Source organism: Bombina bombina, chromosome 1, assembly GCF_027579735.1.
Source record: "Bombina bombina isolate aBomBom1 chromosome 1, aBomBom1.pri, whole genome shotgun sequence".
Classification (NCBI taxonomy): domain Eukaryota; kingdom Metazoa; phylum Chordata; class Amphibia; order Anura; family Bombinatoridae; genus Bombina; species Bombina bombina.
In genome coordinates, this window is record NC_069499.1 from 499,840,847 (window position 1) to 499,912,935 (window position 72,089).

Genomic DNA, 72,089 nt, shown 5'->3' on the forward strand with positions numbered 1-72,089 from the left:
TCCGTAATGAAGACTTATGAAACAAACTTCATCGGTTATAACTTATGCTAGATTTCATCTAGTGTGAATATCTATCATGTTCTTTTCTTTTTTCATTCTTCCAAGGTTGTCTATAATAGTGCAATATGATAATCCGTTTTTAGCTTGGCATCTAAGTTAATGTGCCTCTTTTGTCTAATACAGTTAACAAACAGTTAATCCCCATAGACGCTTTCCTGTAAGTCTCCTCCCTATTATGACACACACACTACAATCGTCAATGATAGGTCAGAAGGTGTATACACGCCTATTGGGGGTGTGAATCTTATCTGCCTTAAATAGCCGACTACTGTGCGGCGCGTTCACCTTTGAAAAAGCCACGCTAAGTGGCGAAACATGTTAGGGACATTAGGGCAATGGTGAGGAGTCCTAGGAGCTCCTGTGTTTTAGATTAGCCTTAAGCTACCACTGTATTACTGTAGTCCTTATTAGGAGTAACAATTTACTCGTACATTATCCATTATGATCTAACTAATATTAGCCAATTATACTAGTTATCCTGTCTAAAGAATTAGTGTGAAAGTGAGAGAGTGCATGGAGTTGCTTTCACGAGTGTAAATTTATTATTCCATACTATGTGTGTGGGCTCAGAGAGCGTGCGAGGATCTGTTTATTTTAGATAGTGCATGGCTGATGTAAAACGAGCATTATTTAGCTGTTACTTCTAACGTAATGCCAATGCCCTATTTACCTCAAATAATCTAAAGGGGTTTAATTATAACTTCATACACAGGTATATCTGTCAAGATCACAAGGAAAATAGATCCCATTATAGGACCACTACACATACACTGTAGTAACTTCCGCTTGTACCGTTCAACATCCGGGTATTACTGGTGATCTGTACCTACATGAATAACTACACGAGGCGCGTTGTCGCCATAATTTAAACCCCGGCACTGTGCAATAGCATTATCAGCCATTAGCACTCGAATACAACACCTAACAAAAGGAGCAATTGCTTCTCATACGGCTGAGCTGGAGGACACTCTCCTTAACACTCAGCGCACTCGAACCAGCACACACCTATATATTGCCAATATCAGGTTTATGGTATAAGTGTTGCAATTGATAGTGATACTTTCAAACACAGATTGTGGAACTTAGTAACACAATTGTATCTAACCTATGTGAAAACATTCAACCCACACTCTCGTTTGTATAACAACCAAGTGGGGCAAATATATTATATAAAATACTTCACCAAGGGAGTGTTTGATTTATAACAACCTGAATTTAATACTGAATATACAAGATAATTAACAGTCAAGCACAACCTCCTGACCTATACTGTGATAATGTCTCTAATTGGACTGTCAATCATACGACAATATAGGGCAACAAATCTATATATAAACTGTGGATTATTTACCAAACTAGTATATTCAGTTTTAAGTTGTGTTACACCATAACAGGAATCTCAATATCGCTCACAACCATCAACGGTTGAATTAAACTGTTTACTTAAACAGGAACACAGTATTTATTTCCCTAATTATATGACAATATAGGGATAATAAATCTATATATAAACTGTGTGTTATTTACTAAGCTAACATATTCAGTTTAAAGTTGTATCACACCATAACTTGAATTTCAACATCGCTCACAACCATAAAAGGGTTAATCAAACTGTTTACTTAAACAGGAACACAGTATCCATTCTATTCTCTCACTTTCTAAGCTACCAGTTGTGCTAAACAAATTAATACTATTGTATCACATTATTTGACTTTGTTGCACTTTACCAAGTGGTACGTGATATTATTGTGCACCCTGGTATTGATTGGAAGGATTAGTTTAACTAACAATTGGCTATATAAATTATTCACATACTACAGTCGGTACTTAAGAGTGATTTTAATTGTTTTTTTCCTATTTTAATTGTATGAACCCAATAAAAGTTATATTTTAATTTAGTGAATCTTCCTATTTCCATACTCTATCCTTGGATTATTTACTGAGTGATATTTACTTGCAATAAATTTGCAATTTGACCTGGGAGTGCTTTCAATGTGTATGCTTTCCTCTTGCATATTTAAGTATCTAAATTCATACACTAAGCACCCACATCTAGCCGTACTTTGTTGGCATTATTAAAGATATAGGCAGGTCTATTACACACAAGTAGTGCCATTGATAATTTTTGTAGGTATATTTAACCCTGTCATTGAAGAAACATTTACCATATGAGTGAGGATTATATACACAACACAATACATGGTACATTTCACCTACATAACCATTGTTTCAGAGGTATAAAGCAATAGCGAATGTAAGCATTGCTAAACCTATTGACTACTGTTACAACAAACTCACATCAATACACTGTTTCATTAAAAATTACTATAGGGTGGATGATCCTTTATAAAGTAAAATACACAGCATTACACTGAATGTCAGCATTGCTGCAACCACTTTATTGTTGCATTGCTCTATTTCATATACCCTTAGAGTGGATGACTTGTTATAATTCCACCTTTTTATTGGTTCTCATTACGTCATACTGGAGAGAAATAGCGGATGTATGCATTGTTACTCATTATTAATTTTGCACTACATACCTAGAACCTATCATTATCTTAAAAGTAGTACAGCAATAGCATATGTTTGGATTGCTATTTACTAACTCTATTTAACCAAATAGTGGCACTAATTGTGGACGCACTCCCAACTCTACTATAGAGGAAATATTAACTAGGGACGTAACAACCAGTAATTGATTATATTCATCATCTTATTTATTTTGTTATTACTTAGCACTCCTCTCCTGGGCATTCAGCAATAGCGAACATAAGCATTACCAGGTATACTACACATTATTACTACCTCTTTATATGCCCACTAGATGTAGGATCATTCTTACTTGAGCACATATTTGGCTGCAACAGTAATCACATAAATCGTCTATCTGCATTTAATGCCATTAGTGAATTTATCACTCCTAAGATTTGTTCATGATTCGAGATTGAACATTATACTTATAACTAACAGCTATACATTTTTTTAAACGTTGGCATTGATACTATCATTTATTGATCTATATTGCTCGGTGTCTGTTTAGACCAATATTACATCCTAGCAGTAACAAGGATAACAACACACTTTGGTTACTTTTCCACTCTGCATGGATATTGTGTCTTTCCAACACTGAGGAACTAATAGTCCATATACTTATTTTGTTGACTCTGATACAAACCTTAAGTGTCATTATACTTAGATGTATGCTTCCTGATTTAGTATTAATTCCCTGGATGACCATTGAGTAGAAATTGATTCAAAGGCTCATATCATACATACTGATTCCCAGGGTCAATATATTACTTATACTATCTATTCCTATTTTTATTGTTTTTTACCCATTTTTAATTAATATTTCACAATAAAAGTTATATTTGAGATATTCCTTTTAATATCCTGCCTTCTTAGTCAGGGCACAGAGTGCTGTTGTGCATACTCCAGTGGATATATTCTCATTTAGAATTTATCCCCACTTCCTCTGTTCTCATATTATGCTACGCTCCACTCTCAGATACTAAGGTTTATTTACGTTAAACACACAATATATAGACCCAGATTAAAATACCTGAGAGATTGCCCAATTGTAGTTCCATTGTTTACCTCTTTGTTGTAGATCATGGGGTCGATCCGATATAAATCGTCGCCCGCAAAAGCCGGCGACGCCAATAATTGCGCGGATTTGGTATCCTATATACGGCGTAAGCTAGAAGTTACGCGCGTAGATTTCTGGCGTCGCCCGTAGTTTTTTGGCCCATAGACTGACATACAAAACACGCGCAATTTGCTATCCAATATACGGCGTAAGGACTTACGCGCGCAGATTTTACAAAATCTACGCCATTCTCAGCTCGCCACAAATTGAAGGCGCAGGTACCCTTGCACTGACTTAGAAACCAATGTAACTCTCAGAAGGCCTAACAAATGCATGCCTAACAATATACATAGCAGCAGCTTGTTCACAAATAGTTAACCTCTTAAAAGCATTTATTATTCCTGCCCCTGCAAGTGTGTCAAACCAATCACAAACAGCACAACCTCTCACCTGCAGACTTAAAACACCTGCAAATGCACACCCTCATTAGCCACCATGTTTCCCTTGCAGTATATTGCATTTAGAGTCAGACAGCGTTGTGGGGCACAAGGGGTGCTTGAACCCCTACAAGCCCCTGTTTTGGATGGTATCCCTGCTGCTGAGGTCCCTGGTCATGGTGCTGTAGCTGTCCCTGCTCCAGCTGCTGCTGCTGCCCTCCCTGCTCCTCCTGCTGTTGTCCCTGGTCATGGTGCTGTAGCTGTCCCTTCTCCAGCTGCTGCTGCTGCCCTCCCTGCTCCTCCTGCTGTTGTCCCTGTTCCTGGTGCTCCCCATGCTGCTGTTGCTGCAGCTGCCCATAGGTCAGCAGGGCCTATAAGACGAAGGCATCAGCAGAGGGGAAGAGCACCAAGGGTACACAGGGTTAGGGTCACCCTGTTTGGGATGACAGAAGTGGAGGTCAGGGAAAAATATCGCTTGACATCTGCAAGCCTCATTAACCTATATGAGGTGTTGAAGGATGAAATTGACCCTCAAGCGTATAGGAACCGAGCTCTGACTGGTATGCAGAAGCTGTTGTGTGTTGTACACTTCCTGGCAACTGGCTCATACCAGTCAACAGAGGGGCTTGTGTCTGGCCTAGCGCAGTCTACCTTCTCCAGGATTCTAGGGGAGGTTCTGACTGCTCTAGATAACCAGACACAACGATACATTCATTTCCCCCATACCCCCCAGGAATGGAACCGTCTTAAACAAGGCTTCTATCGACTGGGGGGTATTCCTAATGTCATGGGGGCAATTGATTGCACACATGTGCGTATTGTGGCCCCACATGAGGAGACAATCCTCTATATTAACAGGAAAGGGTTTCACTCATTGAATTGCCAGATGGTCTGCGATACCAATCTGAAATTCTTACATGTGTATGCAGGCTTCCCAGGGAGTGCACATGATTCCTACATCCTGCGCCAGACCTCCTTATTCAATATGTTTGAAAATGGAACACTTTCGGGAGGATGGCTGCTTGGTGAGTACCTTCATTCTGTCTGTATATTTCTAATAAAGGGACACTAAACACATATTGTCATCTCATGTGTCAGATAGAGAATACAATGTTAAACAGCATTACAATTCACTTCTCTTATATCATTTTATTCATTCTTTAAATATATTGATTTTATAAATTATAATTCACATATATGAGCCAATCATATGAGGCTTCTATGTGCAGCCACCAATCAGCAGCTATTGAGCATATCTAATATGCTTGTCATCAAGAGTTATCTATAGAATGGAGAAAATGATCTAATCGAAGTTAATTATCAAGCTGCTAACAATTGCAGGTTCTTATTAAATGGACAGTCTAGTATAAATTGCACTTCCATTATTCAGATAGGCCTTTTAATTTTAATTAACTATCCTGATTACTTCCATTAATGTTTTGATTAAATCTATCTTTTATATGTGATTCATGTTGTGTCCCTTTAAAGCACATGATGTACCTGTAGTAATCCAAACACATATGTTACATGACAGGTGACGCAGGGTACGGCTGCAGACCATGGCTATTAACCCCCTTGGTGCACCCCATTACGGAGCCACAACTCAGGTACCAGGAGGCACACATAAGAACAAGGAATGTCATTGAAAGGAGCTTTGGCCTATTAAAAACCAGGTTCAGGTGTCTGGATGTTACAGGCGGAGCACTACAGTATAACCCCAACAAAGTGTGTTCCATTGTCAATGCTTGCTGTATTCTACACAACATTGCTGTGGACACACGTTTGTTGGTGGACATTGACCCAGAGCAGCAGCAGCAGCTGGTTCCTGTACTTGAGGATGTGGACAGGGGGACACTGAGGGGGAATGAAGTGAGGGATTATGTCATCCGTGAATACTTCACCTGTAAGTTACTTATTCATAATTACAGTAAACTGTAACATTCACATGTATTATGATGTTTGACAGTACCTCACCAACCATTGCATGTGTATATATCAGAATGTAAAATTTTGGATTTCCACTGCATGTAAGTGAAACTACTACATCCCAACCCCCTTCCCTTAAAGGGACACTATACCCAAACATATTGTTTCATGATTAAGGATAGAGAAGATAATTTTTAAAAAAACTTATAATTTAAATCAATTACCTATTTTCATTATTTATTTAGATATACTTTAATGAAGACATAGAAATGCACACAGTGAAGAAATCGCAGGAGGCATCTATATACAGCTAATAATCATCAGCTACCAAGCATATCTCGATATGGTTTTCAGCAAAGAATATCAATAGAATGAAGCAACAGAAATAATAGAATGAAATTATAGTTTATTTTTGAAATTATCTTCTCCTTCAAAATCATGAAGTAAAAATATTTGCTTTCATGTCCCTTTAACAACCCTAATAACTGTATATTTATAATTTGTTTAATTCATGTTTAGTTCACTATCATTAAGAATGAGGATAATGGATATTTATACCTTATGTTCACACCTTCTTTAAATATATTATTAGTTATATATACCAACGTGTCAATTTATATTGGATGTGAGAAACCTTGATGTACATCTTAGAAGTTAATATTACTATATGTACCGTTGAGACACAACCATGTGATGTTGTTTATTGAGCATGAATATGTCATAAACATTATAATAATACCTTTTTGGTCCATTTCAACACAGGTATTATTATATGTTTTACCAATATTACTGTATTAAAACACAACTCACATGGATGTGGATGACAATTAGATAGTAAATAACAGAGGACAAGATTTTCAATGAAATTGAATAATATTTTTTTTTTTTTAGGCCTCTTAGATGAGGGGCCTGGTGTGGGTCTTCTGCCTCTCCTGGGTTGTGTGGATCCAGTAGGAGTGCTGGTCACAGAGGAGATACTTGATGCCATGTCCTGCTGTTGGGTGAAATGCTCCACCAAAGCCCCCAACAGTTGATTCTGTTCCCTCCATCTTTGGTCACTTTGGATTTGCATGTCCGATATTACACGCAGCATTTGGTTTTGATTTTGGACCATAGCTGATACCGATGCTGCCATGTCCCTTTGCAGCTCATTCGACCTCTGTTGCAAACGGTGTTGGCTTCTATGGAACCTGTGTTGTTCCCTCTGAATTTTTTGACACGTTTCCGTTAGAGTCTCACAGGTCAAAGTTTGCCTCCTCTGTAGTGAGATATATTCATCACCCATGGCAGAACTCAATTGATCCATGGGCTCTTCATCAGCAGTGACAATAGGCACTCTTTCAATTACGTGTTCCTCAGCTGGAGGTGCCGGAACAATAACCTCAGTTGGAGGTGCCGGAACAATAACTTCAGTTGGAGGTGCCGGAACAATAACTTCAGTTGGAGGTGCCAGAACAACAACCTCAGTTGGAGGTGCCGGAACAATAACCTCAGTTGGAGGTGCCGGAACAATAACCTCAGTTGGAGGTGCCAGAACAACAACCTCAGTTGGAGGTGCCGGAACAATAACCTCAGTTGGAGGTGCCAGAACAACAACCTCAGTTGGAGGTGCCGGAACAATAACCTCAGTTGGAGGTGCGGGAACAAAAACAGCAGCTGGACGTGCAGGAACAGATATCTCAGCTGGAGGTGCAGCCACAGGAATATGAGCTGGAGGTGCAGGGCGATGGATTACAGTTGGTGGAGCCCTTCCAACTGAAGATGATGGTCCAGATGTCGGGATGGACCGATAGTCCCAATGGCCGCTGGTGTGCATCCACTCAGCCTGCTGGTATACTCCTGTAGTGCCCTGATATTCTTGAGGGGGGGTAAATACATCTACCCTTTGGGGCTGGCGGGGCTCCCCCTCCAAGCCATAGGAATATTCCTTGTGCCAGGGCTCCTGCCAGGTATCCTCCTCTAATGCAGGTGGCATGATATGTGGATTTTCGATTGACGCAGTCCAAGCCATGTCATGCCTGGCATACTCCTGCTGTCTTATCTGTACCGGTGGTTGTGGTGGACATATATTTAGAACCGGTGTTGGGGGATTCATGGGCGTAGGCACCCTGGTGACTGGAGGTTCTGTGGAGGAGTCAAATGATGAGAGGGATTAGTACAGTCACATATCTATCCATGTGGGCATACAATTTACATGCTAGGGCCTATCCACATTCTCATGTCAAACTCTATAACATGCATGTGCACATTGAGATTTGTGATATGAGGGTTTGTAATATGCTAATTATACATGTATGTGTTTCATACAATAGTTCTGTGTACATGTCAGTGATGGAGAAAATGTGTTCTTTAAGTGACACTATGGTTGTGATGACTATGGTGTCCATTTACTGAAAGGTCTACATGTGGCTTGTGGCCTGTGTTACTCTGAGACATGTTAGTATTTCACTATTCTACCTCATATCATGATTTTCAATGTGTTAAGTAGCATTAAATGGACATGCAAACCATATTTATTATTTCATGATTCAGCTAGCCAAGCATGGAATTTAAAAAAAATTAAAATTTACTTCCAGTAGCTAATATGCTTCATTATCTTGATATTCTTAGCTGATATGCATTTCTAGATAGGCTCAGAAGCTGCTGATTGGTGGCTGTACATCAATGCCTCGTGTGATTGCCTCACCCATGTGCATTGATATTTAATAAACTAAGATTTTCAAAATAATAATTAAAAATAGATAATGGAAGTAAATTTTGATGTTGTTTAAAACTGTATTCTCTATCTGAATAATGAAATAAATTCTTTGTGTTTCATGTCCCTTTAATGTTAAATATCATTGTATATTTAGTTGTTAGTAATCAAAATACCATGATCCTCATTGTGTACATGAATGTGTGACAATATAGGATGTTATAACTCAAATACATATTATACTAGTGTGTGGGATGTTACTCACCAGCATGCTGTGCTGATGTTGCAGTCCCTGAGTCACGAGCCCCTGGAAGTCCACGGACTGCTGTGAGGCTCAGGGACCTACGAATGAGCTCCTGCCACTCATTGTATTCGGCCTCATAGTGAGGCCCACCTCCTGTTGCCCTCTGGGAGATTGCTTCCTGGCCCATCCTCTCCTTGACTCTCCTCTTGCAATCATTCCATCTCTTCTTAAGGCCGTCAACATTCCTCCTCTGTTGGGACACACCATTCACGGCCTCCACCACCTTCTGCCAAGCATCTTTACGCCTCCGGGCAACTCCTTTGCCCTTCTCTTGTCCAAAGAGGGCATTATGGTTCTCCAGGACAGCCTGGACGAGAGCGAGGTTTTCGGCAAAACTGAAATTGGGACACCTCATACGCTCCTCGTCCTGGGCTGCCTGGCTCCCTCCCTGGGATGTCCCTGGTGTGGGTTCCTCCCTATCCTCTCCCTCCTCCCCCCTTCTATCCCCATGTGCACCCTCTATCCCTCTTCTCAGTGTGCCTGGCCTTTGGGCAACCCCACTCCCATCCTCCCTTCTGGCTCTCCCTCTCCCCACTCCGCTCACTCCCTGACGGGGACCCTGCTGCTCCTCCTGTACATAATCCTCTCCCTGCGACTCCCCTTCCCTCCTCCCCCCAGCCCTATCTCTCCCTGACATACTCACACTACACACACTCACACACTCACACTCACTCCCACTTCAATCACACACAATCACAACCAGACACTCAGCCTTTCAAACTGTAAAAGATAAATAAAAAGTGTTGGGTGTTATAAAAAAAAAGTGTTGTGTATTTTGCATATGTGTGTATGCAAAATGTGTGCAATATGAAAAAAAGTGTAAGTAAATGTACTGGCTTAACAATCCAACCAACAATCCGACCTAACTAACTTGATGATGCTCCTTTCTCACTACTCTTACCACTAATCTCTATACTCGCTGTAGTGTGCTGTAGCTCCAAGAACCAACCAAACACACTAAAGAAATGGCGGCTGCGCAGGTGTTTAAGTATGATTTTTGAATCTCGTCATTACGTGGCGCATCTCTTAGAACTGGCGTTATTTTTTACGAGTCGTAGGCTAATTTGCATAAAACTACACTTTATTGAGACTTTACGTGAACAAAAAACAGGCGCAAGTACTTGCGACGACTAAAAGGTGTATTTGCGCACATTTTGCCTGCTCGTCGGTTTTTCTCACTTACGCCAGTTTAGCATCTGATGGCGGTGAATATTGGATAGCTCGAGTTGCGAGCTGAAACTGCGGGCGACGCGGGTTACCTCGCTTGCGCCGAAAACTACGACCTATATCGGATCGCGCCTCATATCTGTCCATGCATATTAAGGTATCTGTTCTTACCGGTAATCAGTAATCAGGCTTGTGTTTTCATAACCTTTCACTTGTGTAACCTGCGTTTTTCCTTTAATCCTGCCGCAAATATCTTAGTGCGTAACTTAGGTTTATGAAATTATAATGGATCCATGACCTGTGACCCTGTGTGACATTTGAGAGGTCACGTGCCTGATACTCTGCATGGAATCACAGCCCGGGGAAGTCAAACCTCTAGACGTGGTTGAGTCCGCTAAGAGGGACAACATACAAGAAGTCCGGCTGTATAGCGATTAAGGAGAAAACAGAGGTTACTACCTGGAGAGTAAAAGTTTATAAAAACACAAGCCTGATTACTGATTCCCGGTAAGAACAGATACCTAAATATGCATGGACAGATGGAATCTACTTTATTCATCATTATACTAAGGAGCATAATTAAGTTCAATATATTGCTTTGCTCTTTACTTGGAACATTTCCAAGTATATCACAATCTGGTAACTGGAACTGGACAATAAAAACAAATAGCTAAATAAAAACATATTTACAATTTCTATAAATTAATTTGCATATAGACTGTATTCATACATTTTGGATTGATGTACTCAGTCCTTGAAATCGAATCATTTTTTAAAATATAAAATATAAATCATTTAAAGACAATATAGAGTAGAAATTGATTCAAACCTTCATATCATACATACTGAAGAAGGTTTTTTTGTTAAAATTTGTTTGTAGAATAATTTCCTAAAATTTTATTGGATATTTTCATACATTTTTGTGTTATAAATGAAAATGTTGACATAAAGGGGCTGAATTATCACTGTATGGTGGACATGATACGATACGCTGTAGTGTATCATGTCTGCCAGACATCGCTGAATGCCGACAGCATACGCATAGACGGCGGACCAGTTATGGAGCAAGCAGTCTTAAAGGGACACTGAACCCAATTTTTTTCTTTCGTGATTCAGATAGAGCATGCAATTTTAAGCAACTTTCTAATTTACTCCTATTATTAATTTTACTTCGTTCTCTTGCTTTCTCTATTTGAAAAAGAAGGCATCTAAGCTAAGGAGCCAGACATTTTTTTGTTTAGTACCATGGACAGCACTTGTTTATTAGTGGGTGAATTTATCCACCAATCGGCAATAACAACCCAGGTTGTTAACCAAAAATGGGCCGGCATCTAAACTTACATTCTTGCTTTTCAAATAAAGATACCAAGAAAATGAAGAAAATTTGATAATAGGAGTAAATTAGAAAGTTGCTTAAAATTGCATGCTCTATCTGAATCACCAAAGAAAAAATTTGGGTTCAGTGTCCCTTTAAGACTGCTGCTTCTTAACTGCTGTTTTTGAAGGCTCACGCGGAAACAGGGTCATCAGGGGTCATTCAGCCTTTGATAAATCGACCCCAATATGTAATTTACCATGTGAGCTGCTGCTGCCACTTTAAATGAGGATGGGTCCTCTGTTGAAGCTGTTGTTTCTATGAAATAACAAAGATGTGTATTCATAAAGGAGGTTATGGATGTGTATTTTGATTTTTATCATTTCAACAGGATGTCTTGTCAAACATTTTATTTATATATTCAATAATCCCTATGTTGACTATTTCTCTAAAACTTATTCACACAGGCCTAGATTTGGAGTTCGGCGGTAAAAGGGCTGTTAACGCTCCGCGGGCTTTTTTCTGGCCGCACCATAAATTTAACTCTGGTATCGAGAGTTCAAACAAATGCTGCGTTAGGCTCCAAAAAAGGAGCGTAGAGCATTTTTACCGCAAATGCAACTCTCGATACCAGAGTTGCTTACGGACGCGGCCGGCCTCAAAAACGTGCTCGTGCACGATTCTCCCATAGGAAACAATGGGACTGTTTGAGCTGAAAAAAAACCTAACACCTGCAAAAAAGCAGCGTTCAGCTCCTAACGCAGCCCCATTGTTTCCTATGGGGAAACACTTCCTACGTCTGCACCTAACACCCTAACATGTACCCCGAGTCTAAACACCCCTAACCTTACACTTATTAACCCCTAATCTGCCGCCCCCGCTATCGCTGACCCCTGCATTACACTTTTAACCCCTAATCTGCCGCTCCGTAAAACGCCGCCACCTACGTTATCCCTATGTACCCCTAATCTGCTGCCCTAACATCGCCGACCCCTATGTTATATTTATTAACCCCTAATCTGCCCCCCTCAACGTCGCCGACACCTGCCTACACTTATTAACCCCTAATCTGCCGAGCGGACCTGAGCGCTACTATAATAAAGTTATTAACCCCTAATCCGCCTCACTAACCCTATCATAAATAGTATTAACCCCTAATCTGCCCTCCCTAACATCGCCGACACCTACCTTCAATTATTAACCCCTAATCTGCCGACCGGAGCTCACCGCTATTCTAATAAATGTATTAACCCCTAAAGCTAAGTCTAACCCTAACACTAACACCCCCCTAAGTTAAATATAAGTTTTATCTAACGAAATAAATTAACTCTTATTAAATAACTTATTCCTATTTAAAGCTAAATACTTACCTGTAAAATAAATCCTAATATAGCTACAATATAAATTATAATTATATTATAGCTATTTTAGGATTAATATTTATTTTACAGGCAACTTTGTAATTATTTTAACCAGGTACAATAGCTATTAAATAGTTAAGAACTATTTAATAGTTACCTAGTTAAAATAATAACAAATTTACCTGTAAAATAAATCCTAACCTAAGTTATAATTAAACCTAACACTACCCTATCAATAAAATAATTAAATAAACTACCTACAATTACCTACAATTAACCTAACACTACACTATCAATAAATTAATTAAACACAATTCCTACAAATAAATACAATTAAATAAACTAGCTAAAGTACAAAAAATAAAAAAGAACTAAGTTACAGAAAATAAAAAAATATTTACAAACATAAGAAAAATATTACAACAATTTTAAACTAATTACACCTACTCTAAGCCCCCTAATAAAATAACAAAGCCCCCCAAAATAAAAAATTCCCTACCCTATTCTAAATTAAAAAAGTTACAAGCTCTTTTACCTTACCAGCCCTGAACAGGGCCCTTTGCGGGGCATGCCCCAAGAATTTCAGCTCTTTTGCCTGTAAAAAAAAACATACAATACCCCCCCCAACATTACAACCCACCACCCACATACCCCTAATCTAACCCAAACCCCCCTTAAATAAACCTAACACTAATCCCCTGAAGATCTTCCTACCTTGTCTTCACCATCCAGGTATCACCGATCCGTCCTGGCTCCAAGATCTTCATCCAACCCAAGCGGGGGTTGGCGATCCATAATCCGGTGCTCCAAAGTCTTCCTCCTATCCGGCAAGAAGAGGACATCCGGACCGGCAAACATCTTCTCCAAGCGGCATCTTCGATCTTCTTCCATCCGGTGCGGAGCGGGTCCATCTTGAAGCAGGCGACGCGGATCCATCCTCTTCTTCCGATGTCTCCCGACTAATGACGGTTCCTTTAAGGGACGTCATCCAAGATGGCGTCCCTCGAATTCCGATTGGCTGATAGGATTCTATCAGCCAATCGGAATTAAGGTAGGAATTTTCTGATTGGCTGATGGAATCAGCCAATCAGAATCAAGTTCAATCCGATTGGCTGATCCAATCAGCCAATCAGATTGAGCTCGCATTCTATTGGCTGATCGGAACAGCCAATAGAATGCGAGCTCAATCTTAATACATTTATTAGAATAGCGGTGAGCTCCGGTCGGCAGATTAGGGGTTAATAATTGAAGGTAGGTGTCGGCGATGTTAGGGAGGGCAGATTAGGGGTTAATACTATTTATGATAGGGTTAGTGAGGCGGATTAGGGGTTAATACATTTATTATAGTAGCGCTCAGGTCCGCTCGGCAGATTAGGGGTTAATAAGTGTAGGCAGGTGTCGGCGACGTTGAGGGGGGCAGATTAGGGGTTAATAAATATAATATAGGGGTCGGCGATGTTAGGGGCAGCAGATTAGGGGTACATAGGGATAACGTAGGTGGCGGCGATTTGCGGTCGGAAGATTAGGGGTTAATTATTGTAAGTAGCTGGCGGCGACGTTGTGGGGGGCAGGTTAGGGGTTAATAAATATAATACAGGGGTCGGCGGGGTTAGGGGCAGCAGATTAGGGGTACATAAATATAACGTAGGTGGCGGTCGGCAGATTAGGGGTTAAAAATTTTAATCGAGTGGCGGCGGTGTGGGGGGACCTCGGTTTAGGGGTACATAGGTAGTTTATGGGTGTTAGTGTACTTTAGGGTACAGTAGTTAAGAGCTTTATAAACCGGCGTTAGCCAGAAAGCTCTTAACTCCTGCTATTTTCAGGCGGCTGGAATCTTGTCGTTAGAGCTCTAACGCTCACTTCAGAAACGACTCTAAATACCAGCGTTAGAAAGATCCCATTGAAAAGATAGGCTACGCAAATGGCGTAGGGGGATCTGCGGTATGGAAAAGTCGCGGCTGTAAAGTGAGCGTTAGACCCTTTAATCACTGACTCCAAATACCAGCGGGCGGCCAAAACCAGCGTTAGGAGCCTCTAACGCTGGTTTTGACGGCTACCGCCGAACTCCAAATCTAGGCCACAGATTTTAGATATTTACATAGTACACTCACACATTCCCCTTGCCTCTGTCCGAGATGCTGGGCACGTCTGAGTCTGTTGTACATATGTTGTCCAACAGCACCAGTACAAGCTAACTGAGGATTGTCCAAATTTGAAAAGCCAAACAGCAATAGTCAAATAGCAAAGCAAGCGTGAACTGATAAACAATGTGATCAAAAACACTAGAGTGATCTGATATAGACTATGGTTACCAGGTACATATTGGCAATGCTGTTTGCATGATTTATAGCGCAACTGTCCAATGGGAGCTTGTTAGTAATGATTGCTGATCGCATGCAGCTGAAATGCATTGAAAAGATAGAAGTGAGGTGAATACTTTACAAGTGCCCCTTTTTTCTGTTGTTTGCTTAAGTTTTTTATTGCAATATTACATAGTATTTCGAGAGTTTTTTTCCGATATTTATAAACATGATGAAAATCAGTGCTGGATAAACCCTAGTTTCCAAAAACAAACATATTTCCATGAGAAACTGTTGCAAAGTCCAGAAATGGCTATAATATGTGCATAGAATTTCAATAGAATCTGAATTTCCAACACTGAACAAAAATCAAAATATCATGAATTACATATTACCTATTCGACATATTACAGTCTTTATTCTTCTTCCATTAAAAGTGCAATAAGACTTGAAATGATATAACATTATCGTATAGGTATATAGAAGATTGTTTTTGTAAATGTTTAAAGGGGCAGTAAAGTCATAATGATACATTTATGATTTAGACAGAGTATAAAATGTAACCAACTTTCCAATGTCCCTCTATTATTTAAATCTCTTTGTTCTCTGGTTATCCTTTGCTAAAAGTTTTATATGTGAAAGCTTAAGAGCATAAAAAGCTATTTTGTATGCAATGACAGTTGGCTACATATATCTAGCAATTGTCATTGGCTCCCCCATGTGTTCATTTAGAAACCAATAGTGCATTGATGGTCCTTCAACAAATTATGACAAGAGAATGAAGTAAAATTTGTGATAGAAGTAAACTGGAAAGTTTGTTTTAAATTGTTTGTTCTACCTAAATCCTGATATAAAATATTTGTTCAGCCGGGAGAGGGAAATGCTTGAAATGATAAATATATATTATATACATATCAGTTAATGTTATATTATTGCAAGTGTTCTTGTTCTTTTTATGTAAGAAGGGCAAAGACTGTAATATGTGTAATAGGTGATTTGTAAATTGTGATATCTGTTTCTTTGTTGAGTGTTTGTAACTCAGTTTTTATTGAATTTGTCTGCCACCTTGTAGGCCATTCTGGAGTTTGCCAAAGTTGTTCATGTAAATGTTCTTTAAATTTAAAAGTATGTTTTGTCCATAATATGTATTTGTCATTAGTGATGTTGCGAATTGTTCGCCGGCGAATAGTTCCCGGCGAACATAGCTTGTATGCGATGTTCGATCCGCCCCCTATTCGTCATCATTGAGTAAACTTTGACCCTGTATCTCACAGTCTGCAGACACATTTCAGCCAATCAGCAGCAGACACTCCCTCCCAGACCCTCCCAGCTCCTAGACAGCAGCCATTTTAGATTCATTCTGATCCTGCATTGTTAGTGAGAGGAGGTACAGTGTAGTTGCTGCTGAATTTTTAGGGAAATTGATAGCTAGGCTAGTGTATTCAGTGTCCACTACAGTCCTGAAGGACTCATCTGATCTCTGCTGTAAGGACAGCACCAAAAAAAAAAAATTTTTGGTCTAGAACATCAGTCTTTTTTTTCTTTTTTTTTTTGTCTGTGTAATGTTGACTGTGAAACATCAGTCTGCTAGTGTAATCTAATTGCAGTTGCCTGCTTGCCAGCGTGTGTGCCAGGCCCACTTGCCAACTAGTGCCACCACTCATATCTGTTGTAACAGTAGTGTAAATATTTAAAAAAAAAACTTTTTTGACTGTGAAACATCAGTCTGCTAGTGTAATCTAATTGCAGTTGCGTGCCTGCCAGCGTGTGTGCCAGGCCCACTTGCCAACTAGTACCACCACTCATATTTGTTGTAACAGTAGTGTAAATATTTTATAAAAAACTTTTTTGACTGTGTAACATCAGTCTGCTAGTGTAATCTAATTACAGTTGCCTGCCTGCCAGTGTGTGTGCCAGGCCCATTTACCAACTAGTGCCACCACTCATATTTGTTGTAACAGTAGTGTAAATATTTAAACAAAACCTTTTTTGACTGTGAAACATCAGTCTGCTAGTGTAATCTAATTGCAGTTGCCTGCCTGCCTGCCAGTGTGTGTGCCAGGCCCACTTGCCAACTAATGCCACCACTCATATTTGTTGTAACAGTAGTGTAAATATTTTTTAAAAAAACTTTTTTGACTGTGAAACATCAGTCTGCTAGTGTAATATAATTGCAGTTGCCTGCCTGCCAGCGTGTGTGCCAGGCCCATTTGCCAACTAGTGCCACCACTCATATTTGTTGTAACAGTAGTGTAAATATTAAAAAAAAAAAACTTTTTTGACTGTGAAACATCAGTCTGCTAGTGTAATCTAATTGCAGTTCGCTGCCTGCCAGCGTGTGTGCCAGGCCCACTTGCCAACTAGTGCCACCACTCATATTTGTTGTAACAGTAGTGTAAATATTTAAAAAAAAAACTTTTTTGATTGTGAAACATCAGTCTGCTAGTGTAATCTAATTGCAGTTGCCTGCCTGCCAGCGTGTGTGCCAGGCCCACTTGCCAATTAGTGCCACCACTCATATCTGTTGTAACAGTAGTGTAAATATTTTTTAAAAAAAAACTTTTTTTGACTGTGAAACATCAGTCTGCTAGTGTAATCTAATTGCAGTTGCCTGCCTGCCATCGTGTGTGCCAGGCCCACTTGCCAACTAGTGCCACCACTCATATTTGTTGTAACAGTAGTGTAAATATTTAAAAAAAAACTTTTTTGACTGTGAAACATCAGTCTGCTGGTGTAATCTAATTGCAGTTGCCTGCCTGCCAGCGTGTGTGCCAGGCCCACTTGCCAACTAGTGCCACCACTCATATTTGTTGTAACAGTAGTGTAAATATTTAAAAAATAAACTTTTTTAACTGTGAAACATCAGTCTGCTTTTTTGTGTCAGGCTCACAGCGTATACTGTGCCCACTTGCCCATTGCCACCACTCATATCTTGTTTAATAGTAGTGTAAGTGTACATTTAAAAAAAAATAACTTTTTGGATTGTGAAACATCAGTCTGCTTTTTTGTGTCAAGCTCACAGCGTATACTGTGCCCACTTGCCCAGTGGCACCACTCATATTTTGTTTAATAGTAGTGTAAGTGTACATTTAAAAAAAAAAATGACAGGCCACCCCGCAGGTGCCGTAGTGGTCGTGGTGCTGTGATTACCTTTGACCCTACAATAATGCCCTGTGTTCAGAGGCCACGTACCATGAACGCGAAAAGTTCTGAGGAGGACCTAGTTGACTGGCTAACACAGGACACCCAATCTTCTACAGCTTCCGCTCGGAACCTTGACGCACCATCCACCTCCAGCTTAGCTTCGGGGCACCTCTCAAGTGACCACTCGCTCGCCTGCTGCTACCACCAACACTAGCACCACAGCCGCTTCACTTGATCTGTCAGAGGAGTTATTGACACATCAGTTTGAAGAAATGAGTGATGCGCAACCATCATTGACAGAGGATGTAGATAACAGTGATATGTCTCAGTCAGGCAGCATTACAGACATGGACGTACGGTGTGATGATTATGATGTTGTACCCGCTGCCGCTTCCTTTGTTGATTTGTCAGATACAAGTGAAGCGGTTGATGATGATGCGTCCGTGGATGTCACATGGGTGCCCGCTAGAAGAGAAGAAGAAGAGGGGGAAAGTTCAGATGGGGAGACAGAGAGGAGGAGGAGGAGATGAGTTGGAAGCAGCGGGAGGTCATCGCAAGGAGCTAGTGGCACAGTCAGACAGCATGCATCGGCACCCGGGGTCAGCCAGACAGCACGCCAATCAACGCATGCTGTTGCCACCACCAGAATGCGGTCATCGCAGAGCTCAGCAGTGTGGCATTTTGTTTGTGTGTCTGCCTCTGACAACAGTGATGCCATTTGAAACCTGTGCCAAAAGAAACTGAGTCGTGGGAAGTCCAACACCCACCTAGGTACAACTGCTTTGCGAAGGCACATGATCTCACATCACAAACGCAAAATGGGATGAACACATGAGTAGAAGCAGCACACAAACTCAAAGCCGCCATCCTCCTCCTGGTCCAGCATCTTCAGCCACGTCAACGACTGCTGTCCTCCTTGCCTCCTCTCAACCATCCGCCACTCTGTCTCTCTTCCGTAGCAGTTCCTGCTCATCTGCCCACAGTCAGGTGTCTGTCAAGGACATGTTTGAGCGTAAGAAGCCAATGTCCCAAAGTCACCCCATAACTTCTTCCTCGGCTGAGTCCTCTTCTGCTGCTGCGTCTTGCTCCACATCAACGGCACCCCCCCAGCTCTGCAGGTACTATTCCACATCCCGGATACGGCAGTGTCACGCCGTCTTGGGGTTGACTTGCCTGAAAGCAGAGAGTCACACCGGAACAGCACTCCTGTCCACCCTGAACGCACAGGTGGATCAGTGGCTGACTCTGCACCAACTGGAGATCAGCAAAGTGGTTTCTGACAATGGAAGTAATTTGGTGGCAGCATTGAAATTGGGCAAGTTGACACATGTGCCGTGCATGGCACATGTGTGTAATCTGATCGTACACCGCTTTGTGCATAAGTACCCAGTCTTACAGGACGTCCTGAAGCAGGCCAGGAAGGTGTGTGGCCATTTGAGGCGATCCTACACGGCCATGGCGCACTTTTCCGATATCCAGCGGCGAAACAACATTCCAGTGAGGCTCTTGATTTGCGACAGCCCGACATTTTGGAATTCAACACTCCTAATGTTCGACCACCTGTTCCAACAAGACAAAGCCGTTAACAAGTATTTGTATGACCGGGGTGCTAGGACAGCCTCTGCAGAGCTGGGAATTTTTTTGCCACGTTACTGGGCGCTCATGCGCAATGCCTGTATTCTCATGCATCCTTTTGAGGAGGTGACAAACCTAGTCAGTCGCACCGAAGGCACCATCAGTGACACCAAACCATTTGTTTTCTTCCTGGAGCATGCCCTGCGAAGAGTGCTGGATCAGGCCATAGATGAGTGTGAAGAGGAAGAGGAAGAGTTGTAGTCACAATCACCACCAGAAACAGCCTTATCAGCATCGCTCGCTGGACCAGCGGCAACACTGGAAGAGGATTGTGAGGAAGAGGAGTCAGAGGAGGAATGTGGCTTTGAGGAGGAGGAGGAAGAGCAACCACAACAGGCATCCCAGGGTGCTTGTTGTCACCTATCTGGTACCCGTGATGTTATACGTGGCTGGGGGGAAGAACATACCTTCAGTGAGATCACTGAGGATGAGGAACGGGACATGAGTAGCTCGGCATCCAACCTTGTGCAAATGGGGTCTTTCATGCTGTCGTGCCTGTTGAGTGACCCTTGTATAAAAAAACTGAAGGAGAACGACCTTTACTGGGTGTCCACGCTACTAGACCCCCGGTATAAGCATAAAGTGCCTGAAATGTTACCGAATTACAGCAAGTCGGAAAGGATGCAGCTGTTCCAAACTAAATTAAAAAGTATGCTTTACACAGCGTATAAGGGTGATGTCACAGCACAACGGGAATCTAACAGGGGAAGAGGTGAAAGTAATCCTATAACTGCCACGACCACGCCGGCAAGGACAGGAGGTTTTACAGACATGTTGTTGATGGAGGACATGCGGAGCTTTTTAACTCCTATGCATCACCACAGCCCTTCCGGGTCCACCCTCAGAGAACGACTCGACCGACAGGTAGCAGACTACCTCACCTTAACTGCAGATCTCGACACTCAGAGTAACGATGAACCCCTTGACTACTGGGTGTGCAGGCTTGACCTGTGGCCTGAGCTATCCCAATTTGCAATAGAACTTCTGGCCTGCCCCGCTTCAAGTGTCCTGTCAGAAAGGACCTTCAGTGCAGCAGGTGGTATTGTGACTGAGAAGAGAAGTCGCCTAGGTCAAAAAAGTCTAGATTACCTCACCTTTATTAAGATGAATGAGGGATGGATCCCGAAGGGACTGACATTGGGCGATACATTCAAGTAAAAAAGGCCTGATGACTCTGAGATGAGCTGCCTTGGACTAAAAATGGTCCACACGCTGCTGTATTTTATCTTCGAATGCTGGATGACTTGCGTGACTTATCCGCCACCAACTAGGGTTCAAGCCGCAATGTTTTAGGGCACTTTCTGCCTGGGAAACAAACATCAATTTTTCTGGCTGCTGCTACAGCAGCGGCTGCAACAATACCTAATTTTTCAGGCATGTGTACATGCCTAATTTTTCTGGCCTCTGGTGCAGCACTGTGGCTTCAAAAACCAAACCAATAAAAAAGGCACATAACAGGGATTAAACTGATAGGAATAGTACTACTTAACACACCACTCCTATCTGGTGGCACAGTAGATTGCACGCGCAGTGCCCCAAATTTGAAGTAGGAGGACCGACCAAGCATCTTTTTCCATCTCCCGGTTCCTAAAATCCATGCCATATACACGTCCCCTGATAGGGGACGGAACAGGGATTAAACTGATAGGAATAGTACTACTTAACATACCTTATAATAACGCAGAGAGAGGCAACGCAGAGAGAGGAGTCTGAAGAAGAGGAGTCAGAGGAGGAAGGTGGCTTTGAGGAGGTGGAAGACCAAACACAGCAGGCATCCCAGGGGGCTTGTTGTCACCTTTTCAGGGACCCTTGGTGTTGTACGTGGCTGGGTGGAGGAAGAGACCTTCAATGACATCAGTGAGGACAAGGAACGGGACATGGCTAGCTTGGTATCCAACCTTGTGCAAATGGGTAGTTTGCGGTTGTGCAAATGGCCTGTTTGCGGTTGTTTGCGGTGCGTTAAAGGGACAGTCTAGGCCAAAATAAACTTTCATGATTCAGATAGAGCATGTAATTGTAAACAATTTTCCAATTTACTTTTATCACTAATTTTGCTTTGTTCTCTTGGTATTATTAGTTGAAAGCTTAACCTAGGAGGTTCATATGCTAATTTCTTAGACCTTGAAGCCCACCTCTTTCAGATTGCATTTTAACAGGGTGTTAGTTCACGTATTTCATATAGATAACACTGTGCTCGTGCACGAGAAGTTATCTGGGAGCAGGCACTGATTGGCTAGACTGCAAGTCTGTCAAAAGAACTGAAAAAAGGGGCAGTTTGCAGAGACTTAGATACAAGATAATCACAGAGGTTAAAAGTATATTATTATAAATGTGTTAGTTATGCAAAAAAGGGAAATTGGTAATAAAGGGATTATCTATCTTTTAAAACAATAAAAATTCTGGTGTAGACTGTCCCTTTAAACGGGGAGTTTGGTCTGTCACTGTGAAGCGGGCGTAACCCTTACACTACCTGATCGATACAACATCATACCTGATGTTTTAAAGCACGTTATTCTAAACAATTTAGGAATGTTAGGTGATTTATGCCCTTTGTGGCTTAAAACCAGACTCTGCATCAACTATGTAATTTTCCATGGGAGTTTTGCCATGGATCCCCCTCCGGCATGCCACAGTCCAGGTGTTAGTCCCCTTGAAACAACTTTTCCATCACTATTGTGGCCAGAAAGAGTCCCTGTGGGTTTAAAAATTTGCCTGCCCATTGAAGTCAATGGCGGTTCGCTCGGTTCGCCGGTTCACAAATTTTTGGCGAAGTTTGGTTTTGCTGTTCGCGAACCCAAATTTTTAGGTTTGCGACATCACTATTTGTCATGATCCCAAACATTGGCAGACACTCTTAATATAATTTAGTTACTGTAATTCTTTGAGATGATAAGCTTTGAAATTTTAATCAATAAAAAAAAATGAGTAATAAAATGGTCAGCTATTTAACAGTTTTGCTATAGCTACTCCGCTAAAATATAGCTTTTTCCGCTACTCGTATTGCAGTGGTATTCCTCCCTAGAATATTCTATAAGAGTAGGGGGCGCCCTAAATTACAATTGTAACAATGGTAAGGAGTGATACTATAAGGTATAATAATCTAGTATACAATTTTCTAGCAATCAGAACAGAATAATCAAATGTCAAATACAATAAAGGAGAGAAAAAAAAAAAAAAAAAAAAAAATTAATTAATAAATAAAGATTTATAATGCCACAACAAATCGTGTGACACTCTATTCAACAAGTGAGCGACACTTGATATTAATTGTAACAATTCAGGTTACTTAGTAGAAAGTCACTGTGTGGAGAACAGATATTATAGAGGCAGCAATCTGTAAAGAATCCGGCCGGGATCCCAAGAAGATGATCTACAAAACATAAAAAAGACAGATGCGCCACATGGCCCAATATTGTATGTTCAGCGGGGTAGATATATTCTAGTGGTGTCAATATTAACTCACAATCTAGGGAGCACTTCAGTTAGTGCAGCAGGAGCAGTCTGGGATCAATCACAGTCACCCAGCAGACCGACCTCTAGGGCAAAATAGTATGGTTCTGTAGTGGAGATACAAGCAAAAACAAAAGTGCCTATATGGCCTAGTACTGTTTGAACCAGAGGATGGTGTTCTGTGTATTTGAAAATATACTCACAATTTGTATAGCATCTTTATTGATGCTAATCAGGCAGGAAGGGATCAATGCAGTCACCCAACAGACTATGGCAGGTTTTTACAGCAGGCAGAGCCGCAGAGCTCTCAAGAATCAGGTTAGGTCCAAATGATACACAATAGCAAGTGTTTAAATAAAAAGTTGGTACTTTACTAGATAAAACCAATAAAAACAAGCGACGCGTTTCTCAGTCTCAGACTGTTTCCTCAGGCTTAATAAAATAGTTTACAAACACTTGCTTTATATACCTAACCAAACTAATTACCACAATTGACACCACTTGTTGTGGGTGTGGTCTATGACATCATTAGTATCCTAGCTGCAGAGATATTTTGACAACAACAATGTCTACATATACCCAATTTGTATGTTCTAAATCACACAATATAAATATACATTGTAACATACAATGCATAAATTCATCACAGATGGTTTATACAATACAAATATATATAAAAACAATTTGCATGTTTTTTTGTGAAGCAGACCAAAAACAATTGTAACTTGTGATGGATGAATTAATCATAAATCAAAATTCATTATATACAATGTATAAGCTAAACATATATAGATTAAACACTTTAGTTATTTCTACACAGTTCCTTATTTTATTATTTCTAACGGATCATTCTCAAACGGCATTGCCCCATTGTGATCCCTAGTAGAGAAGTAATACACTTTGTGTTAATAGTACTCAAACAGGCATTGGTATTAAGGCCATTGATTTATCTTAATCTAAATTACAGATGCAATAACATTACCCTTTTGTGATGCGGAATATTCCTACTAGGGAGTGAATCGAGATAAACCAAGCTTGTACATTAATTTCAAAGCTAGATCACTTACTTTATTCAAACCGCCAGTTTGACTTTCTAACTGGCGTGCATGTGAAGCTAGTGCGCATGTCTGTAGCGTTACCATAGGTACCCGGAGACCTATTCGGCTCCACGCTAAGCGCAAGTGAATGTGATTACGTGATAGGATAATGTAATCCTATGAGTGAGAGTAGCTATTGGCTGGGTTCCATCTATGGGCGTTGGTTATACTAATCGCTCTGTGCATTGTCAACACTAGCGCTAAAAATATTCTACCTATAATTAATGATCACAATATTGTCATGTTGATGATTATTGTTATTTGCTATTATATCATACACGAAATGTGTTATATAGAATTAAGGTGTATATATATTTTGTATTACTAGATAAAGTGATAACATAGTAGTAGACATGATATGTGGGGATTATATGTCGGCGTTTCTTAATGCAGTCAGCGCATGCGTGTGCGTTCGTCTATAGGTCATTACATAGCGAGAGCGCATGCGTGTGAAAGAATAGGCACATTGGGTCTATCCAATGAAAGAGAGTAGAGCCTTGGGCCAATCAAATGTTGGTTTCCCATCATGTGATGTGCCCGATTTCGTCACTAGAATATATGTTATAGATCGGAGCTGCGGGTAGCAAGTACAATCCATAACATTAGAGACGGAACTGTTAAAGACAGTCTGCTAGATAATAATTAATAATAAAGTCAGTGCGTTCATGTAGGGCTAGATGTACAGGTCTAAGAAGTATAATCCTTGATAATAAGCGACTACTATATTTATCGAGTCACTGATCCCATAACAAGCTCATAATAAGCACCATTCAGCAATATTATAACCAATCAAATTAATAAATAACTGTTGTATATCGGTGGGGAACAGAGTCTGTGAAAAGGTGTAAAATATTATTAATATAAATATTAGAGAGCGACACACGCTCACTGTAGGCTACAAAATATTGGGCATAATAAAGTGTTAAATTAGCGTGTTTGTTCCTAACCATCAAACTCCATGTAGACAATAATGGCAGTTTAGTTCATAAAATTCAGATTGCTATTAAACTATGGTGGACATGAGTGAAGTGAAGAGTGTAATATATGTTTTTAACAAGTAAATATTATAATTGAACTGACCCTTCCTAAATACATAACATTTTAATATTCCCTAAATAGTGAACTGCATTTATTGAAATCGTAAAAGACATATTAAAACAGAGTTGTTTAATTAGTAGGTATAAACATATTATAAGGAATGTTATAAAAATGGGTTATTCTTAATAGATGTTAGAAACACTGAAGTGATAGAAACTAAACAGAATCATATAAATTATCATGGTGCGATAGTGTAAGGACATACTAATGAGTGATGGTGAACTAGGAGTGAAATGTAACAATAATAGGTGATAGTAACTGTAGTGAAATTTAGATACACTCACCATCAGTTAATTTTGTACATAATAATTTGTGAAAAACCTCATAATGGGTAAAAATCACATATGTTTTTACCCATTATGAGGTTTTTCACAAATTATTATGTACAAAATTAACTGATGGTGAGTGTATCTAAATTTCACTACAGTTACTATCACCTATTATTGTTACATTTCACTCCTAGTTCACCATCACTCATTAGTATGTCCTTACACTATCGCACCATGATAATTTATATGATTCTGTTTAGTTTCTATCACTTCAGTGTTTCTAACATCTATTAAGAATAACCCATTTTTATAACATTCCTTATAATATGTTTATACCTACTAATTAAACAACTCTGTTTTAATATGTCTTTTACGATTTCAATAAATGCAGTTCACTATTTAGGGAATATTAAAATGTTATGTATTTAGGAAGGGTCAGTTCAATTATAATATTTACTTGTTAAAAACATATATTACACTCTTCACTTCACTCATGTCCACCATAGTTTAATAGCAATCTGAATTTTATGAACTAAACTGCCATTATTGTCTACATGGAGTTTGATGGTTAGGAACAAACACGCTAATTTAACACTTTATTATGCCCAATATTTTGTAGCCTACAGTGAGCGTGTGTCGCTCTCTAATATTTATATTAATAATATTTTACACCTTTTCACAGACTCTGTTCCCCACCGATATACAACAGTTATTTATTAATTTGATTGGTTATAATATTGCTGAATGGTGCTTATTATGAGCTTGTTATGGGATCAGTGACTCGATAAATATAGTAGTCGCTTATTATCAAGGATTATACTTCTTAGACCTGTACATCTAGCCCTACATGAACGCACTGACTTTATTATTAATTATTATCTAGCAGACTGTCTTTAACAGTTCCGTCTCTAATGTTATGGATTGTACTTGCTACCCGCAGCTCCGATCTATAACATATATTCTAGTGACGAAATCGGGCACATCACATGATGGGAAACCAACATTTGATTGGCCCAAGGCTCTACTCTCTTTCATTGGATAGACCCAATGTGCCTATTCTTTCACACGCATGCGCTCTCGCTATGTAATGACCTATAGACGAACGCACACGCATGCGCTGACTGCATTAAGAAACGCCGACATATAATCCCCACATATCATGTCTACTACTATGTTATCACTTTATCTAGTAATACAAAATATATATACACCTTAATTCTATATAACACATTTCGTGTATGATATAATAGCAAATAACAATAATCATCAACATGACAATATTGTGATCATTAATTATAGGTAGAATATTTTTAGCGCTAGTGTTGACAATGCACAGAGCGATTAGTATAACCAACGCCCATAGATGGAACCCAGCCAATAGCTACTCTCACTCATAGGATTACATTATCCTATCACGTAATCACATTCACTTGCGCTTAGCGTGGAGCCGAATAGGTCTCCGGGTACCTATGGTAACGCTACAGACATGCGCACTAGCTTCACATGCACGCCAGTTAGAAAGTCAAACTGGCGGTTTGAATAAAGTAAGTGATCTAGCTTTGAAATTAATGTACAAGCTTGGTTTATCTCGATTCACTCCCTAGTAGGAATATTCCGCATCACAAAAGGGTAATGTTATTGCATCTGTAATTTAGATTAAGATAAATCAATGGCCTTAATACCAATGCCTGTTTGAGTACTATTAACACAAAGTGTATTACTTCTCTACTAGGGATCACAATGGGGCAATGCCGTTTGAGAATGATCCGTTAGAAATAATAAAATAAGGAACTGTGTAGAAATAACTAAAGTGTTTAATCTATATATGTTTAGCTTATACATTGTATATAATGAATTTTGATTTATGATTAATTCATCCATCACAAGTTACAATTGTTTTTGGTCTGCTTCACAAAAAAACATGCAAATTGTTTTTATATATATTTGTATTGTATAAACCATCTGTGATGAATTTATGCATTGTATGTTACAATGTATATTTATATTGTGTGATTTAGAACATACAAATTGGGTATATGTAGACATTGTTGTTGTCAAAATATCTCTGCAGCTAGGATACTAATGATGTCATAGACCACACCCACAACAAGTGGTGTCAATTGTGGTAATTAGTTTGGTTAGGTATATAAAGCAAGTGTTTGTAAACTATTTTATTAAGCCTGAGGAAACAGTCTGAGACTGAGAAACGCGTCGCTTGTTTTTATTGGTTTTATCTAGTAAAGTACCAACTTTTTATTTAAACACTTGCTATTGTGTATCATTTGGACCTAACCTGATTCTTGAGAGCTCTGCGGCTCTGCCTGCTGTAAAAACCTGCCATAGTCTGTTGGGTGACTGCATTGATCCCTTCCTGCCTGATTAGCATCAATAAAGATGCTATACAAATTGTGAGTATATTTTCAAATACACAGAACACCATCCTCTGGTTCAAACAGTACTAGGCCATATAGGCACTTTTGTTTTTGCTTGTATCTCCACTACAGAACCATACTATTTTGCCCTAGAGGTCGGTCTGCTGGGTGACTGTGATTGATCCCAGACTGCTCCTGCTGCACTAACTGAAGTGCTCCCTAGATTGTGAGTTAATATTGACACCACTAGAATATATCTACCCCGCTGAACATACAATATTGGGCCATGTGGCGCATCTGTCTTTTTTATGTTTTGTAGATCATTCCTCCCTAGAAGTCGATAGAGAAGACAATGAAAAAACAAACAAAAAACTAACACCCTAATATGTCATGCAAAGCCCATGACATATTCTCCTTCTCGCTAAGCCAACACCAAAATATGAATATTTCATATTGCAATGTTGTTTTTTAACAGTGTATGTTCTATTTATTTGTAAATAAATATTTGTATGTATGTATATATATATATATATATATATATATATATATATATATATATATGTTTTTTTAACACAAATATCTATTTATAGCGATATATCTATATGATTTTATATATATATAGATTTATCGAGATATATATGTGAATATCTCTTGTAAATGCATCTAAGATATTCTGCTATATGCATAAGATTTGAATATGAAATATTTTCATTATCTACATAGTTAAACATATCTCTATACATCCAAATACATGTTTATCAATGTATGTGTATGTATGTCAATGCTAAATCCCTAACATCCCTAAGATCTCCTATGTTTGATCCCTCATAACTTCTGTTTGCAATATTTTTTTTAAAATAATATAATTAAACATTGTTATTATGAGTGTAAGTGTAGTTTGTAATGTAATTTTTTGTAGTTTTGTGCAACTTTTTATTTTCAGAACCCAGTTTACCACAGCTCTAAGATCGCGGAATGGATTAAAGCATAAATGGATATTGCGCTAGAGCAATCACAATTTCTCCCAACTTGTAATATCAATGAATTGAGAATTTCTCGTGGAAACACGATATCGCTAGCGGAAAACCATTTGCTCCTCACTTGCAATCTAGCCCCAAATTATGTAATAACAGGATCACAGACATTCAAAAGGCCAATTGGGAAATTTTGATTCAAATCAGGTAAGAGTGAGATGTTTAAAATAAACAGACAGAAATTGGAGGAGGTTGAAGTTATGCCATTAACCAACAAGTACATTTAGGAATTATAGCAAGTAATGACAAGGCTTGAACGTCACATAGCAATTGACAAGAAAAACAGATTAGCAGCACAATAAATGTATGAATTATTTAACAGCATACATTCACATACAAAAAAAGAGTTACATAGAGTATAATAACAGCAGAAAACAGTGGATTTTTCAGGATATAGTACAGGGAGTTAATTAACTTACCTATATAGTTACACACAGTGGAATATGCATTGCTTTTGTCTGGTACATGCATTTACCATATTAACTATGTATTACGAGCCTTGCAGGTACAGGTGTACCGCTCACTTTTTTGGCCAGACTTGTAAATACCGCAAATCCACTTACGTCAATTGCGTATCCTATTTTTTTCAATGGGACTTGCATAGCGCCGGTATTACGAGTCTTCCAAAAAGTGAGCGGTACACCCTCTCCTGTCAAGCCTGGTACCGCATTTTAAAGTCATTAGTTAAGAGTTTTACACTATAACGCCATAGCATAAAACTCTTAACTAAAGTGCTAAAAAGTACACTAACAACCATAAACTTACTATTAACCCCTAAACCGAGGCCCTCCCACATCGCAAGCACTAAAATTAAATTTTTAACCCCCTAATCTGCTGAACCGGACATTGCCGCCACTATAATAAATATATTAACCCTTAAACCGCCACACTCACGCATTGCAAACACTAGTTTAAATATTATTAACCCCTAATCTTCCGTCCCTAACATCGCCAACACCTACCTACAGTTATTAACCCCTAATATGCCACACCAATGTCGCCGCAACTATAATAAACATATTAACCCCTAAATCTAAGTCTAACCCTAACCCTAACACCCCCTTACTTAAATATAATTAAAATAAATCTAAATAAATATTCCTATTATTAACTAAATAATTCCTATTTAAAACTAAATACTTACCTATAAAATAAACCGAAAGCTAGCTACAATATAACTAATAGATACATTGTAGCTAGCTTAGGGTTTATGTTTATTTTACAGGCAAGTTTGTATATATTTTAACTATGGAAGAATAGTTACTAACTATTTAATAAACTACCTAGTTAAAATAAATACAAAAGTACCTGTAAAATAAAACCTAACCTAAGTTACTATTACACCTAACACTACACTATAATTAAATTAATTCCCTAAATGAAATACAATTAAATAAAATTATCTTCGATAAAAGAGGATGCTCCACGTCGGATGTCTTAAAGATGGACCCGCTCTGCGCCGGATGGATGAAGATAGAAGATGCCATCTGGATGAAGACTTCTGCCCGTCTGGAGGACCACTTCGCTCGGCTTGGATGAAGACTTCTCCCGGCTTCTTTGAGGACTTCGGCCCAGTTGGGTGAAGACGTCTTCTGGTAAGGTGATCTTCAAGGGGTTACAGTAAGGTTTTTTTAAGGGGGTATTGGGTGGGTTTTAGAGTAGGGTTGGTTGTGTGGGTGGTGGGTTTTAATGTTGGGGGATTTGTAATTTTTTTTCAGGTAAAAGAGCTGATTACTTTGGGGCAATGCCCCACAAAATTCCCTTTTAAGGGCTATTTGTAATTTAGTGTAGGGTAGGGCTTTTTTTATTTTGGGGGGACTTTTTTATTTTGTTAGGGGGATTAGATTAGGTGTAATTAGTTTAAAAATCTTGTAATTTGTTTATTATTTTCTGTAATTTAGTGTTTGTTTGTTTTTTGAACTTTAGATAATTTTATTTAATTATATTTAATTTAGGGAATTATTTTAATTATAGTGTAGTGTTAGGTGTAATTATAACTTAGGTTAGGTTTTATTTTACAGGTACTTTTGTAATTATTTTAACTAGGTAGTTTATTAAATAGTTAATAACTATTTAGTAACTATTCTACCAAGTTAAAATAAATACAAACTTGCCTGTAAAATAAAAATAAACCCTAAACTAGCTACAATGTAACTATTAGTTATATTGTAGCTAGCTTAGGGTTTATTTTATAGGTAAGTATTTAGTTTTAAATAGGAATTATTTAGTTAATGATAGTTATATTTATTTATATTTATTTTAATTATATTTAAGTTAGGGGGTGTTAGGGTTAGACTTAGATTTAGGGGTTAATATGTTTATTATAGTTGCGGCGAAGTTGGTGCGGCAGATTAGGGGTTAATAAATGTAGGTAGGTGTCGGTGATGTTAGGGACGGAACATTAGGGGTTAATAATATTTAACTAGTGTTTGCGATGCAGGAGTGCGACGGTTTAGGGGTTAATATATTTATTATAGTGACGGCAGTGTCCGGAGTGGCAGATTAGGGGTTAGTTATATCATTTAAGTGTCAGTGATGTCGGGGCGGCAGTTTAGGGGTTAATAAGTGTAAGATTAGGGGTGTTTAGACTCGAGGTTCATGTTAGGGTGTTAGGTGTAGACATAAATTTTATTTCCCCATAGGAATCAATGGGGCTGCGTTAAGAGCTAAACGCTGCTTTTTTGCAGGTGTTAGTTTTTTTTTCAGCCGGCTCTCCCCCATTGATCCCTATGGGGAAATCGTGCATGAGCACATTCGGCCAGCTGACCACTAACGTAAGCAGTGCTGTCTGTAAGTGAGCGGTGAGCATAAACTGCTCGTTAGCACCACACCCCTGTTAACGCAAAACTCGTAATCAACCCGATAGATTTTAGTGAGTCCCAATATCTAACTAGTCCACTCCTGAGCATTGACCCGATGTTGTGCATTCTTGAGCGTAGGGCAGTTATGAGTTGGCTAGAAAAATATTAGTCACTACTAAGTGAACTGAGAATATAGAAATAAAAAGGAGTAATATAAAATTATGCAGCATGAAGATGTATGTAATACTTAAAACAGTTAGGGCTAGATTACAAGTGGAGCTCTATTTTCTTGCGCGCACAAAGGGGCAAATTAGTGCCCTGAAAATTAACTTGAGATTAGATCTCTGGTTAATTTTGTAAAAGTGCCACAAATACCCTCAAAATAGAGGGCATTATATATTTTTTTTTATTTAAAAAAAATGTAGAATTTTTTTTTAATTAAAAATAACGGCACTAGGCAGTTTTGGGGCTTTAAAGTTGGCAGGAGTGGGGTGTTAGAAAAAAAAAGAAACTGAAAAGTTTCTTTACATTGCAATCTATGGGAACTGTGTGTTCCAAGTAAATATATATATATATATACATATATCCCTTTCCTAGCTCATATATATATATATATATATATATATATATATATATATATATATATATATATATATATATATATATACTTCTAAACATAGGGTGAGATTACAAATGAGCCGCAATGGATTTTGTGCTAGGGCAAAAGTGCTTTTCCACTTCAATTCTTACCACGATCTAATAGTTACGGTAAACTGTTTTCCTAAACTAAAAAGTTGCACGCAAAAAAAAATACCTTACAAAGTACACTTACACCCATAAACTACACTATTAACCCCTAAACCGCCATCTCCCACATCGCCAATCCTAAATGAACTATTAACCCCTAATCCGCCTTCCCCCTACTTTGCAACCCTAAATAAAACTAACCCCTCATCCACCATTTCCCCACATCACAAACAATACATAAAAATATTAAGCCTTAAATCCTAAACTTACCTGTAAAATTTAATTAAATCTTAAGCTTACCCTAACAAAAGAAAACTAAAATTACTCAAAAAAATATATATATTTAAAATAAATAAAAAACCTAACATTAGCAAAAAAAATTAAAAAAATATTAACACAAAAAACTGTCATTACAAAAAAACAGTCCTTTACAAAAAATGAAATTACCAAAAATTAAAATATTCCTATTCTTATACACCTAAAAATAAAACACCTTAAAATAAAAAAACCTTATTGAAAGGCATTGCAAACAGCTCTTTTGCATAAAAAATAATAATTATCCCCTAACATTATCCCCTAAGAAGCTTTCATCCTATTGGCTGATTTGAATTTGAAGAATCAAATCAGTCAATAGGAATGCAATGGTACCCCTATATATAAGTGGTACCTTGCATTCAATGTTCTGTGTGCTGCTGAAGACCGCATGAAGAGGACCTCTGTGTGGATGGTCTGAAGAGGAGGACCAACGCCGCCAACACCATTGCCGCTGACCTCACCGCCGACACCGGGATGAAGATAGAAGATGGACCGCTGCTGCCGATGGAAGAAGATGGAAGATGAAGACGGAGTGCTGCCGGGATGAAGATGGAGCACCGCCCATCATCATTGATAAGTACTAATTTTGGGGTTAGACTTTTTTTTAAGATTAGGGATATTTTTATTTTTTTAGGGCAGAAAGCTCTTTTTCTGCCCTAAAAAAATAAAAAAAAAATAAACTAAGATTACTTAAAAAAATTAGACTACAATAAATAAAAAAAAAGAAATGGCATTCGGGGAAATGGGTTGTTTAGTTTTTTTTTTAGTTTGGGGGGGTAGGGGGTTGTAATGCTAGGGGGTATTTTTTGTGTGCAAAATAGCTGTTTGCTTTAGGGAAATACCCTACAAAAGGCCCTTTTAAGTGCTATTGGTAGCTTATTTGCAGAATAGGGTTTTTTCTTTTGGGTGTGCTTTTTTTTAGGGGTAGAAGAATAGGGATCTTTTTTATTTTTGATAATTTCATGTGTTATTTTTTGTAATGGTAGCTTTTGTTATTTTTTGTAATGGTAGGTTGTTTTTTTTTGTGTGTTAATGTTATTTTTTTCTTTTTGGATAATGTTAGTTTTTTTTATTTATTGTAGTCTAATTTTTTTAAGTAATCTTAGTTTATTTTTTTAGGGTAAGGTAGTTAGGATAGTTTTAATTTAATATATGGGTATTTTAATTGGGGCTAAGTTAGGGTTTTAGGTTAGGGGGGGTTAGATGTTAGTGTATTACTTTGCGTTGTAAGGGGGGGGGTGGGGGTTTAGAATTAATAGTTTATTTAGTTAGTTTGCATTATGGGGGGGTGGCGGTTTAGGGGTTAATAGTTTATTTAGATAGTTTGCGATGTGGGGGGATGGCAGTTTAGGGGTTAACAGTTTTATTTAGTGTTTGCGATGTCGGAGGATGGCAGATTAGGGATTTTTCTCCTTTGATTTCTATGGGGAACACATGAACACGCATGCTCGGGCTACCGCTAGCACAAAATAATGTTTTTTTCAACTTGTAATACAAGTGGATCCCGAGAAGTGCAAAAAGCATTTAGCTAGCAGTGTTTTCACTAGTGAAAAATTTAGAATTACCAAGGCACTTGTAATCTCGCCCATATATATTTATGTGTTAATATGTGCATATACATATATATTTATGTGTTAATATGTGCATATACATATATATTTATGTGTTAATATGTGCATATACATATATATTTATGTGTTAATATGTGCATATACATATATATTTATGTGTTAATATGTGCATATACATATATATTTATGTGTTAATATGTGCATATACATATATATTTATGTGTTAATATGTGCATATACATATATATTTAAAAATTGCTGACATCGCTGCACTACTTACCCCCTGCACTGTGTGAGTTCTCATTCCACGTCTTATGGCATGAGAACGAGGCTCCCATTGGAGCCTATGGAAGTTCGTTCTTGTGAGTGCAATGCCAGCAATGCAAACGTGAGCTCTCATTTGCATTGTTATTAACTTGTAATACAAGCGCATATGCAATGGTATTACTAATTGAAGCGCTAATATCGCTTTCAAGAAAGCAATATTTAGTGCTCCACATGTAATCTTGCCCTCAGAGAGGTAGATTTTATAGGAGATATTACAATGGAGGCAGTCTAAAAAACTGACAGCAGAGTTTTAATTCTTTTTAAACCACTCTTGTTGCTCTGCATATAAAATTAGACATGGAAAATGGTGTTGTCTTAAAAATTCAGGGTAGCTTACACATTTGAGGTGCTACAGTAAAGAATGGGATTGGATAACGCCACTCTGAAGCTTCCTAGTGACAGGGGGTATGAGTGGGAACATGACAGAGGGAGAAATAGTAGTTTAATAGAGAGAGACTAATTATTCTGATGTGAACGTGAAGAGAGGAGGGAGTGCAAGTGTGGGGAAGATAAGGCAGGAAAACATTAGTGAAGTGAGTGGGGAGGAAATATAAAACAAAACAAAAATAGAAGAGAGGCAAAAATATATTTTTAGAAAGTTAACAACATATGGATCAAGGTACAGTTAGAAGCAGAAAAGAAATCCCACGAGCTCTCTGAAGAATATGAGGCCTATCTATCAAGCCATCAACTATGCTGCATTTGCCGGCACCAATACCCTCGCCTAACATTGCGGCCGCAGACCTCAATACGCTCTCCATATTTATAAAAAAAGCTGTCAAAAAGCCGCACACCAAGTACTGGGCGATGAGCAGCGGACTGTTGTTAACTAACAGTCATCGATCTCGCTGCTATTCTGCTTTTTTCCAACTTTATTTATATCCTGTCACTAAACACCGCCACTATACTAAAATGTTTAACCCCTATCCCGCTGCTCCCAGAGCCCACCGCAACTAAATAAAGTTATTAACCCTTATTTCAACACTCCCTGACATCGCCACAACTAAATAAATGTATTAACCCCAATCCCGCTGCTCCTGGAGCCCACTGCAACTCTAATAAAGTTATTAACCCCTATTAACCCCTCCCCGACACCACCGCAACTAACTAAATATATTAACCCCTATCCCGGAGCCCACCGCAACTAAATAAATGTATTAACCCCTAAGCTCCAGGTCTCCCACATCACTACCACTTACTAAACCTATTAACCCCTATACCGCCACCCCCCACTTCACCATAAACTAAATTAAGCTATTAACCCCTAAACCTAACAACCTGCTAACTTTACATTAAATATTAACTCATCCCTATCTTATAATAAATTTAAACTTACCTTTAGAATTAAAATAAACTATATTAAACTATTAATTAACCTACCCTAACTAATATACTAAAATTACATTAAACTACAAATTAAATTAACTATATTACATATTTAAAAACCTAACCTTACTCAAATTATTTAAATCTACAATAAATAATTACTAAATTACACAAAATAAAAAATATTTAAACTAATTAAACCTAATCTAATAGTCCTATCAAAATAAAAAAAGCCCCCCAAAATAAAAAAAACACTAGCCTACAATAAACTTACAATGGCCCTTAAAAGGGCCTTTTGCGGGGCATTGTCCCAAAGAAATCTGCTCTTTTACCTGTAAAATAAAATACAAACACCCCCCCAACAGTAAAACCCACCACCCACACAACCAAAGCCCCCAAATAAAAACCTATATAAAAAACCTAAGCCCCCCATTGCCCTGAAAAGGGCATTTGTATGGGCATTGTTCCTAAAAGTGTGGAACGTGTGAGAAATTGGGATCATTTAGAGTGAATGGGTTAGTGAGGAGTTGACAAGTGCTAACTGTGATCATGAGAGGGTGACTGTGTAAGCTAAATACACAGAGATGGCTATGTCCTTACAAAACTGGGTGAGTGTGAGTGACGCCTATGGATGAATGTGTCCCTGACAGTGTACATAGTATAACATATTTGTATAATTTAGAGTGAATTGGTGATTGAGGAGGTGACAAATGCTAAATGTGATCATGAAATAGTTATTCTTTGAGATATTTAAACATAGTTGACTATGTCCTTATAAAGTATTAAATGGGTGAGAGTGACGCCTATTGATTAATATGTCCTTGACAGGGTTAAGAGTGTGTTTGATTATGCTTCTTAAGTGATGAGTAAGTGCAAAGGTGAAAAGTGCTAACTGTGATCATGAGAGGTTCACTATTTGAGCAAGATACACACTGGTTTCTATTTCCTTAAAAATAATTGACTGGGTGAGAGTTATGCCTATGGGTGAATAGGTCTCTGATAGGGTTGTATGGGCGATTGGCATACTTAGGGGTCAATGGGTGTGTAACAGTGACGCCTATGGTTGACTTTGTCATTGGTATGTTTATCTTAAAAATATGCATTTAAGATGTTAAAGATTATTCATTATTTATTTTCATGTTCAACTAATTTTGAATAGTCTGCATTATTTTTTAAAAACAGGTTCAATTAATTATCAGAATAAATATATAATTGAATTAGAGATAAGCTATATATAACATTAAGTGCAATAAGATTTTTTATAACTTAATAAGTTTAATTTACTGATCAAAAATTTGGAAGCACATAACCTTATCAGTGACATCAACGTACAATTTGACAACGCATTGTGATTAAAAAAAAAATTAAATTCATTAAATTTTATTTAGAATTGATGTCTGTATTATACTATTATAAAATTAATATAGCAGTAATAAAATATTAAAGATAGTAAATTTAGAGAGATGACAGAGGAAATAAATGTTGCTATGGTGATACTTATCATACAAAGCTGATAACAACTGTTATTTGCGAACAAACTTTTGATCCCACGTATAATTGAAAATAATAATACATCTTGTAATTATAAATTACTCAATGTATAAAATAGATTTGTCTAAATAATATACGTTAATAAATATTTAAATCTTTTTAATAAGAATTGATTTTTTTATCCACTTATAATAAAATGAAGATTTCATTCTATTCTCAAAATTATTAACACATAGAAATGATAATGAGGAATAACTAAAACGATTATTATTTATATTATAGTGTTTTTAATTAATATAATTGATTATTAATTATAGTGAGAATATATAAGATGCTTTAGATTTATAATTCTTCAAAACATCATGGATATATGGATATATAATGATGTACATAGCATAATAAATGTTAAAAATAAATAGGAACCAATATTGTAATAATTGAGGTATAACTTTAACCTTATCAATATCTGGGGATAACATATTAGTAAAATGTTTATTATCGGAGCACAGATTTAAAAAATACTATAATATATACTTCTTTTCTTTTCTTCTTTTCCATTGTTAATATCTAAGTCTTTGTTCTTAAAATATAAATATTTGTTACAGCATATGAGACTATAATTGAATACTTACTGATTCTGATTGTTCCGATCTCTTGCGATTGCTTTCTTCTGATGCTGGAATGATAATCAGAAATTATAGCTATTGAAGACAATGCGCATGCGTGTCTCTATACAGGCAGGAGATTCAATGAGACACGAATGCGTAGTTTAAGTTGCGGGCATGCAATGAGTCTGTTTGGATGCCAGTTTGGGGACCAATGAGGATCATAAAGATGATATTCGTCATTTAAAAATAAAAAATAAACATTTATATCCAGACCTAGTGACGGCAATACAGCATAGCGGATTGAGAGGTACAATTATAAGATTATTAGTACCACAACAATTAAGCTCAAGCTAATTTTAGATATAATTTGCGTTGCATCTTAGAGGTGCATGATAGTTTACTTTTCCATTACATACACACACATACACATAGATATTTACACACATACAAATACACACAATGATACACACACATATTTATATATATATGAATCACAGGGAGTGAAGATAAGCGCACTATCGCCGATTGCACAGATATTCCTCTGAAGGGTCAATAAAAAAAATCCAGGGAAGCTCCAGGCAGGGTAAGATTTGTAGCAAAAAAATTATTAAAGTTAAAAGCAGATGCCACTAGCAGTGGCAAACATATAGCAGAGCCAGCAGTAACAATGGTCAGGTGTAAGGGCCGGTCTCCACGCAGATGCGTTTCGTGCCCATGCGCACTTGTTCACTGCATACCTGGAGACTGGTCCATCACCCTTTTATAGCTATGTGATAGAGAATTAAGAACACCTGACTGTACAAAGAACAGAACAAGGGAAGCCCCTCCTAACTGGTACACAAATGACAACTGTTAAGCACACATTTCTTTCAAGGGAGCACACATGGTAATGCAGTTAGTGATGTCCCGAACTGTTCGCCCGCGAACGGTTCACAGCGAACATAGCTTGTTCGCGTTCGCGTTTGTGGGTGAACACATGGCGATGTTCGATCCGCCCCTATGTGTCATCATTGTGGAAACTTTGACCCTTTATGTCACAGCCGCCTGACACATTAGAGCCAATCAACATCAGACACTCCCTCACAGACACTCCCAGCTACTCGGAATCCGCCATTTTAGACTCATAACGACCTTGCTTTTTTAATGATAGGACGTGTAATGTTTTTGCTCCTGACATTCATAGGAAAAACATATCTAGGCTAGTGTATTTACAGTCCAGAAGGACTCCACTCATCTCTGCTGCAAGCACAGCACCCCAAAAAGCCCTTTTTAGGGCTATATTTCGTGCCGTTTTTTTTTTTATTTCTTTTTTTTTTTATTAGCATTTGCCTGGCTTTCAGCTGTGTGTTTAAGGCTCACAGCATATGCTGTGACTACTGCCACCACTGATATCTCCCTAACAACATTAGTTTAAATTTAACTAACCCAAAAATATAATTATTTTTCTAGTGTAATTTTTTTTCATTTTCTATCAGGCCAGTGTCACACAGCATATACTCTGGTTCATTGCTCTGTGCCAGCCAGCAGCCAGCAGTGTTAATATCCGTTTATAACATTATTTTTAATTTAAAAAAAAAACACAAAAAAATATTTTTCTAGTGTAATCTAATTACATTTACTATCATGGCTGTGTCTATCAGGCTCACTCAGCATTAATATACCTCTTTTTTTTTCAGTCTTTTGGTTAATTGGTCTGTGCCAGGCAGCCACCCAGCACTCATATCTATTTTTCTTTCACCTTAATTTTAATATAAAAAAAAAAAAAAGTTTAAATTTGTTTGCTAGTGTAATCAAATCTAATTTTCTATCCGGCCTGTGTGTTTTGCTGACATAGAGAGCCTACTGTGTTTACTTGCTGCCCTCCCTAGTCTATGAGCCACAACTCATATGTGTTTAACCTTTTTTTAATTTCCCCCCCCAAAAATAATTTCAATCATTTTTCTAGTGTAATCTAATAGTATTTTCTATCAGGCGTGTGTGTATCCGACATACATAGCCTACTGTTTTTAATAACTGCCCTTCCAAGGCTATCAGCCACGACTCATATGTATGTGCTTAACCTTTTTCTTAAAATTTCCAAAAAAAAGTCTTTAACCCCTTAATGACAAGTGACGTACCAGGTACGTCCTGCAAAAACTTGCAGTTAGTGACAATGGACGTACCTGGTACGTCACTTGTCTAAGAGAGTGCTGGAAGCGATCGCAATCGCTTCCAGCAGCTCTCAGGGTATTGCAGTGATGCCTCGATATTGAGGCATCCTGCAATACCCTTTAGAAAGCATCCGATGCAGAGAGAGCCACTCTGTGGCCCTCTCTGCACCGGTAGCGATGCGGCCGGTTCGTTGGTGGGTGGGAGCGCAACAGGGAGGCGGGTGGGCGGCCCATCGCTACCCGGCATCCGGCTCCTGTTAGTGCAATGTGCACGCCGGGTGCCGGGAGCGCGCGCGCGATTACCTACCCACACTGACACCAATGAGTGGGAAGAGGGGGGGGAAAGTAATAATATAATAATAAATATATGAGGATCTGGGAGGGGGAGGGGGTTGGGGTATTGTGGGGGGCTGCTACACTACAGAAAAAATTAAAATGGAAATAAAAAATAATAAAAAAAACACTTTTTTGGGGGGCAAATTGGGTACTGGCAGACAGCTGCCAGTACCCAAGATGGCGGCAATTAGGTAGGGGAGAGGGTTAGAGAGCTGGGGGGGGGGATCATGGAGGTTTGGGCTAAGGCAGGAGTCCATCACAGCTAAAACATTTTATTTTTTTTTATTAAAAAAAAGAAAAACTCCTTTTATTTAGTACTGGCAGACTTTCTGCCAGTACTTAAGATGGCGGGGACAATTGTGGGGTGGGGGAGGGAAGAGAACTGTTTGGGAGGGATCAGGGGGTGGGATGTGTCAGGTGGGAGGCTGATCTCTACCCTAAAGCTAAAATTAACCCTGCAAGCTCCCTACAAGCTACCTAATTTAACCCCTTAACTGCTGGGCATAATTTACGTGTGGTGCGCAGCAGCATTTAGCGGCCTTCTACTTACCAAAAAGCAACCCCAAAGCCATATAAGTCTGCTATTTCTGAACAAAGGGGATCCCAAAGAAGCATTTACAACCATTTGTGCCTTAATTGCAGAAGCTGTTTGTAAATAATTTCAGTGGGAAACCTAAAGTTTGTGACAAAATTTGTGAAAAAGTGAACTTTTTTTTTATTTGATGACATTTGGCGGTGAAATGGTGGCATGAAATATACCAAAATGGGCCTAGATCAATACTTTGGGTTGTCTTCTAAAAAAAAATATATACATGTCAAGGGATATTCAGGTATTCCTGACAGATATCAGGGTTCCAATGTAACTAGCGCTAATTTTGAAAAAAAGTTGTTTGGAAATAGCAAAGTGCTACTTGTATTTATGGCCCTATAACTTGCAAAAAAAGTAAAGAACATGTAAACATTGGGTATTTCTAAACTCAGGACAAAATTTAGAAACTATTTAGCATAGGTGTTTTTTGGTGATTGTAGATGTGTAACAGATTTTGGGGGTCAAAGTTAGAAAAAGTGTGTTTTTTTCAATTTTTTCCTCATATTTTATATTTTTTTTATAGGAAATTATAAGATATGATGAAAATAATGGTATCCTTAGAAAGTCCATTTAATGGCGAGAAAAACGGTATATAATATGTGTGGGTACAGTAAATGAGTAAGAGGGAAATTACAGCTAAACACAAACACTGCAGAAATGTAAAAATAGCCATTGTCATTAAGGGTAAGAAAATTGAAAAATGGTCCGGTCATTAAGGGGTTAAATCATTATGCTAGTGTAATTTAATTGTATTTTCTATCAGGCCTGTGTCTAACTGTCTATCTGACTTACACAGCATACTTTTGTTATAATTGCTGCCCTACGTAGCAGCCAGCCAGTGCGACCACTTATAGAGTCATATGTGCATTGCACTTCTTAACATAATTTTAATATTAAAATAAAAAATGTTAAAATATTTTGCTAGTGTAATGTAACTTAATTTTCTATCAGTCCTGTGCTTTTGTCACTTACACAGCATACTGTGTTAAATTACTGCCCTACCTACCATCCACGACTCATATCTGCCAGCCTGTCTGCCAGGCCCAAGTAGCCAATTAGTGGCACCAATCACAATTCTTGTAACAGTAATAAAAAAACAAACAAACATAATTTTTTGGACTGCAAATATTCAGTCTCCTAGGGCCATTGAATTTCATTTACCTCCTGCCTGCCACTGCCAGCTTTTTGTGCCAGGCCGTCTAGCCAACTATTTACACCAATCATAATTGTTGTCACAGTCAGACAGTATAGTTATTAATTTAAATAAAAAAAATTTTTAGTGTTGATCTTAACCCTCAGTTTGCTCGTGCCTTTGAATTGCACTTTTCTACAGCCTTCCAAGCCTGTGTGCCAGGCCTACTTAAAAAATATTTACACCAATCATATTTGTTGGGACAGTATTCTAATAATTAAAAATTTAAATTTTTGGTAATAGTTGCTGTGATTTGAATCCTCAGTTTGCTGGTGCCATTGAATAGCACTTTCCTCCTGCCTTGCAGCCTGCTGTGAGCCAGGCCCACCTAGCCAATTGTTGTCACCAATCATATTTCTGTTAACAGTATTTCAAAAATTGTCAATCATCACTGTTTAGACTGTCAGTAATCAGTCTCCTAGTGTCCTTGAATTGCATCTCCCTCCTGCCTGCCATCCTTTTGTGCCAGGCCGTCTTGCCAACTATTTACACCAATCCTAATTTTTTTGTCACAGTATAGTTACTAATTAAAATTAAAAAAAATCTTTATTGTTGATGATTTTAACCCTCAGTTTGCTCATACCTTTGAATTGCACTTTTCTACAGCCTTCCAAGCCTGTGTGCCAGGCCTATTTAAAAAATATTTACACCAATCATATTTGTTGTGACAGTATTCTAATAATTAAAAATTAAACTTTTTGGTAATAGTTGCTGTGATTTGAATCGCCAGTTTGCTGGTGCCATTGAATAGCACTTTCCTCCTGCCTTGCAGCCTGCTGTGAGCCAGGCCTACCTAGCCAATTGTTGTCAGCAATCATATTTCTGTTAACAGTATTTCAAAAATTGTCAATCATCACTGTTTAGACTGTCAGTAATCAGTCTCCTAGTTTCCTTGAATTGCATCTCCCTCCTGCCTGCCATCCTTTTGTGCCAGGCCGTCTTGCCAACTATTTACACCAATCCAAATTTTTTGTCACAGTATAGTTACTAATTACAATTAAAAAAATCTTTATTGTTGATGATCTTAACCCTCAGTTTGCTCATGCCTTTGAATTGCACTTTTCTACAGCCTTCCAAGCCTGTGTGCCAGGCCTACTTAAAAAATATTTACACCAATCATATTTGTTGTGACAGTATTCTAATAATTAAAAATTAAAATTTTTGGTAATAGTTGCTGTGATTTGAATCGCCAGTTTGCTGGTGCCATTGAATAGCACTTTCCTCCTGCCTTGCAGCCTGCTGTGAGCCAGGCCTACCTAGCCAATTGTTGTCAGCAATCATATTTCTGTTAACAGTATTTCAAAAATTGTCAATCATCACTGTTTAGACTGTCAGTAATCAGTCTCCTAGTTTCCTTGAATTGCATCTTCCTCCTGCCTGCCATCCTTTTGTGCCAGGCCGTCTTGCCAACTATTTACACCAATCCAAAATTTTTGTCACAGTATAGTTACTAATTACAATTAAAAAAATCTTTATTGTTGATGATCTTAACCCTCAGTTTGCTCGTGCCTTTGAATTGCACTTTTCTACAGCCTTCCAAGCCTGTGTGCCAGGCCTACTTAAAAAATATTTACACCAATCATATTTGTTTATTTGTTGTGACAGTATTCTAATAATTAAAAATTAAAATTTTTGGCAATAGTTGCTGGGATTTGAATCGTCAGTTTGCTGGTGCCATTGAATAGCACTTTCCTCCTGCCTTGCAGCCTGCTGTGAGCCAGGCCAACCTAGCCAATTGTTGTCAGCAATCATATTTCTGTTAACAGTATTGCAAAAATTGTCAATCATCACTGTTTAGACTGTCAGTAATCAGTCTCCTAGTTTCCTTGAATTGCATCTCCCTCCTGCCTGCCATCCTTTTGTGCCAGGCCGTCTTGCCAACTATTTACACCAATCCAAATATTTTGTCACAGTATAGTTACTAATTAAAATTAAAAACATCTTTATTGTTGATGATCTTAACCCTCAGTTTGCTCGTGCCTTTGAATTGCACTTTTCTACAGCCTTCCAAGCCTGTGTGCCAGGCCTACTTAAAAAATATTTACACCAATCATATTTGTTTATTTGTTGTGACAGTATTCTAATAATTAAAAATTAAAATTTTTGGCAATAGTTGCTGGGATTTGAATCGTCAGTTTGCTGGTGCCATTGAATAGCACTTTCCTCCTGCCTTGCAGCCTGCTGTGAGCCAGGCCAACCTAGCCAATTGTTGTCAGCAATCATATTTCTGTTAACAGTATTGCAAAAATTGTCAATCATCACTGTTTAGACTGTCAGTAATCAGTCTCCTAGTTTCCTTGAATTGCATCTCCCTCCTGCCTGCCATCCTTTTGTGCCAGGCCGTCTTGCCAACTATTTACACCAATCCAAATATTTTGTCACAGTATAGTTACTAATTAAAATTAAAAACATCTTTATTGTTGATGATCTTAATACTCAGTTTGCTCGTGCTTTTGAATTTCACTTTTCTACAGCCTTCCAAGCCTGTGTGCCAGGCCTACTTAAAAAATATTTACACCAATCATATTTGTTGGGACAGTATTCTAATAATTAAAAATTTAAATTTTTGGTAATAGTTGCTGTGATTTGAATCCTCAGTTTGCTGGTGCCATTAAATAGCACTTTCCTCCTGCCTTGCAGCCTGCTGTGAGCCAGGCCCACCTAGCCAATTGTTGTCAGCAATCATATTTCTGTTAACAGTATTTCAAAAATTGTCAATCATCACGGTTTAGACTGTCAGTAATCAGTCTCCTAGTGTCCTTGAATTGCATCTCCCTCCTGCCTGCCATCCTTTTGTGCCAGGCCGTCTTGCCAACTATTTACACCAATCCAAATTTTTTGTCACAGTATAGCTACTAATTACAATTAAAAAAATCTTTATTGTTGATGATCTTAACCCTCAGTTTGCTCGTGCCTTTGAATTGCCCTTTTCTACAGCCTTCCAAGCCTGTGTGCCAGGCCTACTTAAAAAATATTTACACCAATCATATTTGTTGTGACAGTATTCTAATAATTAAAAATTAAAATTTTTGGTAATAGTTGCTGTGATTTGAATCATCAGTTTGCTGGTGCCATTGAATAACACTTTCCTCTTGCCTTGCAGCCTGCTGTGAGCCAGGCCCACCTAGCCAATTGTTGTCAGCAATCATATTTCTGTTAACAGTATTGCAAAAATTTTCAATCATCACTGTTTAGACTGTCAGTAATCAGTCTCCTAGTTTCCTTGAATTGCATCTCCCTCCTGCCTGCCATCCTTTTGTGCCAGGCCGTCTTGCCAACTATTTACACCAATCCAAATATTTTGTCACAGTATAGTTACTAATTACAATTAAAAAAATCTTTATTGTTGATGATCTTAATCCTCAGTTTGCTCGTGCCTTTGAATTGCACTTTTCTACAGCCTTCCAAGCCTGTGTGCCAGGCCTACTTAAAAAATATTTACACCAATCATATTTGTTGTGACAGTATTCTAATAATTAAAAATTAAAATTTTTGGTAATAGTTGCTGTGATTTGAATCATCAGTTTGCTGGTGCCATTGAATAACACTTTCCTCCTGCCTTGCAGCCTGCTGTGAGCCAGGCCCACCTAGCCAATTGTTGTCAGCAATCATATTTCTGTTAACAGTATTGCAAAAATTGTCAATCATCACTGTTTTGACTGTCATTAATCAGTCTCCTAGTGTCCTTGAATTGCATCTCCCTCCTGCCTGCCATCCTTTTGTGCCAGGCCGTCTTGCCAACTATTTACACCAATCCTAATTTTTTGTCACACTATAGTTACTAATTACAATTAAAAAAATCTTTATTGTTGATGATCTTAATCCTTAGTTTGCTTGTGCCCTAGAATAGCACTTTTCTACAGCCTTCCAAGCCTGTGTGCCAGGCCTACTTAAAAAATATTTACACCAATCATATTTGTTGTGACAGTATTCTAATAATTAAAAATTTAAATTTTTGGTAATAGTTGCTGTGATTTGAAACCTCAGTTTGCTGGTGCCATTGAATAGCACTTTCCTCCTGCCTTGCAGCCTGCTGTGAGCCAGGCCCACCTAGCCAATTGTTGTCAGCAATCATATTTCTTTTAACAGTATTGCAAAAATTGTCAATCATCACTGTTTTGACTGTCATTAATCAGTCTCCTAGTGTCCTTGAATTGCATCTCCCTCCTGCCTGCCATCCTTTTGTGCCAGGCCGTCTTGCCAACTATTTACACCAATCCTAATTGTTGTCACAGTATAGTTACTAATTAAAATAAAAAAAATCTTGATGGTTGATCTTAATCCTCATTTTGCTTGTGTCAATCAACACTGTTTTGACTGTCAATCTGCAGTCTACTAGTGCCCTTGAATTGCATTTTCCTCCTGCCTGCCTGCCTGTGTGCCAGTCCCAACTAGCCAATTAGTGCCACCACTCATATTTATTGTAACAGGATTGGAATTTTTGTTAATCATAACTGTTTTGACTGTGATTCTTCAGTCTCCTAGTGCCATTGAATTGCAGTTTCCTTTCTCCCAGCGTGTGTGCCAGACAGGCTCATTTGCCAAATAGTGCCAAACAATCATATTTGTTGCCACAGTACTAGTAATATTTCAAAAAATTAACAATTTGTGATTTTTAAAACATCTGTCTTTTTTGTTGTTGTCAGTCTCACAGCGTATACTGTGCCCACTTTCACAGTGCCACCACTCAATTGGTGTAATAGTATTGTTAGTGTATAGTAAAAAAAAATGACAGGCAGAGGCAGGCCACCCCGCAGGTTCCGTGGTCGTGGTGCTGTGATTCCTTTAGACCCTACAAATATGCCCATTGTTCAGATGCCGGGTGCCAGGGCGGATGCAAAAACTTCTGAGGAGGACCTAGTTGAATGGCTAACACAGGAAACCCAATCTTCTTCAGCTTCCGCTGCTAGTCCTCCTAACCTTGACGCACCATCTAAGTCCAGCTGTGCTTTGGGCAGGTCTCAAGTGACCAGTGACACTCCGCCGCCTGTCGCCACCACCAACACTAGCACCACAGCCGCTTCACTTGATCTGTCACAGGAGTTATTGACACATCATTTTGAAGAAATGAGTGATGCGCAACCATCATTGACAGAGGATGTAGATAATAGTGATCAGTCTCAGTCAGGCAACATTACCGACATGGAGGTACGGTGTGATGATGATGGTGATGTTGTACCCACTGCTGCTTCCTTTCTTGATGTTTCAGATACAAGTGAAGCGGTTGATGATGACGTGTCGGTGGATGTCACGTGGGTGCCTGCTAGAAGAGAAGAAGAAGAGGGGGAAAGTTCAGATGGGGAGACAGAGAGGAGGAGGAAGAGGAGGAGACGATTTGGAAGCACGGGGAGGTCATCTCAAGGAGCTAGTGGCACAGTCAGACAGCATGCATCGTCACCAGGGGTCAGCCAGACAGCCCGCCGACGCCCATCAACGCATGCTGTTGCCACCACCAGAATGCCGTCATCGCAGAGCTCAGCAGTGTGGCATTTTGTTTTGTGTGTCTGCCTCTGACAACAGCGATGCCATGTGCAACCTGTGCCAAAAGAAACTGAGTCGTGGGAAGTCCAACAGCCACCTAGGTACAACTGCTTTGCGAAGGCACATGGTCTCCCATCACAAAGGCCGATGGGAAGAACACATGAGTAGAAGCAGCACACAAAGTGAAAGCCGCCCTCCTCCTCCTGCTCCAGCATCTTCAGCCACGTCAACCAGTGCTGTCCTCCTTGCCCCCTCTCAACCATCCTCCACTCAGTCTCTCTTACGTAGCAGTTCATGGTCATCTGCCCACAGTCAGGTGTCTGTCAAGGATATGTTTGAGCGTAAGAAGCCAATTTCTCAAAGTCACCCCCTTGCCCGGCATCTGACAGCTGGCTTGTCTGAACTTTTAGCCCGCCAGCTTTTACCATACAAGCTGGTGGAGTCTGATGCTTTCAAAAAATTTGTATCTATTGGGACACCGCAGTGGAAGGTACCTGGCAGAAATTTCTTTTCACAAAAGGCAATCCCAAACCTATACTCTGTTGTGAGAAAGGAAGTTATGGCATGTCTGGCACACAGCGTTGGGGCAAGGGTCCATATGACCACGGATAGCTGGTCTGCAAAGCATGGTCAGGGCAGGAATATCACCTACACTGCGCATTGGGTAAACCTGCTGACTTCTGACAAGCATGGAATGCGTGGCTCTGCAGAAGAGTTGGTGACACCGCCACGACTTGCAGGCAGGCCTGCTGCTACCTCCTCTACTCCTCCTACTCCATCCTCTTCCATAACCTCTTCCTCGGCAGAGTCCTCTTCAACTTCTGCGTCTTGCTCCACATCTATGGCACCCCCCAGCTCCCCAGGTACTATGCTACATCCCGGGTACGGCAGTGTCACGCCGTCTTGGGGTTGACTTGCCTGAAAGCGGAGAGTCACACCGCACCAGCACTCCTGACCGCCCTGAACGCACAGGTGGATCAGTGGCTGACTCCGCACCAACTGGAGATTGGCAACGTTGTTTCTGACAATGGAAGTAATTTGGTGGCGGCATTAAAATTGGGCAAGTTGACACATGTGCCGTGCATGGCACATGTGTGTAATCTGATTGTACAACGATTTGTCCATAAGTACCCAGGCTTACAGGACGTCCTGAAGCAGGCCAGGAAGGTGTGTGGCCATTTCAGGCGTTCCTACATGGCCATGGCGCACTTGTCTGATATCCAACGTCGAAACAACCTGCCAGTGAGGCGCTTGATTTGCGACAGTGAGGCGCTTGATTTGCGACAGCCCGACACTGTGGAATTCAACACTCCTAATGTTTGACCGCCTGCTCCAACAAGAAAAAGCTGTTAATGAGTATTTGTATGTCCGGGGTGCTAGGACAGCCTCTGGGGAGCTGGGGATATTTTTGCCAAATTACTGGACGCTCATGCGCAATGCCTGTAGGCTCATGCGTCCTTTTGAGGAGGTGACAAACCTTGTCAGTCGCACCGAAGGCACCATCAGCGACATCATACCATTTGTTTTCTTCCTGGAGCGTGCCCTGCGAAGAGTGCTGGATCAGGCAGTAGATGAGCGTGAAGAGGAAGAGGAAGAGTTGTGGTGTCCATCACCCCCACAAACAGCCGAATCAGCATCGCTTGCTGGACCTGCGGCAACGCAGGAAGAGGATTGTGAGGAAGAGGAGTCAGAGGAGGAATGTGGCTTTGAGGAGGAGGAGGAGGAGGAAGACCAAGCACAACAGGCATCCCCGGGTGCTCGTTGTTGTCACCTCTCTGGTACCCGTGGTGTTGTACGTGGCTGGGGGGAAGAAGATACCATCAGTGAGATCAGTGAGGAGGAGGAACGCAACATGATTAGCTCAGCATCCAACCTTGTTCAAATGGGTTCTTTCATGCTGTCGTGCCTGTTGAGGGACCCTCGTATAAAAAAGCTGAAGGAGAACGACCTGTACTGGGTGTCCACGCTCCTCGACCCCCGGTATAAGCATAAAGTGCCTGAAATGTTACCAAATTCCCGCAAGTCGGAAAGGATGGAGCATTTTCATAATAAATTAAAAACTATGCTTTACACAGCGTATAAGGGTGGTGTCACAGCACCACGGGAATGTAACAGGGGAAGAGATGAAATTAATCCTCCTCCTCCCACGACCACGGCGGCAAGGACCGGGCGCTTTCCTGACGTCTTGTTGATGGAGGACATGCGTACCTTTTTAACTCCCATGCACCATCAGAGCCTTTCGGGATCCAGCCTTAGAGAAAGACTCAACCGACAGGTAGCAGACTACCTAGCTTTAACTGCGGATCTCGACACTCTCAGGAGCGATGGACCCCTTGACTACTGGGTGTGCAGGCTGGACTTGTGGCCTGAGCTATCCCAATTTGCAATGGAACTTCTGGCCTGCCCCGCTTCAAGTGTCCTGTCCGAAAGGACTTTTAGTGCAGCAGGAGGTTTTGTCACTGAGAAGAGAAGTCGCCTAGGTCAAAAAAGCCTTGACTATCTCACTTTTATAAAAATGAATGAGGGCTGGATCCCGAAGGGACTGACATTGGGCGATACATTTGAATAAAAAACTACTGATGATGATATGAGCTGCCTTGGGCTACAACTGGTACACAGGCTGGCCTTTTTTTTTGGTTATAAAGACGGAGGACTTGCTTGACTTATCCGCCAACAACTAGTGTTCAAGCCACAAGCTTTTAGGGCACTTTATAAATGTTTTACAAAGATCAATTTTTCTGGCCGCTGCTACAGCAGTTGCTCCAACAATACCCCAATGTTTCAGTCATTTGTACATTCCTAATTTTTCTGGCCTCTGCTGCATCTCTGTGGCTACAAAACTCAAATAAAAAAAATAAGGCACATAACACTAGTGATTAAACTGTTACGAATTGTACAACTTTACACACCACTCATATCCGGTGGACCATTCAATTGAACGCAAAATGCAACAAATTTGAAAGAGTAGGACCGACCAAGCATCTTTATCCGTCTCTTGGTTGCTCTAAATTATCTCCGTGTTCCATCTATGACATACCTGTACTCTATTGTGCAAAAGGGTGGCATATGTTTTGTTTCATGCTGTTGTGCCTGTTGCGGGTTGTGGCCCATGATATAAAAAGGCTGAAGCAGAACGACCTGTAGTAATGGTTGCCCCATCCAGTTTTTATAAAAATGTTCCTGGTTCCTCTCAATTATCTTTGGGTTTCTAAAATGGATGCCATACCTGTACTCGCTTGTGCAAAAGGATGGCATATGTGGTGGTGTTTCCTGCAGTTGTTTCTGTTGAGGGTGCTGGACCCTCTTATAAAAAAGCTGAAGGGAGAGGGAGTCCAAGCATGGATTTTGGTGCTATTTCACTTTTACAAACAATTATCTGTGGGTTTCACAAATCAATGCCGTACCAGTACTCTATTGTTCCAAAGTATGCCATATGTTTTCTTTCCTGCTGGTATTTTGTTTGAGGGTCCTGGACACTCTTATAAAAAGGACTAAGGTGAAAGAGGTGTACTGGGTGTCCACTCATTTTTATTTTCTATTTCTCATTTGACCAAAATTATCTCTGGTTTTGTAAAATCAATGCCGTACCTGTACTCTATTGTTCAAAAGGATGCCATACGTCCTCTTTCCTGCTGGTGTTTTTTTTTAGTGTCCAGGACCATCTTATAAAAAGGCCTAAGGAGAAAGAGGTGTACTGGTTGGCCACTCATTTTTATTTTTCTATTTAACATTTGACCAAAATGATCTCTGGGTTTGTAAAATCAATGCTGTACCTGTACTCTATTGTTCAAAAGGATGCCATACGTCCTCTTTCCTGCTGGTGTTTTTTTTTAGTGTGAAAGAGGTGTACTGGGTGTCCACTCATTTTTATTTTCTATTTCTCATTTGACCAAAATTATCTCTGGTTTTGTAAAATCAATGCCATACCTGTACTCTATTGTTCAAAAGGATGCCATACGTCCTCTTTCCTGCTGGTGTTTTTTTTGAGTGTCCAGGACCCTCTTATAAAAAGGCCTAAGGAGAAAGAGGTGTACTGGCTGTCCATCGAATCATTTTTTTTATTCAAATTTCCATTTTAAAAAAAAATTCTATGGGTTTCTAAAATCTATGCCTTTCCTGTACTCTATTGTTCAAAAGTATGCCATATGTCCTCTTTCCTGCTGGTTTTTTGTTTGAGGGTCCTGGACCCTCTTATAAAAAGGCCTTATGGATAAAGAATTGTACCTGGTGTCCATCCAATCATTTTTTTTAATTAAAATTCACGGTTTCAACAAATTATCCCCGGGTTTCTAAAATCAATGCCTTTCCTATAATCTTTTTTTCACAAAGGATGCCATATGTCCTCTTTCCTATTGCTGGTTTTGTTGAGTGTCCTGGAGCCTCTGCTAAAAAGGCCGAAGGATAAAGAAGTGTACTGGGTGTCTATTCAATGTTTTTTTAGATTTCCCAGTTGTAACTTATTTTTTCTGTCTTTCAAAAATCAATGCCTTTCCTGTAATCTATTTTTCAAAAGGATGCCATATGTCCTATTTCATGCTGTTCTTTCTGTTGAGGCTCCGGGACACTCTTTTAAAAAGGCCTAAGGATAAAGAAGTGTACTGGGTGTCTAATTTATTATTATTTTTTCTATTTCCCGGGTCATATAACTGATCTCTGTGTTTCTAAAATCAATGCCTTTCCTGTAATCTAATTTTCAAAAGTATGCCATATGTCCTCTTTCCTACTGGTGTTTTTTTTGAGGGTCCAGGACCCTCTTATAAAAAGGCCTAAGGAGAAAGTGGTGTACTGGGTGTCCATCAAATCATTTTTTTGATTCAAATTTACATTTGCAAAAAATTATCTATGGGTTTCTAAAATCAATGCCTTTCCTGTACTCTTACTCTATTGTTCAAAAGTATGCCATATGTCCCCTTTCCTGCTGGTGTTTTGTTTGAGGGTCCTGGACCCTCTTATAAAAAGGCCTAGGGAGAAAGAATTGTACTGGGTGTCCATCCAACCATTTTTTTTATTCAAATTCACGGTTGCAACAAATTATCCACGGGTTTCTAAAATCAATGCCTTTCCTATAATCTTTTTTTCACAAAGGATGCCATATGTCCTCTTTCCTACTGCTGGTTTTGTTGAGTGTCCTGGAGCCTTTGCTAAAAAGGCCGAAGGATAAAGTAGTGTACTGGGTGTCTATTCAATGTTTTTTTAGATTTCCCAGTTGTAACTTATTTTTTCTGTCTTTCAAAAATCAATGCCTTTCCTGTAATCTATTTTTCAAAAGGATGCCATATGTCCTATTTCATGCTGTTCTTTCTGTTGAGGCTCCGGGACACTCTTCTAAAAAGGCCTAAGGATAAATAAGTGTACTGGGTGTATAATCTATGTTTTGTTAGATTTCACGGTTGCAACTAATGATCTCTGTGTTTCTAAAATCAATGCCTTTCCTGTAATCTAATTTTCTAAAGTATGCCATATGTCCTCTTTCATGCTGCTGGTTTTGTGGAGGGTCCTGGAGCCTCTGCTAAAAAGGCCTAAGGATAAATAAGTGTACTTGGTGTGTAATCGAAGTTTTTTGTGATTTCACGGTTGCAACTAATGATCTCTCGGCTAGATTTGGAGTTTGGCGGTAAAAGGGCTGTTAACGCTCCGCGGGTTTTTTTCTGGCCGCACCATAAATTTAACTCTGGTATCGAGAGTTCAAACAAATGCTGCGTTAGGCTCCAAAAAAGGAGCGTAGAGCATTTTTACCGCAAATGCAACTCTCGATACCAGAGTTGCTTACGGACGCGGCCGGCATCAAAAACGTGCTCGTGCACGATTCTCCCATAGGAAACAATGGGGCTGTTTGAGCTGAAAAAAAACCTAACACCTGCAAAAAAGCAGCGTTCAGCTCCTAACGCAGCCCCATTGTTTCCTATGGGGAAACACTTCCTACGTCTGCACCTAACACCCTAACATGTACCCCGAGTCTAAACACCCCTAACCTTACACTTATTAACTCCTAATCTGCCGCCCCCGCTATCGCTGACCCCTGCATTACACTTTTAACCCCTAATCTGCCGCTCCGTAAACCGCCGCCACCTACGTTATCCCTATGTACCCCTAATCTGCTGCCCTAACATCGCCGACCCCTATGTTATATTTATTAACCCCTAATCTGCCCCCCACAACGTCGCCGACACCTGCCTACACTTATTAACCCCTAATCTGCCGAGCGGACCTGAGCGCTACTATAATAAAGTTATTAACCCCTAATCCGCCTCACTAACCCTATCATAAATAGTATTAACCCCTAATCTGCCCTCCCTAACATCGCCGACACCTACCTTCAATTATTAACCCCTAATCTGCCGACCGGAGCTCACCGCTATTCTAATAAATGTATTAACCCCTAAAGCTAAGTCTAACCCTAACACTAACACCCCCCTAAGTTAAATATAATTTTTATCTAACGAAATAAATTAACTCTTATTAAATAAATAATTCCTATTTAAAGCTAAATACTTACCTGTAAAATAAATCCTAATATAGCTACAATATAATTTATAATTATATTATAGCTATTTTAGGATTAATATTTATTTTACAGGCAACTTTGTAATTATTTTAACCAGGTACAATAGCTATTAAATAGTTAAGAACTATTTAATAGTTACCTAGTTAAAATAATAACAAATTTACCTGTAAAATAAATCCTAACCTAAGATATAATTAAACCTAACACTACCCTATCAATAAAATAATTAAATAAACTACCTACAATTACCTACAATTAACCTAACACTACACTATCAATAAATTAATTAAACACAATTGCTACAAATAAATACAATTAAATAAACTAGCTAAAGTACAAAAAATAAAAAAGAACTAAGTTACAGAAAATAATAAAATATTTACAAAGATAAGAAAAATATTACAACAATTTTAAACTAATTACACCTACTCTAAGCCCCCTAATAAAATAACAAAGCCCCCCAAAATAAAAAATTCCCTACCCTATTCTAAAATACAAATATTACAAGCTCTTTTACCTTACCAGCCCTGAACAGGGCCCTTTGCGGGGCATGCCCCAAGAATTTCAGCTCTTTTGCCTGTAAAAAAAAACATACAATACCCCCCCCCAACATTACAACCCACCACCCACATACCCCTAATCTAACCCAAACCCCCCTTAAATAAACCTAACACTACCCCCCTGATGATCTTCCTACCTTGTCTTCACCATGCCAGGTTCACCGATCCGTCCTGGCTCCAAGATCTTCATCCAACCCAAGCGGGGGCTAGACATCCACTGAAGAAGTCCAGAAGAGGCTCCAAAGTCTTCCTCCTATCCGGCAAGAAGAGGACATCCGGACCGGCAAACATCTTCTCCAAGCGGCATCTTCTATCTTCTTCCATCCGATGACGACCGGCTCCATCTTGAAGACCTCCAGCGCGGATCCATCCTCTTCTTCCGACGACTAGACGACGAATGACGGTTCCTTTAAGGGACGTCATCCAAGATGGCGTCCCTCGAATTCCGATTGGCTGATAGGATTCTATCAGCCAATCGGAATTAAGGTAGGAATTTTCTGATTGGCTGATGGAATCAGCCAATCAGAATCAAGTTCAATCCGATTGGCTGATCCAATCAGCCAATCAGATTGAGCTCGCATTCTATTGGCTGATCGGAACAGCCAATAGAATGCGAGCTCAATCTGATTGGCTGATTGGATCAGCCAATCGGATTGAACTATATTCTGATTGGCTGATTCCATCAGCCAATCAGAAAATTCCTACCTTAATTCCGATTGGCTGATAGAATCCTATCAGCCAATCGGAATTCGAGGGACGCCATCTTGGATGACGTCCCTTAAAGGAACCGTCATTCGTCGTCTAGTCGTCGGAAGAAGAGGATGGATCCGCGCTGGAGGTCTTCAAGATGGAGCCGGTCGTCATCGGATGGAAGAAGATAGAAGATGCCGCTTGGAGAAGATGTTTGCCGGTCCGGATGTCCTCTTCTTGCCGGATAGGAGGAAGACTTTGGACCCTCTTCTGGACTTCTTCAGTGGATGTCTAGCCCCCGCTTGGGTTGGATGAAGATCTTGGAGCCAGGACGGATCGGTGAACCTGGCATGGTGAAGACAAGGTAGGAAGATCATCAGGGGGGTAGTGTTAGGTTTATTTAAGGGGGGTTTGGGTTAGATTAGGGGTATGTGGGTGGTGGGTTGTAATGTTGGGGGGGGGTATTGTATGTTTTTTTTTACAGGCAAAAGAGCTGAAATTCTTGGGGCATGCCCCGCAAAGGGCCCTGTTCAGGGCTGGTAAGGTAAAAGAGCTTGTAATATTTGTATTTTAGAATAGGGTAGGGAATTTTTTATTTTGGGGGGCTTTGTTATTTTATTAGGGGGCTTAGAGTAGGTGTAATTAGTTTAAAATTGTTGTAATATTTTTCTTATCTTTGTAAATATTTTATTATTTTCTGTAACTTAGTTCTTTTTTATTTTTTGTACTTTAGATAGTTTATTTAATTTTATTTATTTGTAGCAATTGTGTTTAATTAATTTATTGATAGTGTAGTGTTAGGTTAATTGTAGGTAATTGTAGGTAGTTTATTTAATTATTTTATTGATAGGGTAGTGTTAGGTTTAATTATATCTTAGGTTAGGATTTATTTTACAGGTAAATTTGTTATTATTTTAACTAGGTAACTATTAAATAGTTCTTAACTATTTAATAGCTATTGTACCTGGTTAAAATAATTACAAAGTTGCCTGTAAAATAAATATTAATCCTAAAATAGCTATAATATAATTATAAATTATATTGTAGCTATATTAGGATTTATTTTACAGGTAAGTATTTAGCTTTAAATAGGAATTATTTATTTAATAAGAGTTAATTTATTTCGTTAGATAAAAATTATATTTAACTTAGGGGGGTGTTAGTGTTAGGGTTAGACTTAGCTTTAGGGGTTAATACATTTATTAGAATAGCGGTGAGCTCCGGTCGGCAGATTAGGGGTTAATAATTGAAGGTAGGTGTCGGCGATGTTAGGGAGGGCAGATTAGGGGTTAATACTATTTATGATAGGGTTAGTGAGGCGGATTAGGGGTTAATAACTTTATTATAGTAGCGCTCAGGTCCGCTCGGCAGATTAGGGGTTAATAAGTGTAGGTAGGTGTCGGCGACGTTGTGGGGGGCAGATTAGGGGTTAATAAATATAACATAGGGGTCGGCGATGTTAGGGGTAGCAGATTAGGGGTACATAGGGATAACGTAGGTGGCGGCGATTTGCGGTCGGAAGATTAGGGGTTAATTATTTTAAGTAGCTTGCGGCGACGTTGTGGGGGGCAAGTTAGGGGTTAATAGATATAATACAGGGGTCGGCGGTGTTAGGGGCAGCAGATTAGGGGTACATAAGTATAACGTAGGTGGCGGTCGGCAGATTAGGGGTTAAAATTTTTAATCGAGTGGCGGCGATGTGGGGGGACCTCGGTTTAGGGGTACATAGGTAGTTTATGGGTGTTAGTGTACTTTAGGGTACAGTAGTTAAGAGCTTTATAAACCGGCGTTAGCCAGAAAGCTCTTAACTCCTGCTATTTTCAGGCGGCTGGAATCTTGTCGTTAGAGCTCTAACGCTCACTGCAGAAACGACTCTAAATACCAGCGTTAGAAAGATCCCATTGAAAAGATAGGCTACGCAAATGGCGTAGGGGGATCTGCGGTATGGAAAAGTCGCGGCTGTAAAGTGAGCGTTAGACCCTTTAATCACTGACTCCAAATACCAGCGGGCGCCCAAAACCAGCGTTAGGAGCCTCTAACGCTGGTTTTGACGGCTACCGCCGAACTCTAAATCTAGCCGTAAGTGTTTCTAAAATCAATGCCTTTCCTGTAATCTAATTTTCTAAAGGATGCCATATGTCCTCTTTCATGCTGCTGGTTTTGTGGAGGGTCCTGGAGCCTCTGCTAAAAAGGCCTAAGGATAAATAAGTGTACTTGGTGTATAATCAAAGTTTTTGTGATTTCACGGTTGCAACTAATGATCTCTGTGTTTCTAAAATCAATGCCTTTCCTGTAATCTAATTTTCTAAAGGATGCCATATGTCCTCTTTCAAGCTGCTGGTTTTGTGGAGGGTTCTGGAGCCTCTGCTAAAAAGGCCTAAGGATAAAGAAGTGTACTGGGTGTATAATCTATGTTTTTTTAGATTCCACGTTTGCAAAACATTATCCACGGGTTTCTAAAATCAATGCCTTTCCAGTAATCTATTATTCACAAGGATGCCATATGTACTTTTTGATGCTGTTGTTTCGGTTGAGGCTCCGGGAGCCTCTTATTAAAAAGGCCTAATGAAAAATAAGTGTACTGGGTGTCTAATCAATGTTTTTTTCGATTTACCGTTTGCAACTAATGATCTCTGTGTTTCTAAAATCAATGCCTTTCCTATAATCATTTTTTCCAAAGGATGCCATATGTCCTCTTTCCTGCTGCTGGTTTTGTCGAGGGTCCTGGAGCCTCTGCTGCGCATAATAAAGAAAAAAAAATTAATTTAACTTGACTTAATAACTGAAGCATGACTTCAGGAGTCAGGTGTGGTCGTAGGTAGTGGTTGTTGTTAGCAGATTATTTTTATTGCAAATTGCAATTGCCACAGTGTGCGTAAAATGTGCGTCACTAGTCCAAATTTTAAGTTTTTTTTTTTTTCATTCATAATTAGTTTGGGGTACGGCGCAATATTGGAAAGGCAAAAAACAGGTCTCGGTACCCGTTGATATAAGGGGTGACTACTAGTGCTTTTACCAGGCTCCTCTTGGATAGCCCCAGAAAGTGTGAGTATGAATCCCAAAAAGAAAATTAAATTAAGGTTGAAAAATTACTCCTAAGTAAATTGTAAGACCTGGAGCTCCTCAAACACACATCCTACCGCAACAGGTATAGGCTCCGCCCACCCAAATCTTACCTTTTTAATGCCAATTGATATTGCCACAGCTGGAATAACAGTAACTAACATGTGCGTCACCACAGTCTCTGAATCTATTGTCGGATGTATACAAAAACAACAATAAAGAATTCCTTTTGGGGCACAAAGAGATGGCTACCGGAACACTCCAGGAACTTCACAAAAGTGGCTGTCTTGTGTTTCTGGTGATGTTGTAGACATCTGGGTAGTGTACAGGGAGGGCAAAAATCCTCTCCATCTCTGTGCACCACAGGACAGGACGTCCTTGTCATCCATAAGCACATGAAATTGCTGGCATTTTCGTTGCTTCAAGAAGTTCAGTTTTTGTGGTGATAGTACAGAATTAAATAAACTTTGGTTTCCTACCATACTCAAGACAATCTTGTAGTTCAAGCTTCGGACTTGCTGTGGGAAACAGTGGGCTGTCCATAGCAGGAAGATGATTTAGACAGAAGTAACGGGCTCTGCTTGCAGGTGACACATGTTTATCGTCAATCATCAAAGGGGTTGCGTGCAGAATATGGCTGATGGCCCCTTATTCACATGTTTGTCCAGAGCAACAACATTTGCAAACAGCCAGAAGAGAGGTCGGTTCTCACCAGCCTTAAGTTGAGCTTCAATTACCAAATGCTGATATTTAATAAATAGACAAACAGTGCCTTAAAAAACACATTTGCAATATGGATTCACCAGAGCAAGGTCATTGCTAGTATTTCCCACAATAACAAAATTAAAATGACACAACTCTGCAATCTTCCCCTTCACATTATTATTGTCACACTCCATTGTACTCCTATGCCCACCTCCCTGCTCTTGTTTTTGTTGAGGGTCCTGGAGCCTCTGCTAAAAAGGCCTAAGGATAAATAAGTGTACTTGGTGTATAATCGAAGTTTTTTGTGATTTCACGGTTGCAACTAATGATCTCTGTGTTTCTAAAATCAATGCCTTTCCTGTAATCTAATTTTCTAAAGGATGCCATATGTCCTCTTTCATGCTGCTGGTTTTGTGGAGGGTCCTGGAGCCTCTGCTAAAAAGGCCTAAGGATAAATAAGTGTACTTGGTGTATAATCAAAGTTTTTTGTGATTTCACGGTTGCAACTAATGATCTCTGTGTTTCTAAAATCAATGCCTTTCCTATAATCATTTTTTTCAAAAGAATGCCATATGTCCTCTTTCCTGCTGCTGGTTTTGTCGAGGGTCCTGGAGCCTCTGCTGCGCATAATAAAGAAAAAAAAATTAATTTAACTTGACTTAATAACTGAAGCATGACTTCAGGAGTCAGGTGTGGTCGTAGGTAGTGGTTGTTGTTAGCAGATTATTTTTATTGCAAATTGCAATTGCCACAGCGTGCATAAAATGTGCGTCACTAGTCCAAATTTTAATTTTTTTTTTTTTTCATTCAGGATTAGTTTGGGGTACGGCGCAATATTGGAAACGCAAAAAACAGGTCTCCGTACCCGTTGATATAAGGGGTGACTACTACTGCTTTTACCAGGCTCCTCTTGGATAGCCCCAGAAAGTGTGACTATGAATCCCAAAAAGAAAATTAAATTAAGGTTGAAAACTAACTCCAAAGTAACTTGTAAGACCTGGAGCTCCTCAAACACACGTCCTACCTTAACAGCTATAGGCTCCCCAACCCACAAATCTTAACTTTTTCATGCCAATTGATATTGCCACAGCTGGAACAACAGTAAATAACATGTGCGTCACCACAGTCTCTGAAGCTGTTGTCGGATGTATACAAAAACACTAATGAAGTATTCCTTTAGGAGCGCAAAGAGATGGCTACCGGAACACCAGGAACTTCACAAGAGTGGCTGTATTGTGTTTCTGGTGATGTTTGAGACATCTGGGTAGTGTACAGGGAGGGCAAAAATCGTCTCCATCTCTGTGCACCAAAGGACATGACGTCCTTATCATCCATAAGCACATGAAATTGCTGGCATTTTTGTTGCTTCAAGAAGTTCATTTTTTGTGGTGATAGATAGTACTGAATTAAATAAACTTTGGTTTCCTACCATACTCAAGACAATCTTGTATTTCAAAATTCGTACTTGCTGTGGGAAACAGTGGCCTGTCCATACCAGGAAGATGATTTAGACAGAAGTAACGAGCTCTGCTTGCAGGTGACACATGTTTATCGTCGATCATCAAAGGGGTTGCGTGCAGAATATGGCTGATGGCCCCTTATTCACATGTTTGTCCAGAGCCACAACATTTGCAAACAGCCAGAAGAAAGGTCGTTTCTCACCAGCCTAAGTTGAGCTTCATTTACCAAATGCTGATATTCAAAAAAATAGACAAACAGTGCCTTAAATAACACATTTGCGATATGGATTCACCAGAGCAAGGTCATTGCAAGTACTAAGTTCCCACGATAACAAAATTAAAATGCCACAACTATGCAATCTTCACCTTCAGATTATTATTGTCACACTCCATTGTACTCCTATGCCCAGCTCCCTGCTCTTGTTTTTGTTGAGGGTCCTGGAGCCTCTGCTGAAAAGGCCTATGGATAATAAAGTGTACTGGGTGTCTGTTCAATTTTTTTTTTATTTCCCAGTTGCAAGTAATTATCTCAGTGTTTCTAAAATCAATGCCTTTCCTGTAATCTATAATTCAAAAAGATTGACATATGTCCTCTTTCATGCTGTTGTTTCAGTTGCGGCTCCGGGACCCTCGTATTAACAAGGCCTGAGGATAAATAAGTGTAACCGGTGTCTCATGAATGTTTTTATCTATTACACGGGTCATATAAATGATCTGTGGGTTTCTAAAATCAATGCCTTTCCTGTAATCTTTTATTCAAAAGTATGACATATCTCCTCTTTCATGCTGTTGTTTCGGTTGAGGCTCCGGGACCATCGTATTAAAAAGGCCTGAGCATAAATAAGTGTCACGGGTGTGTAATCAATTTTTTTTTCTAATTTCACGGTTGCAAATAATGATCTGTGGGTTTCTAAAATCAATGCCTTTCCTGTAATCTTTTATTCAAAAGTATGACATATCTCCTCTTTCATGCTGTTGTTTCGGTTGAGGCTCCGGGACGCTCGTATTAAAAAGGCATGAGCATAAATAAGTGTCACGGGTGTGTAATCAATGTTTTTTTCTAATTTCACGGTTGCAAATAATGATCTGTGGGTTTCTAAAATCAATGCCTTTCCTGTAATCTTTTATTCAAAAGGATGACATATCTCCTCTTTCATGCTGTTGTTTCGGTTGAGGCTCCGGGACCCTCGTATTAAAAAGGCCTGAGCATAAATAAGTGTCACGGCTGTCTAATCAATGTTTTTGTCTAATTTCACGGTTGCAAATAATGATCTGTGGGTTTCTAAAATCAATACCTTTCCTGTAATCTTTTATTCAAAAGGATGACATATCTCCTCTTTCATGCTGTTGTTTTCGGTTGAGGCTCCGGGACCCTTGTATTAAAAAGGCCTGAGCATAAATAAGTGTCACGGCTGTGTAATCAATGTTTTTTTCTAATTTCACGGTTGCAAATAATGATCTGTGGGTTTCTAAAATCAATGCCTTTCCTGTAATCTTTTATTCAAAAGGATGACATATCTCCTGTTTCATGCTGTTGTTTCGGTTGAGGCTCCGGGACCCTCGTATTAAAAAGGCCTGAGCATAAATAAGTGTCACAGCTGTGTAATCAATGTTTTTTTCTAATTTCACGGTTGCAAATAATGATCTGTGGGTTTCTAAAATCAATGCCTTTCCTGTAATCTTTTATTCAAAAGGATGACATATCTCCTCTTTCATGCTGTTGTTTCGGTCGAGGCTCCGGGACCCTCGTATTAAAAAGGCCTGAGCATAAATAAGTGTCACGGCTGTCTAGTCAATGTTTTTTTCTAATTTCACGGTTGCAAATAATGATCTGTGGGTTTCTAAAATCAATGCCTTTCCTGTAATCTTTTATTCAAAAGGATGACATATCTCCTCTTTCATGCTGTTGTTTCGGTTGAGGCTCCGGGACCCTCGTATTAAAAAGGCCTGAGCATAAATAAGTGTCACGGCTGTCTAATCAATGTTTTTGTCTAATTTCACGGTTGCAAATAATGATCTGTGGGTTTCTAAAATCAATGCCTTTCCTGTAATCTTTTATTCAAAAGGATGACATATCTCCTCTTTCATGCTGTTGTTTCGGTTGAGGCTCCGGGACCCTCGTATTAAAAAGGCCTGAGCATAAATAAGTGTCACGGCTGTCTAATCAATGTTTTTGTCTAATTTCACGGTTGCAAATAATGATCTGTGGGTTTCTAAAATCAATGCCTTTCCTGTAATCTTTTATTCAAAAGGATGACATATCTCCTCTTTCATGCTGTTGTTTCGGTTGAGGCTCCGGGACCCTTGTATTAAAAAGGCCTGAGCATAAATAAGTGTCACAGCTGTGTAATCAATGTTTTTTTCTAATTTCACGGTTGCAAATAATGATCTGTGGGTTTCTAAAATCAATGCCTTTCCTGTAATCTTTTATTCAAAAGGATGGCATATCTCCTCTTTCATGCTGTTGTTTCGGTTGAGGCTCCGGGACCCTCGTATTAAAAAGGCCTGAGCATAAATAAGTGTCACAGCTGTGTAATCAATGTTTTTTTCTAATTTCACGGTTGCAAATAATGATCTGTGGGTTTCTAAAATCAATGCCTTTCCTGTAATCTTTTATTCAAAAGGATGACATATCTCCTCTTTCATGCTGTTGTTTCGGTCGAGGCTCCGGGACCCTCGTATTAAAAAGGCCTGAGCATAAATAAGTGTCACGGCTGTCTAATCAATGTTTTTTTCTAATTTCACGGTTGCAAATAATGATCTGTGGGTTTCTAAAATCAATGCCTTTCCTGTAATCTTTTATTCAAAAGGATGACATATCTCCTCTTTCATGCTGTTGTTTCTGTTGAGGCTCCGAGACCATCGTATTAAAAAGGCCTGAGCATAAATAAGTGTCACGGGTGTCTAATCAATGTTTTTTTCTAATTTCACGGTTGCAAATAATGATCTGTGGGTTTCTAAAATCAATGCCTTTCCTGTAATCTTTTATTCAAAAGGATGACATATCTCCTCTTTCATGCTGTTATTTCGGTTGAGGCTCCGGGACCCTTGTATTAAAAAGGCCTGAGCATAAATAAGTGTCACGGCTGTGTAATCAATGTTTGTTTCTAATTTCACGGTTGCAAATAATGATCTGTGGGTTTCTAAAATCAATGCCTTTCCTGTAATCTTTTATTCAAAAGGATGACATATCTCCTCTTTCATGCTGTTGTTTCGGTTGACGCTCCGGGACCCTCGTATTAAAAAGGCCTGAGCATAAATAAGTGTCACGGCTGTGTAATCAATTTTTTTTTCTAAATTCACGGTTGCAAATAATGATCTGTGGGTTTCTAAAATCAATGCCTTTACTGTAATCTTTTATTCAAAAGGATGACATATCTCCTCTTTCATGCTATTGTTTCGGTTGAGGCTCCGGGACCCTCGTATTAAAAAGGCCTGAGCATAAATAAGTGTCACGGCTGTCTAATCAATGTTTTTGTCTAATTTCACGGTTGCAAATAATGATCTGTGGGTTTCTAAAATCAATGCCTTTCCTGTAATCTTTTATTCAAAAGGATGACATATCTCCTCTTTCATGCTGTTGTTTCGGTTGAGGCTCCGGGACCCTCGTATTAAAAAGGCCTGAGCATAAATAAGTGTGACGGGTGTGTAATCAATTTTTTTTGCTAAATTCACGGTTGCAAATAATGATCTGTGGGTTTCTAAAATCAATGCCTTTACTGTAATATTTTATTCAAAAGGATGACAGTACTACCAAAATACAGCCAATGAAGGGCCTTAGGAAGACTGAGCCAAGGTTGGATTGTAGTATTTGGTTAGGCTAATCATGATGGCCATGTAGACCACCACCACTGAGAGTCCTGGAAGTAACAGGGATGATGAGATGAAAGAGCTAAGAATAATAGAACTTGAAACAACAGAGTTAGCCATGGGTGTTAGTGCAAAACCGCTTGGCTTTTTTTGGCATTGGGTGCGGCTATTCATGCAGGCCATATAGAGCTGACAACATTCGGTGTCGTATCAGCTATTAAACTAATAAGAACAGTACTACCACAATACAGCCAATGAAGGGCCTTAGGAAGACTGAGCCAAGGTTGGATTGTAGTATTTGGTTAGGCTAATCATGATGGCCATGTAGACCACCATGTAGTAATAAGAACAGTACTACCAAAATACAGCCAATGAAGGGCCTTAGGAAGACTGAGCCAAGGTTGGATTGTAGTATTTGGTTAGGCTAATCATGATGGCCATGTAGACCACCACCACCGAGAGTCCTGGAAGTAACAGGGATGATGAGATGAAAGAGCTAAGAATAGTAGAACTTGAAACAACAGAGTTAGCCATGGGTGTTAGTGCAAAACCGCTTGGCTTTTTTTGGCATTGGGTGCGGCTATTCATGCAGGCCATATAGAGCTGACAACATTCGGTGTCGTATCAGCTATTAAACTAATAAGAACAGTACTACCACAATACAGCCAATGAAGGGCCTTAGGAAGACTGAGCCAAGGTTGGATTGTAGTATTTGGTTAGGCTAATCATGATGGCCATGTAGACCACCATGTAGTAATAAGAACAGTACTACCAAAATACAGCCAATGAAGGGCCTTAGGAAGACTGAGCCAAGGTTGGATTGTAGTATTTGGTTAGGCTAATCATGATGGCCATGTAGACCACCACCACCGAGAGTCCTGGAAGTAACAGGGATGATGAGATGAAAGTGCTAAGAATAGTACTACTTGAAACAACAGAGTTAGCCATGGGTGTTAATCCAAGACCGCTTGGATTTATTTTTGTATTGGGTGCAGCTAATCATGCAGGCCATATAGAGCTGACAACATTCGGTGTTGTATCAGCTATAAAAATAATAAGAACTGTACTATCAAAATACAGACAATGAAGGGCCTATGAAGACTGAGCAAAGGTTGGATTGTAGTATTTTGTTCGGCTAATCATGATGGCCATGTAGACCGCCCGTAACAGGGATGAAAGTGCTAAGAATAGTACTAATTGAAACAACAGAGTTAGCCATGGGTGTTAGTCTAAGACCACTCAGCTTTTTTTTGGGTTTGGGTGCAGCTAATCATGAAGGACAGATAGACCTGCCACCATTTGGTGTTGTAACAGGTATGAAAATGCAAAGAACAGTACTACATAACACAACCTACTTACCATGGGTCCCAGAACATATGTTTGGTTGTTATATTTTGTAAGGGTAATCATGCAGGACATATAGACCTCCACCGATAGGGTGAGTATGAGTAACAGCTATTAAAATGCGAAGGACATTACTAATTAACACAACATAGTTACCATGGGTCGCAGACCAAGAGCAGATGTCTTATTATTATATTTTGTATGGGTAATCATCCAGGCCGTATAGACCTCACCAAATAGGGGGAGTTACAGAGATTAAAGTGCTAAGAATGGTAGTACTTAGAACACAACCTCGTTAAAATAGGTAGCAGACCACATGTCTTATTATTATAATTTTTCAGGGTAATCTGGCAGGCCATATAGAACTCCCCCGATAGGGGGGGGGGGGGGCAGGGATTAAAGTGCTAAGAAAAGTACTAATTGACACAAGCTAGTTGGGTCCAAGAACGCATGTTTGATTATTAGAATTTATTAGGGTAATTATATATCTAACAAATCTATCTATTTCTCTTCTATCGATTCTATCTAACTATCAATCTATGTATATCTATCTATCCTATCTATCACTATCAATCTATCTTCTGTCCGGGATGTTTTGAGACAGCCAGTTTGGGAATGTTAGTTGATTTAGACCCATTATGGCTTAAAAGCAGACTCTGCATCAACTATGTAATTTTCCATGGGAGTTTTGCCAGGGATCCCCCTCCAGCATGCAAAAGTCCAGGTGTTAGTATCCTTGAAACAACTTTTCCATCACTATTGTGGCCAGAAAGAGTCCTTGTAGGTTTTAAAGTTCGCCTGCCTATTGAATTCAATGGTGGTTCGCGCGGTTCGCACGTTCGCGAACAATACCGGAAGTTCGAGTCCGCGGTTCGTGAACCGAAAATTTTAGGTTCGCGACATCACTAAATGCAGTTACTTAGAAAGATATTAATAGACAAATGGCTATGCAAAAAAAAAAAAAAAGGCTCTAAACAGATTTACATTGCATGCTTGAAGAAAAAGGTTTTCCCTTTGACAAATTAATATATGTTAATTAGTAATCCCTATTGGTTACCATGATCATAAATGATACAAATCATAAAAATTACCTAAACAGGAAAGTTAATTTATAATCTCCTATTAAAGTAGCAATCTAATATCTAAAATTTCTAAGTTAACAACCACATTGAAAACTTAAGATCAGCGATATGCATAATATGTACTTTCAGCACAATGTTAATACTGCACAAGAGACCAAAAATCAAATGTATCTAAATCTAAGAAAATGACTTCTTTAAGTTGATTCCTATGCGTGAGTTATTGCTTCCAATAGGGGTAAAAAGAAAAAGAAATGATACAAAATAAATAAGGAAAATCAATACTATAAATTGACATGTCTGAAAAAGCTCAGTGCCCTATGTGAATACATTTAGATCCCTTCTAATGTTTAAGCCATCAGGTTCACTAGTTTTTAATGAAAACATCCAAAATATTTCTTTTTTGTTTAGCACCTTTTACCTATTTCCGCCTCTCTTCCATTTCGTGATGTGGTCAATGCCTTGTATTTTTAAGGATGCTGTCTATGATTTGTGAAATAGTTTAAAATGCCTAGATACCGGGGTATCACTCTCCTCATCCTCAATAGACCTCAGATGTTGAATAAATCTATCTTTTAAAGATATTTTTGTTTTCCCTGTGTATTGCTTCTTGCAAATATCACAGGTGAGCAAATAGACAACATGAGTTGTCGCTCAATTCATGAAATATTTGATGTTATACTCTTTATTTGTCGTACTGGATCTGAATGTATTCCCCTCAATGACATGATTGCAGGTCTTACATATTGGGCGCCTGCATTTATGAAATCCTTCCTTCCTCGTAAGCCAACATTTGTTTTTAATGGGCTTCAAATCAGAGGGAGATAGATGATTGGCCAGAATTTTGGGGGGTAAACTCACATCCAGAGGACAATATTTCCTTAGTGATAGGATCGGAATACAATATGGGAAGACAATCTCTTATTTTGGAGCATACGTTATTGTATTCAGCACTGTATGTGGTAATGAACTTTAGTCTTTCATTTTTCTCTCTTTGTTCTTTAGATTTATATTGGAGAAGGTTTTGCCTAGGAATACTATCGACACTTTCTTTTGATTTTTTAAGCAAATCCTGCCTATATCCCCTATCAATGAATCTTTGTGTAGCCTCCTTTGCTTGAATTTGATATTCGGCCTCGCTCGTACAGTTTCTCTTGATACGAATATATTCCCCCTTGGGGATCCCTCTAAGGACATGTCTCGGATGACATGATTCAAACTTTTAGAGGGTATTGCCCGCAGTTTCCTTCCTATACATTCTGGTTTGAATTGGGGATCCCACTTTGCCCTGGACTGTGAGATCCAAAAAGTTAATACTTTCATTGCTTTGTTCTCCTGTAAGTTCGATTCTGAATTGATTACAGTTCAGGTATTTGCAGAAATTATCTGCTGTCAACTCATCACAGTCCAGGACAAAGAACAAATCATCAATATAACGAAAATATCGAACAATTTTATCCCCAAAGGGGTTACTATCTCCATAGACACAGGACAGCTCCCACCAACCCATAAATAGGTTGGCATAGGAGGGGGCAAATTTGGACCCCATCGCTGTCCCGCATCTCTGGAGATAGTATTGTGTCTGAAACATAAAATTTTTTTGTGAGAGCAGATATTCCACTGCTCTAAGAAGAAACACTTTGGTGGCTGGTTCAAAGCTACAGTATAGATCAATAAAGAATTCAATAGCGGTCAAGCCTTTTTGGTGGTCAATGGACGTATAGAGTGAGGTGACATGATATATATATATATATATATATATATATATATATATATATATATATATATATATATATATATATATATATATATATATATATATATATATATATATATACAGTATATATGTTACAGTTAAAGTGCAGAAATCAGTTAATGTGCACATTACCTAGGTAATCTGCAGATTAACTAGGGTGATCAGTTAAAGTGCAGAAAAATTGTTTCATTTCTCACATTACCTAGGTAATCTGCACATTACCTACTAGGCACTAGTTAAAGTGCAAAAAAAGTGCAATTTAGCTTTTTAGAAAAGTTTGTTTCTCTCATGTAAACTGTTTATTGAAAAAGAAGCAGAAGAATGTAATAAATAAAGAACAGAATGTTCCTATTTCGGCCGATACGCTCCAGACACAATTTGTGACTGCAAATTAATTTCCTAGATCTAATATTTTAAACCGTTTGATTGTTTGTATTATATTTTTTTAATTGTTATAGTTGAGTTTAACTAAATAAAGAACATGATGTTAAATAATAACATTATATTAATTTCATTAATTGTTATAGTTGAGTTTAACGAAATAAATAAAGAACATGATGTTAAATCATATTTGAATTTAATGAAATAAATAAAGAACAAAATGTTCCGATTTCAGCCGAGGGCAGATACGCTCCAGAGTGCTTTGTTCTAATCAGAGCCTCGGGCACCGCAACTGCCTCTGGGAACCTTACCATGGGTCTCAGCCCGCGCGTCTTGAAATTCTCTGTCTGGAAAATTATCTATCTATCTACCTATCTATCTATCGAATCTATAATAAATAGATAGATTTGATAGATAGATAATTTCCCAGACAGATAATTTCAAGATGTGCCTCTGGGACCCTTGGTAAGGTTCCCAGAGGCAGTTGCGGTGCTGAGGCTCTGATTAGAACAGAGCACTCTGGAGCGTATCTGCCCTCGGCCGAAATCGGAACATTCTGTTCTTTATTTATTTCGTTAAACTCAACTATTATTTAACATCATGTTCTTTATTTATTTCGTTAAACTCAACTATAACAATTAATGAAATTAACATAATGTTATTATTTAATATCATGTTCTTTATTTATTTCGTTAAACTCAACTATAACAATTAAAAAAATATAATACAAACAATCAAATGGTTTAAAATATTAGATCTAGGAAATGAATTTGCAGTCACAAATTATTTTATTGCAGTTTTTAGATTTGATATAGGAAATGAATTTGCAATTGCTTACTTATTTGTGCAGTCTAAAAATTGGTGACACTTTGAATTACATAGATAGATTCAATAGATAATTTCCCAGAGAATTTCAAGACGTGCGGTCTGCGACCCATGGTAAGGTTCCCAGAGGCAGTTGTGGCGCCCGAGGCTCTGATTAGAACAGAGCACTCTGGAGCGTATCTGCCCTCGGCCGAATTTGGAACATTCTTCGGCTTCTTTTTCAATAAATAGTTTACATGAGAGAAACAAACTTTTCTCACTTTAACTACACGGAAGCAGTTAATGTGCACATTACCTAGGTAAAGTGCAGTTTCTGCACTTTAACTGAGCAAATCAGTTAATCTGCAGATTAACTAGGTAATGTGCACATTAACTGATTCTGCACTTTAACTGTAACATATATACACCTTTAGACACTCCCCAGTCAAACACCTTGTTACATATCATAACATCTATGTTATTTATTCATTGTAAAAGAAGACTGTGTTTCCCGATAATAAATGAATGCCACACTTTCTTTTTTACAGCTTCACCGATCCTATGATTTTCAAAGGTTATATGCTCTTTCTCTGATGCCCAGATTCTAAAAGCATTGATGCTAAGGCATGGTATCAAGTTTATTCTATTGAGCTGTGCTTTTGCTCTGTTACCTTTTGCTGGTCATTTATGGCCATTTTATTATGTTTTATTTATCATACTACAAAAATATAGATGTTAATAATTTATACTGTCAGCTAATTATTTTGGATGCTTTTTTGTCTTACAGTTTCTGTCTAATAATATCTGTTTTGGAGCACATCGGACTCTGTTGAAGTGCTGCAATTTTAGGCTCTTCTTTCTTTTTTAAAGGGACATTAAACACTTTGAGATGGTAATATAAAATGATAAATTGTATATAATAAAACAACTCTGCAATATACTTTCATTATTTATTTTGTCCTCTTTGCCTGTAATTCCATTCTTAAATTGTGAGCATTTCAGTTCCTGTTAGAAATGGAAGTGCAGAACATTGTAAAATCCAGCACAACCATTGGCTGCACACTCTAGTGACCTATTTATAACCATCTCTAATTGGACACAGCAGAGAAGGTAACACAAGTTACAACATGGCAGCTCCCAGTGTTTTATAGACACTAAAACTTTACACTTATTTTGTCACTTTTTAAACAACTAATGAAACTTTAAAAAATACATCTACATGTTAGTCATGGACTAATCTTTTCTTTGAATGCATCATTCTATCTAGCATGTATTTAGTGTTTAATGTCCCTTTAACAACCTTTCTGCATTGATTTAGTTTGGTTTTTTTTATATTAGGGGAACTTGCAAGTCACATACCCTAAACAGATTGTTTCTTTTTTGCACCTGTTTATAAAAGCATTAACCATTTCTAAGTGCAAAGGGAATTATTTGCAATTCTGTGGGCTCTATCTACTAAACAGTGAATGCTGCTATGGAGCCCTTGTGAGCCTACGTTATGCAATTTAAGAAAAAGAGGTCATCTGACCACTGCTTCTTTCCCTCTCCTCTTTCCCTCTCAGTTGATGGATCTAAATCGACCTGAGAATATTTATTTGGAATGATTGGCAGTCCCTGATTGGTCAAAGGGGGTGCTGCTTAGTACATATGAGCAGCCTATGTACAGTATCCACTGCCCATTCCTGTGAAGTTGGACGGAAAGGTTCCCAAGTCAGGAAAATTGTCTGCCTGCAGCTTTGTAC